The 72,089-nt window shown below is 45.2% G+C and overlaps 3 protein-coding genes across 3 annotated transcripts in view; 1 reads left to right on the top strand and 2 right to left on the bottom strand.

The window, feature by feature from the left end:
• The window catches only part of LOC130129558 (diamine acetyltransferase 1-like), a 3,383-nt gene extending 687 nt beyond the window's left edge, over nt 1–2,696 (top strand). The window contains exons 2-6 of the mRNA XM_056299129.1: nt 155–206; nt 326–406; nt 1,066–1,167; nt 1,302–1,342; nt 1,950–2,696. Coding sequence (XP_056155104.1) covers nt 155–206; nt 326–406; nt 1,066–1,167; nt 1,302–1,342; nt 1,950–2,126 — 453 coding nt within the window. The 3' untranslated portion in view covers nt 2,127–2,696. The remainder of the gene's footprint in view (nt 1–154; nt 207–325; nt 407–1,065; nt 1,168–1,301; nt 1,343–1,949) is intronic.
• A 25,740-nt stretch (nt 2,697–28,436) lies between these two features.
• On the bottom strand, nt 28,437–47,257 carry apoob (apolipoprotein O, b). Its single transcript, XM_056299734.1, has 9 exons — nt 47,219–47,257; nt 46,740–46,850; nt 46,368–46,490; nt 42,473–42,505; nt 40,691–40,745; nt 37,898–37,993; nt 34,909–35,000; nt 28,953–29,039; nt 28,437–28,619 (listed from the first exon to the last, which is right to left on the bottom strand). The coding sequence occupies exons 1-9, from the start codon at nt 47,234–47,236 to the stop codon at nt 28,575–28,577; spliced, it is 660 nt and encodes a 219-aa protein (XP_056155709.1). The 5' UTR covers nt 47,237–47,257; the 3' UTR covers nt 28,437–28,574.
• A 3,620-nt stretch (nt 47,258–50,877) lies between these two features.
• Nucleotides 50,878–64,452, bottom strand: klhl15 (kelch-like family member 15). The gene is made up of 9 exons (XM_056299756.1): nt 64,336–64,452; nt 63,579–63,666; nt 61,715–61,853; nt 59,310–59,498; nt 57,555–57,779; nt 56,120–56,281; nt 55,394–55,603; nt 52,175–52,365; nt 50,878–51,780 (listed from the first exon to the last, which is right to left on the bottom strand). The coding sequence occupies exons 1-9, from the start codon at nt 64,394–64,396 to the stop codon at nt 50,997–50,999; spliced, it is 2,049 nt and encodes a 682-aa protein (XP_056155731.1). The 5' UTR covers nt 64,397–64,452; the 3' UTR covers nt 50,878–50,996.
• Between the last annotated feature and the right edge of the window lie 7,637 nt (nt 64,453–72,089).

The raw sequence follows: 72,089 nt of genomic DNA, 5'->3' as shown, positions 1-72,089 counted from the left end.
TAAAGACAAAAGCTTTATGGGACGGGGGAAGTCTGCCCGCCTCGCCGTGAAACGGACTTCCGCGTTAGACGCAACAGTTCCCCGATGCCTGACATGCTGACACACGTCACCATCCGAACCAGTAGACTAATCAAAAGCCATGTCTCCGTCATAGGAACTTGCAAAATACGAAGAAATGGAGGATCAAGTGAAACTGACTGAAAAGGGTAAAGCTTCAGCAGGGCTTATATATATATATATATATTCTTCTTCTCTTGTTTGTACATGTAGGTTTACAGCTGGTCAGCCGCTTAGCTGAACGTGTTTGCTTGAACTGTTGTTGCAGATCTCCTGGAGGACGGATTCGGTGACCACCCATTTTACCACTGCATCGTGGCGGAGCGGCAAGGGGAGCAGAGCAACGACGGTACGTGCGGCCTCCCGCTCGCCGTGCACGTTGGCACTGGAAACGCTGCGCCTCGCGAAGGTGCCGAACGTGTCTGGCTCCCCCCCCCCCACCACACACACACACACACACACACACCCCACTTCCTTCCTTCCTCTGGTAATGGTGATCGCACATCTGTCTCGAACCTGTAAAGTTACACACTGGTTCTGCTTTACAGCCGCCATTCTGCGAGGTGAGCTCAATCTTACAGTCGTTGTCCCCCCCCAAAAAAGAGAGAGAAAGTCTGGAAAAACAAGCCGGCTGGCGCCAAGGATGTTATGTTTGACAGTTTGAGCAAAGAACACCCACCCCCACCCACCCCAAGACACACACCCCACCCCAACACACACACACAAAATTGGTCTTCTTTCAATTCCACATTTACTGTCACATAACATATGGCCTATCCCTGGCAACTTAACACAGGCATTTGTAGTCTTCCCCCCCCCCACCCCACACCGACATTAACAAGGTGTTTTAACACAGTAACGGAGACGAATTTACACAAGAAAAGGACAGCAGCGCAAATAAAACCAGGCCCGAGACCTGGTGTGGGTTTGAAGCGGGGTTCAGCTTTAAACGGTTCACTAAAGGCTGATCAGATCAGTTACCATTTGACTGCATCTGCCTCTCTTCAGTTCCAACGTTGATCGGGTTTGCCATGTACTACTTCACCTACGACCCCTGGATCGGCAAGCTGCTCTACTTGGAAGACTTCTTCGTCATGGAGGAGTACAGAGGTGAGAAACGCAACCCCCTCTCAACCCCTTTGCCACTGCTCGGCTCCTGAGCCTGAACTCGGCTGGCCTAATTTGTTAATTAGTCATTTCCTCATTTGCAATTGCTGTCTTCTTTCTCTCTCTCCTCCACACAGGGAAGGGCATCGGTTCTGAGATCTTGAAGCTCCTCAGTCATGTGAGTGTAGACGTACTCGGCAGGGGTTTTATCAGTTCATTGTTGTACATTGATAATCCATAATGCCACACTTTATTGCAAAACTAGATAATTGCATAGTTGGATATTCATAGGTTGGGGAAAAAATCATCCAGATATTGATGGAAACTTGTTTTTTTTTTTTTCTAATTTTAAAACAATGCCTTGATAGAAATCCCTGTTGTCTCACTTGTAGAGTTGGGTAGATATTTATTTATCTCGACATTTGTAGGTATTTCCATTGATCCACAGATAGTGGGTACTTTTTTCCCCCCCTCGCTTTTTGAACATTCCCCTGTTCTTGTGTCTTTTTATTGTGAGCATCCCATCAAAGAAAAATTGTGTGCGCAAACTTAGCCGGCAGTCAATAAAATTGGAATTAGAGAAGGTCTCTGTGATAGCCATCGTGGTGAGGAATGGGATCAGATTGTCGGAGTCTGTAGACAAAGGAAGCTACTTTGCTGGCTTGAGGATAAATGCTGTGCGATTGCCATCACATCTGTCTAGGTCATGTCTGTTCCATGGTCCCCCACGTGAGGGTAACGTGTTGCTTTTCTCTCTGCCCTCCCACCCCACACATTATTTCTAGTTGGCGATGAAGACCCGCTGCAGTAGCATGCACTTCATCGTGGCGGAGAACAACAAGGAGTCCATCGACTTCTACAAGCGGCGCGGCGCCGACGACCTCTCTCAGGAGGAGGGCTGGAGGCTCTTCCGGTTCAACAAGGACAGCCTCCTCAAGATGTCCTCTCCCGGGGAGGAGTGAGCTGGCCCCGAGCACCGGCGGAAGGAAAGAGGAAGACTGGGGCGATGAAGGATGAGGGGCGGTAATCAGGCCAGAGTCATAGATGGAGAGTTTGGCTGCCAGTTTTTTTTTTCCTCCACAAACTAGGCACCTGGTGAACGCTCTTAGCCGTAACTATGGTGGTTGGCCGAGGTGTGGACACCACCCACCTGTTAATCTGATGATAAAGTGCTCTTTGCATGGCACGGCCAACCTGCCTAGGAGCCGTTTAAACTCTGTGTGTATTGCTCTGGTAGACTCCTCGACTTGACCCTCATCTCGAAGGAGGTTTGATATTTATCTTGAGTCACCAAGGTTTGAAAAGGGGCATTAATCGTAACTGTAGACTGTGTGTAGTCATGGATGGAAACATTGTGTTCAAAACAAAGCGCTGTTTTCACTGATTTTTGCTTTGAAGTACCTCACATATATGGGCTTAGTGTCTTTGTGTAATGCTTTCTGAATCACATTGAATTCTTATATCTAATGCAGGAAAACTAGTGTGTTATAAAGTAATGTGATATTAACACTGATAATAAAGAGTAAAACGAGGACGCCCGTTTCTCTGCCTCTCAAACTACCAGACCTTTACGACCTGGGGATTGCAGTGGGAGTCTGATGGAGGTTTTACAAACCTACAGTTGTAAGCAGCCTTCGCCTCCACAAAAATCTGCTCCGTTTTTATTCTTTGAAGATGGATGTGGGGTGGTGGTGGTGGGAGGGCAGTTTCATCAGTTTCATGTCAGACGCCCTTTTCCAAGGAATGTCAAAGAAAGCCACTGAATTCTCTCTTTTTTTTTTCTTCTTTAGTGCATCTCATGTTACCATAATGAAGATCTTTTATCTTTTTTAAGTCAGACACCGCTAAATTTACTGTGATAACCAGCCGCCGAGATTGGGTGAACACTGATAAGAATCTCTTTCTCAGAAGCTGCACCAACGCCGACCCGATGCTGAAAACAGTTGCTCCTTTTATGTAGTTAAACGCTTCATCCTTCCGCCATAGACTGCAATGGCCCTCACAGTTTGAAGAGCAAAACGCGCATGAATCAGATTCCCAAGCTGAAACCGCCAGCCCCGCAGACTTGTCACAAAGCTCACTCATTGGTCTCTTCAAAGGGCTGTTTTCACCCTGGCTGTCATGTGTACTGGGATGTACATGACAGAGGAAGGCTTGTGGAGCACAGGGTGCCCAGTTGTGGGAGAGCCTCACCCATCAGTCATGAAGTGAAAAGGGCAGGGCGGGCCACCGTCACTTAGGGTGCGGAGGAACATGAGAGGCGCAAGTTGGAACTTGACTAGCAAGGCAGTCAAGTGGGGGTCAGTGCTGCCGCTGCCTGTTAGCCAGATCCACCGCCAAGAGAGCACAGGAAGGATGTTATAAATTGTGAGAATGGATTACGGTACTTTTGGCGGCTGAGCTTGTCTTAATCGGTCTTGTCAAGATATTAGATTGTAAACGACTAAATAACCTTTTACGGGTGGGAGGAGCGAGGAGTGTGAAATGTGTTGGTCTCCCTTTGGTTTTGACCTTCTAGGAGACCACCTATGAAAATGACCAAATCACCGTGAAGACCGACTCTGAACCAATTAATAAAAAGAGAGTGTGCCATTCAGAGTTTACATAACAGCTGTAATTGTTGAAGAACTTGTGACAAAAAAAATAAACACAACAGGAACTTTCTTGTTCGGCCCCAAATGTAAAAATACATGTGCTCATGAATGAGCGCGCACACTGACACGCTTATGAAGCAATGTAAAAAAGAAAAAAAGAACCCCAGATATGAGTGTCTAGGTCAAAGGTGAAATACCATATCTCTTATGAAACTGGAAGGGAAAACAGCCCGTTGGCTGGATATGCCTTCTTTTCATAGGGTGAAGGGGGTTTTGTAGAGGATTTCAGGAGACGTACAACCTTTTGCTGAAGCGAGTCGGAGGACTGTCGCTGCCGATAGAGACAGGAAACCTGTCATTTTCATATCAAGTCCATTTTATTTGCATAGCTCGATATAAACTCATTTACAAATTGATCTCGTGGTTTTACAGCAATAAAACATCCTGTTCTTACACCCTTGCATCTGATGAGGAACAACTCCCTAAAGAAAACCCCATTTAACAGGGAGAAAATAGGAAGAAACCCCAGGGAATGGATGTTGTGTGTACAGGAGAGAACACAGTTTACAGAATATAACACTCAAAGAGAATGACAGAATTATAATGGATTTATAAGATATATAAAAAAATCAAAAGGTTGAATCAGTTCATCTGGATACAATGTTTACTGATAAAAATCAAAGAAAGAATCAGTTCATCTGGATACACTGTTTACTGATAAAAATCAAAGAAGGTAGAATCAGTTCATTTGGATACAATGTTTATTGATAAAAATCGAAGAAGGTTGAATCAGTTCATCTGGATACAATGTTTACTGATAAAAATCAAAGAAAGTAGAATCAGTTCATCTGGATACACTGTTTACTTATAAAAATCAAAGAAGGTAGAATCAGTTCATTTGGATACAATGTTTATTGATAAAAATCGAAGAAGGTTGAATCAGTTCATCTGGATACAATGTTTACTGATAAAAATCAAAGAAGGTAGAATCAGTTCATCTGGATATAATGTTTACTGATAAAAATCAAAGAAGGTAGAATCAGTTCATTTGGATACAATGTTTATTGATAAAAATCGAAGAAGGTTGAATCAGTTCATCTGGATACAATGTTTACTGATAAAAATCAAAGAAGGTAGAATCAGTTCATCTGGATACAATGTTTACTGATAAAAATCAAAAAAGGTAGAATCAGTTCATCTGGATACAATGTTTACTGATAAAAATCAAAGAAGGTTGAATCAGTTCATCTGGATACAATGTTTACTGATAAAAATCAAAAAAGGTAGAATCAGTTCATCTGGATACAATGTTTACTGATAAAAATCAAAGAAGGTTGAATCAGTTCATCTGGATACAATGTTTACTGATAAAAATCAAAGAAGGTTGAATCAGTTCATCTGGATACAATGTTTACTGATAAAAATCAAAGAAGGTTGAATCAGTTCATTTGGATACAATGTTCATTGACAGATACGTTTCATCACTCATCTGAGTGACCTCTTAGGTATCCCCACCCTTCTAAACAATACAGTTGCATAAACGACCAAAACCAACGACCAGTCTCATATGCAAATATGGGTACAAGCATTAACTAGAGGTACAATGGCCATGTGTACTATTCACAGAGGATTTGGGAATGTTTGCAGTCACAGCATTGTAAGAAGGCGACAGATGTACTCTTAGTACCCTCCAGTTCAGGGACGGTCATTCCCTCTTCACATAGATGGCCTCGTTGACTCCCTGTTCGAACCAGCGTTCCTCCCTATCAACGATGTGCACATCCTCATCCTTGAAAGAGTGGCCACTGGTCTGTAGATGGGTGTACACTGTAGATGGTGTGTACTGTGGAGTCCTGGCCTGGCGTGTTAGCTCTCCTGTGTTGTGCCATCCTCTTGGCCAGAGTCTGTTTAGTTTCCCTGATGTACAAGTACCGACAATCCTCCTGGCACTTACAAACCCCAATTCCAATGAAGTTGGGATGTTGTGTAAAACGTGAATAAAAACAGAATACAATGATTCGCAAATCCTTTTCGACCTATATTCAATTGAATACACTACAAAGACAAGATATTCAATGTTCAAACTGATAAACCTTATTGTTTTTTGCAAATGTTCACTCATTTTGAATTTGATGCCCGCAACACGTTCCAAAGAAGCTGGGACAGGGGCAACAAAAGCCTGGGAAAGTTGAGGAATGCTCAAAAAACACCTGTCTGGAACGTTCCACAGGCGAACAGGTTAGTTTGAAACAGGGGAGTGTCATGATTGGGTATAAAAGGAGCATCCCGAAAGGCTCAGTCGTTCACAAGCAAGGATGGGGTGAGGTTCACCACTGTGTGAACAACTGCGTGAGCCAATAGTCCAACAGTTTAAGAACAACGTTTCTCAACGTACAACTGCAAGGAATTTAGGGATTTCATCATCTACAGTCCATAATATCATCAAGAGATTCTGAGAATCTGGAGAAACCAACATTGAATGCCCGTGACCTTCGACCCCTCAGGCAGCACTGCATTAAAAACCGACATCATTCTGTAAAGGATATGACCACATGGGCTCAGGAACACTTGGGAAAACCATCGTCAGTTAACACAGTTCGCCGCTACATCTACAAGTGCAAGTTAAAACTCTACCATGCAAAGCCAAAGCCATATATCAACACCACCCAGAAACACCGCCGGCTTCTCTGGGCCCGAGCTCATCTGAGATGGACTGACGCCAAGTGGACAAGTGTGCTGTGGTCCGACGAGACCACATTTCAAATTGTTTTTGGAAATCACGGACGTCGTGTCCTCCAGGCTAAAGAGGAAAAGGACCATCCAGATTGTTATCAGTGCAAAGTTCAAAAGCCAGCATCTGTGATGGTATGGGGGGGTGTTAGTGCCCATGGCATCATGGGTAACTTGCACATCTGTGAAGGCACCATTAATGCTGGAAGGTACATACAGGTTCTGGAGCAACATGTGCTGCCATCCAAGAGACGTCTTTTTCAGGGACGTCCCTGCTTATTTCAGCAAGACAATGCCAAGCCACATTCTGCACGTGTTACAACAGCGGGGCTTCGTAGTAAAAGAGTGCGGGCGCGAGACTGGCCTGCCTGCAGTCCAGACCTGTCTCCCATTGAAAATGTGTGGCGCATTATGAAGCGCAAAATACGACAACGGAGACCCCGGACTGTTGAGCAACTGAAGTCGTACATCAAGCAAGAATGGGGAAGAATTCCACCTACAAAGCTTCAACAATTAGTGCCCTCAGTTCCCAAACGCTTATTGAGTGTTGTTAAAAGGAAAGGTGGTGTAACACAGCGGTGAACACGCCCCTGTCCCAGCTTCTTTGGAACGTGTTGCAGGCATCAAATTCAAAATGAGTGCGTATTTGTAAAAAAACAAAGTTTATCAGTTTGAACATTAACCATCTTGTCTTTGTAGTGTATTCAACTGAACATAGGTGGAAAAGGATTTGCAAATCATTGTATTCTGTTTTTATTTACATTTTACACAACGTCCCAACTTCATTGGAATTGGGGTTTGTAAAAGTGTACACTATATTGATCCGTTTGTGGCGGGGGACCCAGTCCTTGGGGTGGACCAATTTCTGGCATAACACGTTTTGGGGTTTGAAAGCAACTGAGACGCGGTGTTTGGAAAATGTACGTCTCAACTGTTCCGACACTCCCGCCGCATAAGGAATCAATCCACTGGTTTACGCTTAGGCAGCTGTTGTCCTTCTCCTCTCTTCGATCGGCTGGGGCACTGTTTGGGTGTCTTCCTGGCTTTGACAAAGGCCCAGTTAGGATAACCACACTTAACCAAGGCCTGTTTAAAGTGGGATTTCTCCATTTCCCCAGCTGCTGCGTCGGTGGGGACGTTGTCGGCTTGCTGGTACAGCGTCCTGATGACTTCTAGTTTGTGCTCCAGTGGATGATGAGAGTCAAACCTTAAGTACTGATCAGTATGTGTTGGTTTACGGTAAACATCCATCCATTCATTATCCAAACCGCTTAGCCTGCTCTCAGGGTCGTGGGGATGCTGGAGCCTATCCCAGCAGTCACTGGGCGGTAGGCGGGGGAGACACCCTGGACAGGCCGCCAGGCCATCACAGGGCCGACACACACACACACACACACACACACACATCACACATACGTACACACACACACACACACACACACACATACGTACACACACATGGTGTGGCATCATGTTTCCTTCTAAAACAAAATGAAACGAGACTTTCAAAGATGAAAAGAGAGAAAGGAAAGAGAGGGGAGAGAAAAGAGGTGACAGCACCTTGCACCAATTCTCAGGTGAGTTTATCAGCGGTGCAAATTAACATGTTGACTAACTCCACATACTGCCAAATAATTACTATAGCTAGCTAGCATGCTTAATTATACCCTGTAATTAAAAAAAGATCTCTTGAGTAATCTGAGTATTCACATTTAAATTAAACAACACAATCTGATAAGTTGTTTTGGTTCAAATATGACATGGCTTATTTTTAATCCAAACAGCTACTTCATGATTTAGATGGGACTACTGTTTATCCACCACATGTCCGCCATCACCAACTGCAAGTGCAACTGAGACTTACCGTAAAGCATCAACAACAAAAGTGTCATAATTTCAAGACCGACAAAACAAAACATGAATGAAGCAGTGGTGCAATCATTCATTGCGAAGGTGATTTGCTGTTCACATGAGTTCCGATCTTCCCGGTCAGACTCAGGTCATATTGACACTCGGAAATGTTGGATTATAGTCGGATTATAGTACCACCAATCACTTAAGGGACAACGGCCAATATTTCAGGGCTTCCAGTGTAGCTGCTGGCTTCCGTTACCAATGAAGACTTCTCTACCATGCACCCATCATTGTTTATATTCCAATTAGCAACTTCAGACGTGAGAATGGAGTTGGAGTTGAGAGACGATGTCTACGACCGTACTATTTCACAAGTAGTTGACATGAGTCAAATGTTACTCCAAAAAATACACAAACCAATACTTTTTGTAGGTGTTTTAGGTCCAGACAATGCGTTCCACCTCTTTCGCTCCCCACATGGACTGTTACCAACATGCAACAACCAAAGCATGTACACATACACACACACACACACACACACACACATATATATATATCCAATGATTCAAGTAAATTCTTTTGCTCTTTATTTGTTGAGCACTTTCCTATCATTGAGTGTTTCTTTTTACGAAGTTATTTAGTATATCTATAGCTACATCTATATGTGTATATATCTATATCTATATATATAGCTATATGTGTATATCTATATCTATATCTATATATATAGCTACACTCACTGGCCACTTTATTAGGCACACCTTGCTAGTACCGGGTTGGACCCCCTTTTGCCTTCAGAACTGCCTTAATCCTTCATGGCATAGATTCAACAAGGTACTGGAAACATTCGTCAGAGAGTTTGGTCCATATTGACATGATAGCATCACGCAGTTGCTGCAGATTTGTCGGCTGCACATCCATGATGCGAATCTCCCGGTCCACCACATCCCAAAGGTGCTCTATTGGATTGAGATCTGGTGACTGTGGAGGCCATTTGAGTACAGTGAACTCATTGTCATGTTCAAGAAACCAGTCTGAGATGATTCGAGCTTTATGACATGGCGCGTTATCCTGCTGGAAGTAGCCATCAGAAGATGGGAACACTGTGGTCATAAAGGGATGGACATGGTCAGCAACAATACTCAGGTAGGCTGTGGCGTTGACACAATGCTCAATTGGTACTAAGGGGCCCAAAGTGTGCCAAGAAAATATCCCCCACACCATTACACCACCACCACCAGCCTGAACTGTTGATACAAGGCAGGATGGATCCATGCTTTCATGTTGTTGACGCCAAATTCTGACCCTACCATCCGAATGTCGCAGCAGAAATCGAGACTCATCAGACCAGACAACGTTTTTCCAATCTTCTATTGTCCAATTTTGGTGAGCCTGTGCGAATTGTAGCCTCAGTTTCCTGTTCTTAGCTGACAGGAGTGGCACCCGGTGTGGTCTTCTGCTGCTGTAGCCCATCTGCCTCAAGGTTCGACGTGTTGTGCGTTCAGAGATGCTCTTCTGCATACCTCGGTTGTAATGAGTGGTTATTTGAGTTACTGTTGCCTTTCTATCAGCTCGAACCAGTCTGGCCATTCTCCTCTGACCTCTGGCATCAACAAGGCATTTTCGCCCACAGAACTGCCGCTCACTGGATATTTTCTCTTTTTCGGACCATTCTCTGTAAACCCTAGAGATGGTTGTGCATGAAAATCCCAGTAGATCAGCAGTTTCTGAAATACTCAGACCAGCCCGTCTGGCACCAACAACCATGCCACGTTCAAAGTCACTTAAATCACCTTTCTTCCCCATTCTGATGCTCGGTTTGAACTGCAGCAGATCGTCTTGACCATGTCTACATGCCTAAATGCATTGAGTTGCTGCCATGTGATTGGCTGATTAGAAATTTGCATTACCGAGCAGTTGGACAGGTGTGCCTAATAAAGTGGCCGGTGAGTGTATATCTATCTGTCTATATATCTATATCTATCTATCTATCTATCTATCTATCTATCTATCTATCTATCTATCTATCTATCTATCTATATATATATACATCCAGTAAGAGTTTGTGGTTTACAGTCTTAATGCCATACAAGCCAACTACCTCAGACATGAGTGACAGTAACACTAATAGAGTCATACCAGCTCAGATGTCACCGGGTTAACAAGATCCGTGTCAGGTGTTGGCAACCAGGTCAACCCGATGAGAAATGGGCAACTGGAAAAAGACATTCATGGACAAGGGCCAAGAACCTGAAATTGATGGATTGCTACTATAACAGCAGACCTCAGGAGAAGGGCTCTATGAAACATTTGTGGGAATTGTGGACCAGTAGGAGACCTACTTCCATACTGACTCAGAAGCAGATAGTGGCTCAATGCTCGAACTTCAGTAGAAAGAAGCTACTGGCAAAACTTGAGATGGAGAGGCTCCAACAGCATGATTATGGAATTCATCACCCCGACTCGCCACCCAGTTGGCAGGAGATAAATGAGGACAGACTCCGGCCAGCTGAAAGTATCCTACCAGCCATGACAGCTGAAGCTAATGGGGTTCAAATAAGAATCATGGCTAAACTAAAGACAGTCAACCCCTGGGCTCAACTTTCATGACTCAGTGACAAAGTACAATCACAAAGCCTGCTTGCAAGATGTGAACACAGCCTTATGCAATATCTCAACTGCAACTTGACCTAACCCTAACCCAGAGACCAGCGAGCTTGTATATGCCACTGCAACCATAATCCTGGAGATGCTTTGCCCAAAGAGAAAGGGGGAATGGCAGTGCCTAATCTCGAGGATTATTATTATGCAGCCCAGCTCAGGGCAGTGTTATGCTGGTGTGATTCAAATTATGAAGCCAGATGGAGATACATAGAAACGGGAGGGCTAGCAGGGAGGGAGGGCTTTCAGATTCAGACATTGTTAGGGGACAGGGAACTTTTTAGGACACAGGGGAAATTATTGGACACGATCACTAAATTCACTCTAGACATTTGGAACGCTGTGATTAAGAGATACAAACTGGAAAAAGAAACCAAGGTTCTTAGCTCATGACAGTAGATTTCAACCAGGGAAAGATGATTGGAGTTTCAAAAGACGGGAGTATAGGGGCATCACGGCAATATGTACTATAATGGATAAAGGGGAGATACAAAGTTTTCAATGTCTTAAGGACAAGTTTGATTTGGGTGCTGGAGACTATTATAGGTATATTCAGGTGAAAGATTATTATGCCGAGGAAATAAAAATAGACAAATCTGTAGAACAGAACCCGCTGATTCGATTGGTGGCTAATGCATATAAAGGGAAGAAAGTGAGGGCCATTTCAGCTTTATACCAAGCACTGCTTGAGAACAGAGGTAACTCAACTAAATATATAAAGGTTAAGTGGGATAGAGAATTGGAGCTGGAGATGACCGAGGCGGAGTGGGAAAATGTATGTAGGATTCAGCACTCAGCCACTGCTTCAAGGTTGTGGAGGGAGTTTGGTTGTAAAAATGTCATCAGGTACTTCATAACACCAAAAGTGAAGGGGAGGTATGCACCAGAACATAATGATTGCTGGAGACAGTGTGGCCAGGTTGGGGCTGACCATTCTCACATATTTTGGAAGTGCCCCAAGTTGAAAGAGTACTGGGAAGAAATATGTGGGGCTCTGAAGACGATTTTGGGTTATGAAGTGCCTATGACTGGATTAGTATTATACTTGGGGAATCTGATGGAGGAAAACGTACAAGGTAGTGATATGTACCTAGTCAAAATCTTGCTTGTCACTAGTAGGAAAGCTATAACAAGAGCATGGTATAAGAGTGATCCACCTACTAAAGAACAGTGGTTGAGTGCGGTAGAGGAAATATATAATATGGAAAGATTCACGTTTATACTGAGGGTGCAAGGGGAGAAGCTTGATTCGAAATGGGTGGAATTGATTGACTACCCCCACTGCTGTTCTGCATAGGCCTGAACCCCCTCAGTCGGATTATCACAAAGAGTGGATATGGATACAGGTTCAGTAGTAGAGGTACCATCAGCCACCTCCTATACATAGATGACATCAAGCTGTATGCCAGGAATGAGTGAGACATTAACTCCCTGATCCACCTCATTAGGATCTACAGAGACAACATCACGATGTCATTCCGACTGGACAAGTGCGTTCGAATGGTGGCAAAAAGACTGAAGGGGTTGAATTACCAGATGGCAGGATAACAGACATACAGGACAGTTACAAGTACCTGGGTATTCCACAGGCAAATGGAAACCATGAGGATGCAGCAGGAGGTCAGCTACAGCCTAATACCTCCAGAGAGTGAGGCAGGTCCTGAGGAGCCAGCTCAATGAGAAGAATAAGATCAAAGCCATCAACACATATGCTCTACCAGTCATCAGGTACCCAGCTGGAATAATAAGCTGGCCAAAGGAGGAGGTAAAGGCCACAGATATCAGGGCACAGAAACTCTTCATAATGCATGGAGGGTTACACCCAAAGTCCAGCAGCCTGAGACTGTACGTTAAGCAAAAAGACGGGGGCTGAGGGTTAGTGAATGTCAGAGCCACTATCCAGGATGAAACGAGGAACATCCATAAGTACATCAGAAAGACCCCCCCCCCCCCCAGGGCGGACTGCTGAGTGAGTACCTCAGGCAGCAGAAGATAGAGTGGGGAGGAAGAAGAAGAGGCGGTATCATGGAAGACTAAGCCCCACCATGGGATGTACCATCGACAGATAGAAGATGTGGCTGATAGAGAAATCCTACCAGCAGCTCGAAAAGGCTGCACTGAAGGACAACACAGAGGCTCTGATTATAGCAGCACAAAAACTGGCACTCAGCACCAGATCGGTTGAGGCAGGGGTCTACCACACCAGACAAAACCCAAGATGGAGGATGTGCAACTACATGCCTGAGACAGCCCAGCACTAAGTAGCATGGTACAAATTGCTAGCTGGGAAAGTGTACACTGGAAGGCATAACCAAGTGGCTGGGATATTGTAAAGGAATATCTGTACTGAATACAGACTGGAAGTCCCCAAGTCCAAATGGGAGACACTGCCAAAAGTGGTTGAGAATGACAGAGCTAAAATCTTGTGGGACTTCAAGTTCCAGATTGACAAGCAGGTGCTGGCTAACCAACTAGACATTGTGGTGGTTGACAAAGAACAGAAGACAAAAGTAGTGATCAATGTAGCAATCCCAAGGGACGGCAACATAAGGAAGGAAGAGCACGAGAAGCTAGAGAAATACCAAGGGCAGAAGGAAGAACTAAATCAGATGTGGAAGGTGAAATCCACAGTAGTCCCAGTGGTAAGAGGAGCACTAGGGGCTGTGACCCCCAAACTGGGAGAGTGGCTCCAGCAGATTCTGGGAACAAGATCGGAGGTCTCTGTCCAGAAGAGTGCAGTTCTAGGGACAGCTAAGATGCTGCGCAGAACCCTCAAACTCCCAGGCTTCTGGTAGAGCACCCGAGCTCAAAGAAGACACACCACCCAAAGAAGGGTGAGAGGGAGATTTAAAAAAATATTTACATACAATACCACACCTTGTCTCTCGGGAACTCTGTCATATGCTTTCTCTAAATCCACAAAGACACAGTGTAACTATTTCTGACCTCTATATTTCTCCATTGACATTCTCAAAGCAAACATCGCATCTGTAGTGCTCTTTAGTGGCATGAAACCATACTGCTGCTCACTAATCATCACCTCTCCTCTTAAACCTAGCTTCCACTTCTCTTTCCCATATTTTCATGCTGTGGCTGAGCATCCTTATACCTCTGTAATTACTACAGCTGTGCACATCACCCTTATTCTTGAAAATCGATACCAGCATACTTCGCCACAATATATATGTTAACCCTAACACACACACACACACACACACACACATATATATAGTATTTTTTATTTTTGGAAACCATCAGTCGTGCTGATAAAAGTGTGCAACAAACGATGAGCGGAATATTAAGATAGCTGTAGGAAAAAAAAACTTTAATAAATAGCAGTACAAGCCTGTTTCGTGCGTCACACATTCATCAGCAGCCAAGTTGGCTATATCTTGGCTATTTTTAAGTTGGCTATTTTTTTGCTACATCTATCTATCTATCTATCTATCTATCTATCTATCTATCTATCTATCTATCTATCTATCTATCTATCTATCTAACTTTGTTAAAAGGAACACTCAATGGTAGGGAAAGTGCTCAACAAATAAGGAGAAAAATTATATATATATATATATATATATATATATATATATATATAGGTGATTCTTCAATTTGGGGCACTTTTGGCTTTTGAAATTTTGAAAGAAATTAAAAAATAAATTTCTTTAAAAAAATGTGTCTTCTTTTTCAAAAGCTCTATTAAGTGGTGTGGAACACCTATCTTAGCATAGCTTTGATCGTCCTACAAAATAAGTTTGATATTATGATGCTTTTTTCAAAGTTGTAACATTAAAATGTGATGGTAATGACCATTTTCACTTTTTGGAGAAAAAGTTGGCTAAGTCTTAGACTTGCTAAGCTAACTTGTTAGCTAGCATGCAATGTACCATGAATATATGTGAATAAAGTGAAATGTCTTATTTCTGAACTAAAATACTCAGTTAGTAACTTGTTTGGTAACGACTTGTAATAACCATCCTGTCAGATCAGGACATAAACATCTTCACATTACTTCCATTTGTGGACATGAAAAAGTCACGCTTCTGCCATGACTGCTCATGTGCCTCTGGCACTTCCCGTTTCCATGGCAACCACATTGTTGTCGTTGGAGAAAACGTTGTTGCTCTAAAATGTTGGGTGTGATGGTAATGACAGATGGATGAGGGACAGTGATATTAACTGCAAAAAATGTGCAAATTGCACACATATATAAACCAAATTAATACATCTTTTGAAATGTGTCTTTTGAAATTATTATGAGAAAATGCAAAGTAAAGCTTTAATGAATTTAACCATTTTTACTACTTTATTATAGAGGGGAAGTTGAAAAGTCTGGGTTGGGGACAAGCTCAAAAACAGTGAAATTCTGGCACATCTGAATTTTCAACATACTGAAAAAGTATTAAAATGTCATCATTGAGACACAAATCTTTTTCATAGCTAACACAACCTAACTCTAACAAATACAATAATTGTTTTTTTCAAAAAATTTTTTTTTAATTCTTGAAAATCTACCCAGGGGACAGAAAAACTCCCTTACAGTGCCTTGCAAAAGTATTCAGCCCCCTTGACAGTCGCCACTAACTTTATAAAAGATACACATCTGTTCCTGCACAATATTATTTTTGTGAAGCCATAAGCTCTAATATAAGCTCTAACAGCGTGTTCCCAAAGCCAAAAACAAGCTACGTTTTGCTGACTTTTTATTAATAAATCAAAAACTAAAAACTAAGTTTTACACAAATGACAAATTATTCCCAAAACAAATGCAGGTAAACACAACTGGATGTAATTAGTGTGCACCTGTAAGATGTTAAAGAAACGGTCTGGTTTATGGGTATGAAAAGCACTCTGTGTAAAGTTCATCAGCCGGGCGTGAACCCTATCAGAACATGAAGACAACGCAGCAGAACACTGAAGTAAGAGACAGAGTGATTAAAATGCAGAAGGCGGGAAAGGGATACAAAACAATATCCAGTTAGTCAATTTCATTTGTATAGCCCAATATCACAAATCACAAATTTTGCCTCAAGGGGCTTTACAAGCAACACAACTTCCTGTCCTCAGACCCTCACATCAGATAAGGAACAACTCCGTGAAAGAAAAAAGAAAAATAAATAATAATAATAATTTGTAATGCTCCCGCCATAAGGGAAAAGAGGTTCACAATGTGGACCTCTATGTTGTGCCCACCTGGAAAGAGAAAAACTTGGACCCACTGCTTTGTTTGCCAGTAAGTTTGGGTTTTTTTGTGTGTGACCCATACACACATCAAATGAGATAACACTATACTGGGAACAGAAACAGAGCTATTTCTGTATGCCGAGGTATATTATTTTGTCCCGTTACTATTAGCAAAGCTTGCGCTCCAAGGATGTCGTACTGTCAGCAGCTTGGAGCAGGATGGCGCTGATCACTATCTGCTCTGTGTTGCGTGTCCTTTCATAACCTTTGCAGATCTTTATTTTTCATTCAACAGAAGGGGTTAGTGTGCTCCGTTTCCATAGATATTGACAAAATATCCATCGCAGGTTATTTCGGTAGCTGAGAGACAGACACTTAATCTCGACCCTCTTTGCCCTGATGGTTTCGGAGCGGAGATGAGGCCTACAGAACCGTATTTAGGTTGACTAAAAATAATTCACTGGCCCTGCGAGTTCAACAGGGACCCTTGTTCTCGGGCTACAGAACTCATCATTTAATTACACATATAATTGTGTTTTACGATTTCTCTGGATTGCCAGACACGTTGCAGCCTTCACTGACCCCGGATCATGGACTGAGAAAACACAAAGAGACCTTTAAGTAGGTCTTAACTGGTGGAACTGTGTAAAGTAAATATATATATATATATATATATATATATATTTAAATATATATTTAAATATATATATATATATATATTTAAATATCCGCTCCACTCCTCATTTGTTGAGCACTTTTATCAACACGATTGACGGTTCATGGGAAAAAAACAAAAGCTATCTATCTATCTATAGATCTCTCTCTCTCTCTCTCTCTCTATATATATATAAGCTGTTGTTTGGATGTCCCACGGAACACTGTTGGATCCACCCATCTACCCATTATCTAAACCGCTTATCCTGCCCCCCGGGTCGCAGGGATGCTGGAGCCTATCCCAGCAGTCATTGGGCGGCAGGTGGGGAGACACCCTGGGCAGGCCGCCAGGCCATCACAGGGCCACCACACACACATTCACACCTAGAGACAATTTAGTATGGCTGAGATTCACCTGACCTACATGTCTTTGGACTGTGGGAGGAAACCGGAGCCCTCGGAGCAAACCCACGCAGACACGGGGAGAACATGCAAACTCCACACAGAGGACGACCCCGGACGATCCCCAAGGTTGGACTACCCCGGTGCTTGAACCCAGAACCTTCTTGCTGCGAGGTGACCGCGCTAACCACTGCGCCACCGTGCCGCCCTGAACATAAACATAGGCTACAAATTCACCTCTAGACGTCCAAATACAATTTGAAAAGAACAAATTCACCTTCATACAAACTTGCCTTTTCTAGAGAATTTAGATCGTCTATCCTGCAATGTACGAAGACACAACGCTGAGAGCTAATATATCGCCCACAGTATCATTTCTAATGCTTTGCGGGGCCTCTGACCCACATTCTCAAAAGGGGTTTTGCCATGTGTTGTTGGCATTGTGTGAATGATGCAAAGCAGCAGGGATCGCCTTGGATCTTTTACTAATCCATTTAGCCTTAACGCCAAAGGCTGAGCTGCTACAAGGGCAAATACAGTGTAATTACACAGACTTTCAAATGAACTCAGTCAGTATAAAATAATGATACTTTTAATTTGCTCAGTCCATTTGGTTGTATGTTTTTTGTTGTTGTGTGGATGTGGATCTCCCCCCCCCCCCGTTTTTCTCCCCAACTGTACCTGGCCAATTACCCCACTCTTCTGAGCTGTCCCGGTCACTGCTCCCTTTTTTGCTCACTAACCCCCGTCGCACTGTTGAATCCATTGTCAGAAAGTGGAAGCTGTATCACACCACCCAGACGTTTTGTAGGACAGGCCGTCCCTCAAAGCCAAGTGTCCGAGCAAGACGGGGGCTGGTGAGGAAAGCCACAGATGATCCTGCAGTCTATTTGAAGGAGCTTCAGAGGTCAGTGGCTGAGCCTGAGACTGGAGTAAATGTGTATGAGTCAACCATATCACGGGCTCTCCATAAATCTGGCCTGTATGGGAGGGTGGCAAGAAAGAAGCCGTTGCTCAAAACTACGCATCTAAAAGCACGCCTGGAGTTTGCTACCAAGCACGAGGGAGACCCAGTTAGGATGTGGGCAAAGATTTTGTGGTTAGATGAGACGAAAGTTGAGCTTATTGGCCAAAACTCAAAAGCCTTATGTGTGGTGCAAACCTAGCACTGCTTGTGCCCTAAAAAACACCCTCCCTACAGTGAAGCATGGCGGCTGCGGCGGCGGCATAATGCTATGGGGCTGCTTTTCATCTGCAGGCACTGGGAACCTTGTTGTAAATGAGGGAAGAATGGATGGAGCTAAACACAGGGAAATATTGGAAGAAAACCTGTTGCAGTCTGCCATAACACTGAAGCTTGGGAGAAGGTTCACCTTCCAGCAGGACAATGATCCTAAGCACAAGGCTAAAGCAACAACGGCATGGCTCAGCAACAAAGAGGTGAACGTTTCGGAGCGGCCAAGTCAAAGTCCGGACCTCAACCCTCTTGAAAATCTGTGGCACAGACTGAAAATCACAGTCCAGAGGTGCCATCCCACCAACTTGCAAGACCTGTACAAATTCTGTCAAGAAGAATGGGCAAAAGTGACTCCAGAAGAACGTGCAAAGCTTGTACAGACCTACCCCAAGAGAATCACGGCTGTTCTTGCAGCAAAAGGGTACTCTACAAAGTATTGATATGTGGGGGCTGAATACTTATGCAAGCACTATATTTTAGTTTTTAATTTATTTTAAAAAAAGTCGGTGAAACGCAACTTATTTTGGCTTTGGAAACACGCTGTTAGAGCTTATGGGTTCACAAAAATAATATTGTTCAGGAACAGATGTGTGAGTATCTTTTATAATCCAGAAATTAGTGACGACTGTCAAGGGGGTTGAACACTTTTGCAAGGCACTGCATATATGGTTAGGTTTAATACTCCTGTCTGTACCCCTGACCAAGGCAAAGAAGAACTGGCGTTGGTCCCCGAGTGCTGCAGCTGCCCACTGCGACTACACCATAGGATGGGTTAAATGCAGAAAGCAAATTCATTGTAAGAATACAATGTCGAATAAAGTGGCATTCATATATATATATATATATATATATAAATCAAGTTAGTCAAGTAAGTTTTCTATGAGACAGTACAAGCCTGTTTCATGCTATAAGCAATCATCAGATTGACAGCTGATGATTGCTTACGGCATGAAACAGACTTGTACTGTCTCATAGAAAATCTACTTGACTAACTGGATTACTTCGCCCCTTATTTGTTGAGCACTATCCCTACCGTTGAGTGTTCCTTTTAACAAAGCTACAAACAAAGTTTAACAAACAAGTTTAACAATGTATATGTATATATATATATAAATGTTACTAGAGATCACAGTACCACAAATGTAAATGGCCTAAATCTGAAGGGAAAAAACCTGATATCGTCCACACTGCTCTGAAAAGAAATCAGATATGTGTCACGTATGGCAAATCGATCAAATTTGGGTCACATTTTGCTTGTAATGCGAATGTACTGTTGGCTTTCAAAGGAACCGCAATAGATCTGCTATCCGTGCCGGCCATTTTTTTGTTTTTGTTTTGCAGAACAAATGTTTTCTGGTTTTCTGTCTCTCTGATCTGCTAATGTGGGTAGCTAACGGCAAAGAGCGGACTCCCCATTACCAGAGATGTACAAATTCAGACTCTGCAGCGACACAGAAAAACACCAAGTGAACAACAAATGTGAACAATAAATGAGAGCGTATCACTGCCGTGTTAATTCGAACCGGGCGGTCACGTTCCAGACTCAGCTGCTCTCTCCTGCAGTTTGTCTTTAGACGCATGAATCAGGTAGTTGGCCAGAAGTTACTTGACTTGCTCTACTTTGCCAGTACATCTAACCCCTCCAACCCAGCTCCGTTCTGCCCTGCAAATACTTCCCACGCACTCATGGGTTTCTAAGTAGGCTACTGTCTTTTGATGAAGTTGTTATTTCTCATGATGAAATACAGGAACATCATTGTGTCTAGTTTTTTTTTTAAATGCGTAGACCATTTCCTTGCTGGAGTCTGCAGTAAAAAAAAGGGAATTTCACTCAAAGAAATTGACCATAGACTGTGTGGCAAGAGGACAGGTTTCTCCTTTGTGAAAGTGGCAACTGATAATTAAGTCATCACGCTAATGACGACTGTGCAGTACCTCTCCCCCACAGCCTCTGGACTCGGACCGAGAAAGCACGACAACCGTGTGCGCCTTGCTGACAGATTTGCACCGTCCAATGCTCAACATAGTATATTAGCCGTATTCTTACACTCGGCGTTAAAACTCTGCGTGTTTGTGTGTGGGCATGGGGGTGTGCACAACCATCGCAAACGCACAAACACAAGTCACGATCCTCCACTCAGCTCCTTCTGACAAGTAACATGGTTTCAATTAGCGCAGCGTTTCGGGTTATTTTACAGGCCTAATTATTGTCACGCCTCAAAACTGTAATTGTTGGATTTTTAAGTGCAATTATTTGATCCTGTTTTGATCTGCTGACTACTATGTTTTGGCTCTGCGGCATGGTAGCAGCATTTAACTCCCACCAAAAAGTTGTGTGCAGATGACGCAGGCTTCAACGAGTCAAAATGTCGTTTCCTCTGAACTCGGGTTGTTGACCCCTGTCAAACCCTTTACGGAACTGTAAGACTGTTTAGGACGTAATCACTTCACAAGACTTCCCGGCTCGTTTTCCTCAGGAGTTGCGTGCATGTGTGTGCGTGTGTAAGCGTGTGTGTTGGGAGGGGATTTCTCACTGACGCATTTCAACAGATAAATCTCACAGAGCCGTACTCTAACCCCCACCCCGTTTAGATGAATTTTCTGGAATGTCATCACACTTCAGCATTTCTGGCTCCCCGAATGTTTCTAGGCACTACTTGAAGAGAACAGATTCTCAGATTCCTAGACTGGACTTACGTTCAGCCTGCAGCTCAAATTCACCCCCCACCCCAGCCCACCCCAGCCCCATCTGATTTGAATCCAATTGCTTATATGTAGGGCAAAATAACCCCACATGGAATTGGATGTTTTTCAAAAGAAGATTTCAAACTGCATTCGCACGTCGTTTGCTGTCTGATTCAAATCCCAGTCATGTAAATGGACGGCTCAGCCTCCCTCCCCACAAGTCAATCACAACACCATGCGTCCCTGAGGAAAATGCAGGGTTTTGTTCTGCACAGTGTTTTAACTATGTAACACTGGGGCCAGTAGTTCTCACCATTAAAGAAAAACTAAAGCGCCCTAGACCATGTTAGTGAGTTTGCTGAAATCTACAGGTTAAAAACCATGTGATAATTAAAAACATGGCAGGCTGGTTTTGATACTGTGATGTTGGCATAGCAGGATAAACACAGCAGTAGCTAATAACATTAATAATGGATCTGTTGGAGGTAGGTGTGCCAAAGAAACAGCTTTGACAGTACTGTCGATAATTGTTAGCGCTGTCTATCAATGCTGAAAGATGTGCTACATCCAACAGATCCATTGTTAGTGTTATCAGTTGCAGCTGTGTTTATCCTGCTATGCTAACACCACAGAGTACCAAGATCAGCCTGCCATGTTCTTAACCTTTACATGGTTTTTAACCTGTATATGTCGGCAAACTCACTAAAACGGTCCAGGGTTAAAGACCCAGGACATCCATCCATCCATTATCCAAACCGCTTATCCTTAGCCAGGGTCACAGGGATGCTGAAGCCTCTCCCAGCAGTATTTTTGGTTAACTTATCAGACCTTTTGAGGCTGACGTTGAGTGGACCTATGTATAGTACAAGTTGAGGTCAGCTTGTACCATGTAGCCGAAAGAACCAATAGGGTAGGTTGTCCCTCCCAGCAAGTAAATCAAAACTAACATAGACGAGTCAGTGAGATGTCGATCAAACATGGTGTTTACACACCCAGATAGACCTGAGAAGACTCTAATCGGCCGACTCAACCGAAGAAATGTGTGTCCCGGGTCGTCAAGTCCCTGCTAAAGGAGTCTTAAACCATGCAGATAGGGTTACGTATGGGGGACGACTGCGAGTCAATTTTTATTTTCCTGTTCAAGATGCTTTTCATAATTGAGATTCAATAGTGTGTAAATAGATTACATCGAAAATATTGGATTTCTGAAATGAATAATATTTCTCATAACACAAGTTCCTTGAGACTGTTCTCCACATTAGTTTCACAACGCACTGAGAAATAAAGACCAGCAGGTTGAAAACAGTTGGTTTAGCCCCATGCATTTCTCACATAATGAATATTAACACTAATTTTGAGCCAAGAAGAGCATCTGAGTTCCCAGTCACCCTTATACTAACCCCTGGCAGTCCATAGTGCATTTATATGCAAAAATTGCTCGGAACAAAATCACAAGTCATCAGAAGCCTACAATACAACTGGTTTATTTTGTTAACATGTTACGTCAAATAAATTACGATGGAGTGCATTGTTAGACATGGTCAATTAACACATTAATTAACACCCAATCAAGTCAGTCGAGCTAGAGCACAGTGAACGACGTCTCCGATTTCTGAAATGAAAATGCCCCCCTCGCTCAGAATTCTGATCAGTGGAGCGTCTGGTGAAATAAACAAGTCTGATCAAAACGGAAACACAAACGTTCTGCTCGAGAACCTGACGAAAGCAGCGAGGACAGCCGTTGTTTCCTTTCGAGAACCTGCGGTTTGATTTGTTTTCAAGACTTAACGCGCTGGTCTATCAGTGTGTGTGAAGAGTGACATGTGAGCAAATTTTTCGATTCCATCAATCAACCCACTGACCGACTTCACTGAAGCGGGCCGACAACTTTACCCCAGAGAGGGGGCACTAATTCATTATATCAGCTGCTGCAGAGTTTGGCTGGAATGAAAGCCGCCATACAAGCGGCTGCTGACAGCCCACTTTGTGTTCTCAGCTCCACAACACAGCAGCCACACATCGAGCGGAGGAAATTCGTAAAAGTGCTGTTCACTATTCAGTTGGACTTGGTCAACAGTGAAATAAACTGGTTCATGAGTGGTTATCGGTGCAACTAATCTGCAGCTTTAATGGACATGGTTCCCCATGTACTCCGCCAGAGCCTCTGTAACAACAAAATGTTATTTATTAATTTGAGGAAAAAACAAACAAACATCAGAACATAGGTAATAGGAGGCTGTGTTTGCAACCAGTGTGCCGTCTAAACCCTTACGTTATGCAGGTTATCATTTCAACCAGTCGCTGCACCAGCCGATTTCACACGAGTTAATAAACACGTCTCCAGCTACAGACAGCGGAACAATATCAGATTCTCCCTTTTCTCCGACACATTCTGGAAAGCCCTGCCCCTCATGCTGCACCATGTTTCCTTCAGGGCAGAGACCCAGACCTTACCGCCTCTCAACTGTCCAATCAGTGGGCTGCATCTTTGTGCAGGAGGCGGGACTTCATCAGAATACAGGCAGGTAACACATGCAGGGAGATGTTTTAGTGGAATCGGCAAGTGCAGTGATTGACTGGATAGAAAATTTGCATGTTCACAGCCTCCTGTTTTAAATAGCTCTCCGACCACCAATCTGAGGGAGTGATCAGAGGAGATGGATGGGTCATGGTGGAGGCACAAGTCCTATGTTAGATAAAATGCATACACTGAACATCCTGCTCCCCCCAAGGTCATATATATACATGGACTTGCATAAACCACCAACTAGTCGAGAGGCTCTGATTCACAAAATTAAATATCATTCGTCTGGATACTGTATACACCTATTTTACAATTTAACCTCTTTGTCTGCTAACAGCTTTGGAAGATAAGAAAGTTCCTGTGAGATGAATGAGCATCACAGGAGAGGGTGTTTGTGTTCGGGTCTATTTGGGTTTGTTGGTTTTCAGCAAAAAGTTGCAAGGTGAGATGTGTGTGTATGTGTGTGCGTGTCAGTGTTGTAGTACTCGAGTCCAGGACTCGGACTCGAGTCCGACTCGAGTCCTGATTTTCATGACTCGTGACTCGACTTGGACTTGAGCACTGATGACTCGGACTTGGACTCGGACTCGCGAATTTACTGCATTCGGACTCGGAAGTTGGAGACCCGGACTCTGACTTTTTAATTGATAAAGGCTGTTTTTGTTAGATTTTTTTTAATAATAGGCCCTATTAAAATATATTGATAGCTATATTAGTACTGTAACATTATTCAATTTCGTGTAAGGGCAGGCACGTGTGTTCCACCTACATGCGGATTCACGTGGCGTGCATACCGCCATGTTCAGTAGCGCGAAGATGCCTAAAGAGACGCCCCGAATTGTGCTCTTTGCTTACACAGATTTTACAACAAATTCCAGCAAGATCACTGCTAGATGTTCGATATGTAAACGAACTATTGAGGAGAAGACCGGGACAACCTCAAACTTCAACAGACATCTGTCAAGGATGCACCCAGAAAAGTAAGTGATATGCAGTCAGTTGATGATATGGTTGGTGATCAGTTACGGTAACAATAGCCTCTGAAGTAACTCAACCACTGGTCCAAGATGTTGGGTCGGGTCGTGTAGCGGGTATATCACGTCACTAGAACCAAGTGAGATTGTGTAGGTAAGTTAAGTAACGTTACTGTTAGAGTGCTAATGCAACATTGCACAGAAAAGTCACAGTACGGTTCGCTTTCGGTACGAGCGTGCCATCCATCTCACTAATGATGAGTTGGTAAGTAACACGCAGCGTCTTCGTGTTATAGGGAGATTAAAACTGATTTTTCCTATTTATCATTTAGCTAATTACCAAGTAGCATACACTTAACGGAAAAAACACACCACTCTGAACTACCGTGTTAGCATTTATCTTAACTAGCAATAACAAATCCGCACATTGCAGATCTCCGCCATGAATATTCTCCACGTGCGGAGAAGGAAGAAGTCTAGCCTATATGCATCCACACATAATGTTGATAAGATGTGCACAACTTTACAATGCAAATAAAAATAATTGTAGGCTATTACTCGCCAAATGGACTAATTGAAGAAAGCTAATGTGGATGCCGCCATTGGTTTTCTTGAGAGCTGGAGACGGTACGAGATTTGACGGATGTGGCACCCCCCCCCCCCCGATGTACCGAAAACTACCGAACCGTATCGTGATTCGTGACACCGCATAGGCTACTGTAAATATGGGGGTATTTTTCTTTGCATATATGCAGCATTGGGTGTGCCAAATTCTAAAAATAGACACGCGCGACGTAGCTTTTGAACAGTACTATGAACTGGCTCTGTCTTCTAACAAAGTCACACCCTCCCTGACCCATACAGAATAAACATACAGACTCACGGAGGATAGAGAGTTAAAGCTCAGCTAGGTAGCATGTAACATACTTAAATCAATAATTAAATGACTGGGTTTTGCTAATTAATCCCTGTCCTGTTTGTCTCATAAATTATGTATCTTTTCTCATACTTTTCATTTATCCAGCTAGCTTACATTAGTTAATCTACTAATATGGTAATGTTAGTTATATAGATAACTAAATATGTAACTTAACTGGATATGGTTCAAACAACTATGTGTATAATGTGTAACATTTGTATTGTTATTGCATATTGTTATAGCAATAACGTTACACATTTTTTGCTGTGAGAAAGATTACTTGAAACAGTTTGGCATCAGCAAGCTAAAGTGTGTATCCTATCTTCCCCTAGGTTTCAAGAATACCATGCCTCCACTGCTTCAGATGTGATGCCAGCTGCTTCAGGTCAGAAGACTATCACATCATTTTTAAATGATGGACAGCAAAGGATGTACGACCTCAAACATCCACGTCAGAAGGCTGATGCCCTTGTAAAAGATCTAATCATTAAGTGCTGCTTGCCACTCTCCATCGTTGACAACGAGGACTTCAAGCACTTCCTGCATGTCCTGGACCCTCAGTACCGGCCCATAGCAAGATCCACAATTTCCTCTGTGACCATTCCAGGAATGGTGGAAGTCAAGAAAGAACAGATAAAGAACCAGCTGGCAGAAGCATCGAGTGTTGCTGTTACCACAGACATTTGGAGTGATCGAAAGATGCGGTCATTCCTTGGAGTGACAGCACACACAGTGGCAATGGATAAAAAAAAAACAGGAACTCAGCCTTCAGTCATATCTTCTTTCCTGCAAAAGAGTGCATGGGAAACACTCAGGAGAGAAGATTGCAATGATGTTTGAATGCTGTGCTGAAGAATACCTGATTAAGGACAAGATCAACTTTGTCATAACTGACAATGCATCCAACATGAGAAAAGCTTTCCAGGCCAGCTTTCCCCTAGAGGATCCTTGTGATGCTGAAGCTCATGATCCCAGCACATTTGAGGAGGATGATGAAATATGGCAAGACCTGATGCCAGAAGATCAACAGACAGTCAATGACACTTTGGCTGAGAACTGTAAGATGCAGAGACTATCATGCTTCACACATTCACTGCAGTTGGTCATAAAAGATGGTCTGAAAGACACCAGTGGGCTGTCAAGCACCCTAGCAAAGCTATCCCGTGCAGCCAACCTCCTCCACAGTGGCACCTCGTTTAAAGACTGCTTTGAAGCGTGTTTTGGTGATGCAACAATTCCAACAGCGAATGCCACACGATGGAATTCCACTCTGAAGCAGGTGAAGGCTTATGTGCATTTAGACATGCAAAAGCTGTCCAGTGTGTTGGAATCAGAGGGGCACAAAAGCCTTATCTTATCCCCGCGAGAGTATGCTCAGCTTAAAGAACTGATCGAAGTTCTTGATCCGTTCTTAGTGGCAACCAACCTAACTCAGGGTGAGACTACTGTCACCGTCAGTGTGATTGTGCCCTGTGTCCTCACTCTGCGCTGTCACCTGCAGGAAATAAGAGAAAAAGCCAGATACTGTGGGCCTCTGGGGGGAGCTCTGGAGAGCTCCTTGAAAACAAGGTTTGCAGAGGTTTTCAGTGCAGTCAAGATACCAGGATGTGAGCCAGCTGAAGGAAGAGGCCCTACCAAATTTCCTTTCACCAATGCCTACTTCATAGCATCTGTGTTGGACCCAGCATTTGGCTTCCAGTGGCTAGAACATGATGTGCAGCTGGACAGTGACATCAGAGATGTGCTGAAGACTGAGATCATGTAGGCGTAGTCAATAACATATTTGTAATGAGTCCCCCATGCCCCCCTCTCATTTCAGAGTATATAAAGGCAGAGGGTGACAAGTAAGCGGTATCAACAGCAGATGCAGCGGAAGCAACAGGACCAGGGGAAGGTGAACTTTCAGAGTCTCCTCCTGAGAAGCAGTTGAGAATGTTCTCCCACTATAGGAGGACTCCTTCCTCCACCGAGAAGAAGCCGTCTGGCCAGGCTCAGTTGACTGCATACCTCAACTTGATTGCTGAGCAGGACTCTGACTCAGTCCCGTGCCTCAGGTTTTGGCAGCAAAACAAATCCAAATTCCCTACCCTCTATCAGATTGCCACACAGGTATTCTCTATCCCTGCCTCCAGTGCGCCCATTGAAAGGGTATTTAGTCATGGAGGCATTTTGATGAGGCCTCACCGTGCAAGGTTGAGTAGTTCCATGCTGTCAGATCTTATGTTTTTGAAATGCAACGTGTATGCTTAAAACTAGTGCCACCAGCCATTTGTTCCTAACTATTCCTGAGAGACAATGTCTTTTGACTTGTTTTTATGAATGTATTGTATGCTGTGGAACTTACTTCTGTATACTGTTTCCACCATTTGCTAATATCATGCTATTTACAGCTATCAATGTGTTTTGAAGCACATCCAATGTTCAAAATGTCAAAGAAATTCAGACTGTTCTAAAAATGTGTGTGTATGCGCATGCTTGCGCGTGCATGTGTGCGAGTGTGTGGGTGTGCATTTGTTTGGCTATCGTGTCACAAAGTAAATAAACTCCCTTTGAAATGGTGACAGCTGTGTCATTTTTGTTTAATGTAGACCTTTTTTATTTGTATGTCAGATCTTTGACTGTGCCCGAGTGGATCACTGGAGCCATCTTGGAACTCGACTCAGACTCAACCTTGATGACTCGGACTCGGACTAGGGTAATAGGGACTCGACTCGGACTCAGGTAATGGGGACTCGACTCGGACTCAACTCGACTTTTCTTTGGTGACTCGGACTTGGACTCGGACTCGAACACTGGGGACTCGAGACTCGACTCGGACTCGAGGTTTAGTGACTCGACTACAACACTGGTGCGTGTGTGCTTAAACATGAGTTTTGAAGTTACCATCAGATTAAACAGAGATGCTACTTGTGTGTGTGTGTGTGTGTGTTTGTATCTCTCTTTAGGTCCCTGTCAGGTTGGAAAAACGCGGCGTGTGCATTGTCTTGCAGTCTCAGCTGGTCGTGCCGTTGCTCTCCGTCTTCCCCTTCTTCTCCATCTTCATGAGAAAAGAGAAGTGAGATCATACAGGCTTAGAGAGGACAAGGACACACTGACTGCAACAAAGGCCACATTCATAGTCGTCTCCACTGTAAAGATCGCCTGGACTTCTGAGATGACAGTTCATTCCTTTCTATTGTGTGCTGACTGCTCAGACTAATGTAAGAGTTTCACACTCCATCTCCTCTTTCATCAAACACTGTCCATATATTAGACGTATTATCAGCAACTGAAGAACCAAAAAAACATCACATTCTGAGCTGCAATTGAGTCGTGACACAACACCTGACACTTCGAGTGTTCAGTGAAGCCCTGTAAATTGTGGACGAACCTTTTTACCAAATGGTGGCTCCTTCCAGAGGGTCTCCACAGCCTCGTGGCCCTGCTGAGCCCGGGTGACCACCGAGTCCTTGCTCACCTAGTAGGAGGAGCAAACACAACACACGCTAGCTGATCAGCATCAGTCCTGATGGTGTGTGTGTGTATGTGTATGTGTGTGTGTGGGGTGGTACGCCCTTTTCTACGAGAAGGTCAAAAGTCAGGGACCGATACAGAACATATACCCCCCAAAAAATAAGTAAATCATTTAGCGTCTTGCTCATGAGCACGTCGACAGGACATGTGTTTACTTTGACATGCCTTCCCCACAGCGGTAACCCCCAACTCAACCCCCAACCTGGGTTGATTTACCCCTCGTTTATTTTGTTTTTAGGTCGTTTTGACTCGATTTTCATTGAAATGCATTTTCTAACAGCAATGTTTCATGCACAGAGTTTGAATGAATGTCAAGTCAATTTTGTTTGAAAAGTCCATTATCACAAATTATACATTTACAGCAACACAACATCCTGTCCTTAGACCCTCACACTGGATAAGAAATAACTCCCTAAAAAAAAAAAATCTTTAAAAGGGAGAAAAAATAGCGAGCAGCTAACAGATGGCTGCTTTTTTAGTAAATTTAGCTACAGTGTCAAAGAGAAATCTGGGGTTGTTTATTAATATTGATTTACGCTGCTTCTGCAGCAGATAAAGCACACTCGTGCCACGACAGATAAAAAACTTCCAGTTTTGATCTTCCCCATTTACGTTCCAGTCTCCTGCAGGCCCGCTTAAGAGCACGTGTCCCATCATTAAACCAGGGTGTAGGCCTCTTTAGTCGCCTCGCTCTGGTAGTGGGAGGTGCAACTGAATCGAGGAGACTAGAGGGGGCCACAGTTAAGTCACTAGTGAGATTTTCAACAGAGTCAGTCTCTACAGTGAAAGGAGCCAAGACTTCAGGCAGCTGCTGGCCAAATGCAGCTACAGTGGAGGGACCAATGTGGCGAGTGGCAATTACATCTGTGCTGACATTAACAGGACAGGCCACTAAAGCTGCAAATTTTATGAGATTATCTGACACAGCAGATGTGGTTGGCAAGACAGTCCGATCAGAAACAGCTATCCCTCTAAATCAGGGGTGCCCAACTCCAGGCCTCGAGGGCCGCAGTGTCTGCTGGTATTTGTTGCAACCATGCACTGTACCACCTGATTTAACTAATTAGCTCACCTCTTGGACCAAGGAGGGAAAGGAATTAGTTAAATCAGGTGGTACAGTGCATGGTTGCCATAAATACCCGCAGACACGGCAGCCCTCAAGGCCTGGAGTTAGGCACTCCTGCTCTAAATAAAAACAAATCAAGGGTGTTACCAGTGCAATGAGTCGACTCGTGAACAAACTGAGCGAACAAAAAGTACCAACTAGTGCCAGAAAGGCTTTACTTAGAGGATCAGTAGCCTTACTCCGATGAATATTGAAATTACCAAGAACCAGAACCTCATCAGAGTGAGTAACAAGACCTGAGACAAATCCGCCAAATTCTTCAAGAAATCGTGAGTAAGGGCCCAGAGGTCGATAGAGCATCACAATCTGGACTGAGCCGAGTCTGTTCATGGCTGAGGGAGATGGACTTAGAATAAGAGCCTCAAAAGACTGGAAGCTCTTATTCCAAGTCCATCTTAGTTGAAGTTTAGAAGTTAAACTGAACATAGACATATATTAAGGGGGCACCCCCACCTTGTTTATTTGCCCGAGCTACATGGGCATAAGTATAGTCAGGTGGGGAAGCTTCAATTAAGGGAAGGAAAACATTTGATTTTAGCCATGTTTCACAAAACCCAATCATATCGAAACTATGTTCAAGAATCAGATCATTAGTTAGTCAGGCTTCGGTAGACAGTGATCTGATATTTATGAAATCCAAAAAAATTTTTTTGTTTACTTCTTTATTAATCCCCTGGGGTGGAGAAATTCTCTCTCTGCATTTAACCCATCCTAGTTGTGTAGCTAGGATCAAGCGAGCAACAACTGGACCGACTCCAGCTCGTCTTGCCATGTCTCGGTCAGGGGCATGCGTGTCTTTTTGATGGTGGGGGAAACCAGAGTACCCGGAGAAAACCCACCGCAGACACGGGGAGAACATGCAAACTCCACACAGAGGATGACCCCCCCCCCCCCCCAAGGTTGGACTACCCTGGGGGTTTGAATCCCGGACCCTTATGAAACCAAATTTAAGCAAATTTAATGAAATACTGACATTGGAGCCTGACCCATATTGTCGCGTTTAAGGGTAGCTCTATTAAGTGAAACACTTAATATACCCCCCCCCACACACACGCAAACTCCAAAAAAAAAAAAGGAAAAAAGTCACATAACGATTAAGTGGCCCACTAGCCTCGTGCATGGAAACCACGATCTATTTGACCGTGGGATCAAACGTTCTACCTGCTTCCTGTGGTCGACCTCTAGCCTGTGTGCAGCCATGTCTGCATCCGGCCTTCTTTGTGATCACTGTGGAACGTGTCACTTTGTGTGTCTGTGTTTTCTGTGTGCTTGTCCCAGGTCTCTGGGCAGGCACTGAAAGTGACTCAGACATCCGTAGATACACAGAACTAAAATAAGCCCATATTCCATTCCACCCAAAGACTCCATCACACCCAGTTTCCGTCTGAAGGAGGTCAGGTTGGAGGGCAGGATAATGACCCTGTATAATTCACAGCTAGGGCCTCATACAGGAAGCCACAACCCTTTCCTTCTGGCGAAAACAGTGATGGATGGATGGATAAACATGCACGCAAGTCTTTTATATTCCACGGAGACCGATATGTGTACTTACTATATGGAAAAGTTTCTCTGGAATAGTTTATGTACATAAAAAAGAAAAGAGAAAGAAGATCTGTAGCCTACCTCCTGGTTAGTGCACGGCAACAAGCTTTTTCTTCTTTTCAACACTGCATTAGCGTGGCTGTGTTTAATAAATGTTACGCGCACAGTTAGAACTACGGGTGTGCAAGGCTAACTGGTTAGCCAGCTAACTACTTAGTTTAAATTAGTCAGAGTCTCAATGGTTAAATGGTTAATTTGCACATTTTCATCCCCGCCTTAAGCATTTGGTCGCGCGCACGTGTGTGCGTGTGTGCGTGTGTGTGTGTGTGTGTGTGTGTGTGTGTGTATATCTGTGTGGTTAATCTCGCAAACTACTGGATCTACCAGCCTAGCAGTTTCTGAGCACAGTTATGACTGTATGATGGAGAACCTCTCGTGCTCGCGGTGATTCAAAACTGCTTGTTCCCGCTATCGCTACCCCTGCTCTTCAGTTCACTCTCTGGCTCGCTCAACCGATGCCACTTCCCATCACCGCCCGCTCTTGAGTCAACCGCGTGCATGCACAACTAACGTCTACAGTTGACTGGGCACTGACAAGTATCAAAAGTGTATGAGGAGTCGATCGTATTTCACAAGTCAGCAAATCACGCACTGCCGATCTCAGCCCAGGACAACCGGAGGGATGCTGATGAGCAAAAAATAATAACCTCTGTGTGTTCATGCGTGCTCAGTAAGCCAGGTTAGGAAATCCAAGAAATTGAATCAGTTCATCTGGACACAGAGTTTAGCGGGAGAAATGATTCATCACTCATCTAAAGTGACTTTGTCAGTTTCGGCTGACTGCAGGTATCCCCCAACTAACGTTGATGACACCCAGCTTTATCGCAGCACCATCCTCTCAGCTACCTGAGAATCCCTTGTCAACCGCCTCCACCAAATAAAAATCTGGCTGTCATCAAATCTACTCAAGCTAAATGGCAATAAGACTGAGCTCATGGTTGTGGCCAATAGAAAGGGGCCAATTTTGTACCAAATGTACAAACCCCAATTCCAATGAAGTTGGGACGTTGTGTAAAACGTAGATAAAAACAGAACAATGATTTGCAAATCCTTTTCGACCTATATTCAATTGAATACACAACAAAGACAAGGTATTTAATGTTCAAACTGATAAACTTTGTTTTTTTACAAATACGCACTCATTTTGAATTTGATGTCTGTAACACGTTCCAAAAAAGCTGGGACGGGCATGTTCATTGCTGTGATACATCACCTTTCCTTTTAACAACACTCAATAAGTGTTTGGGAACTGAGGACACCAGTTGTTGAAGCTTTGTAGGTGGAATTCTTCCCCATTCTTGCTTGATGTACGACTTCAGTTGCTCAACAGTACGGGGTCTCCGTTGTCGTATTTTGCACTTCATAATGCGCCACACATTTTCAATGGGAGACAGGTCTGGACTGCAGGCAGGCCAGTCTCGTACCTGCACTCTTTTACTATGAACCCACGCGGTTGTAACACGTGCAGAATGTGGCTTGGCATCGTCTTGCTGACATAAGCAGGGACGTCCCTGAAAAAGACGTCGCTTGGATGGCAGCATATGTTGCTCCAAAACCTGTGTGTACCTTTCGCATTAATGGTGCCTTCACAGATGTGCAAATTACCCATGATGCCATGGGCACTAACACACCCCCATACCATCACAGATGCTGGCTTTTGAACTCTGTGCTGATAATAATCTGGATGGTCCTTTTCCTCTTTAGCCTGGAGGACACGACGCCCATGATTTCCAAAAACAATTTGAAATGTGGTCTCGTCGGACCACAGCACACTTTTCCACGTTGCGTCAGTCCATCTCAGATGAGCTCGGGCCCCGAGAAGCTGGCGGCGTTTCTGGGTGTTGTTGATATATGGCTTTGGCTTTGCATGGTAGAGTTTTAACTTGCACTTGTAGATGTAGTGATGAACTGTGTTAACTGATGATGGTTTTCCCAAGTGCTCCTGAGCCCACGTGGTCATATCCTTTACAGAATGATGTCGGTTTTTAATGCAGTGCTGCCTGAGGGGTCGAAGGTCACGGGCATTCAATGTTGGTTTTCGGCCTTGCCGCTTACGTGCAGAGATTTCTCCAGATTCTCTGGATCTTTTGATGATATTATGGACTGTAGATGAGGAAATCCCTAAATTCCTTACAATTGTACATCGAGAAACATTGTTCTTAAACTATTGGACTATTTGCTCACGCAGTTGTTCACAAATTGGTGAACCTCCCCCATCCTTGCTTGTGAACAACTGAGCCTTTCGGGATGCTCCTTTTATACCCAATCAGGACACTCACCTGTTTCCAATTAACCTGTTCCCCTGTGGAATGTTCCAAACAGGTGTTTTTGAGCATTCCTAAACTTTCCCAGTCTTTTGTTGCCCCTGTCCCAGCTTCTTTGGAATGTGTTGTCAAATTCAAAATGAGTGAATATTTGCAAAAAACAATAAAGTTCATCAGTTTGAACATTAAATATCTTGTCTTTGTAGTGTATTCAATTGAATATAGGTCGAAAAGGATTTGCAAATCATTGTATTCTGTTTTTATTTACGTTTTACACAACATCCCAACTTCATTGGAATTGGGGTTTGTATGCCTAATTTAAATATGTGCAAATAACACTGGAGCACCGAGACACTATTTGCTTGGCAGCACAGTCACGGGTGCGTTTCACCCTTTGTGGGTGCCTTGAGAATCACATGGTCTCTTTTTGTCTTATTTGTGCAGGTTTAGCAATTCGCCAGTAGTGACTTGGCCAGTAAGTGTTTAGTCAGAGTGATTGTTACCCGAGGTGCTTTAACTGCGCGCTGTCCCTCACGCCCCTCGGCGCTCGGCCGACCAATCGTGTAACTTCAATGACGTTGTCGGTCAGCTAATCCAGCGACCCATGTGACTGATCGCTAAAGTCAGTCCTGCTAACATGACCCATCAGTCAGTCAGTAAGGGACATTCGTGTTTGTAGGGCTGGCCCGCCGGCCGGTCCAGCCAAAAACCGTTGGTCGGGATTTAAAATAGCTGTTCCTCCCGTCTTTAGTTAGAAGCCTTGTCAGAAATGACTTTGCATAACAGCCATTATGTACGCCATGACACAAATGCACACACACCTTCAATAAGGAGGCCGCTTGTTGAGGATAAAACATGGAGGCACTCAGAGCCATTAGTCCAACAGGATACACCAGACGCTTCACCTTGGACCCTGAGAGAGAGAGAGAGAGAGAGAGAGAGAGAGAGAGAGAGAGAGAGAGATGATTAATGTTTACCTTTTTTCAATGTTTAAACCCTTGCTTTGTCAATATGTACATTGTTACGTCATGCCAATAAAGTCATTTGAATTTGAGAGAGAGAAAGAGAGAGATCAGAGTACATGTATAAATGCATGGACGTAGTTCTTACCCTAACCAGGGTCTATATTCCATCCATCCATCCATCCATCTATTATCCAAACCGCTTATCCTGCTCAGGATCGCGGGGCTGCTGGAGCCTATCCCCACAGTCATCGGGCGGCAGGCGGGGAGACACCCTGGACAGGCCGTCAGGCCATCATAGGGCCCCCCCACACACACACACACACACATTCACACCTAGGGACAATTTAGTACGGCTGATTCACCTGACCTACATGTCTTTGGACTGTGGGAGGAAACCGGAGCACCCGGAGGAAACCCACGCAGACACGGGGTGAACATGCAAACTCCACACAGAGGACAACCCAGGACGACCCCCCAAGGTTGGACTACCCCAGGGCTCGAATCCAGGACCTTCTTGCTGTGAGGCGACCATGCTAACCACTGCACCACCATGCTGCCCTACATACACACATACATACACTACCGTTCAAAAGTTTGGGATCACCCAAACAATTTTGTGTTTTCCATGAAAAGTCACACTTATTCACCACCATATGTTGTGAAATGAATAGAAAATAGAGTCAAGACATTGACAAGGTTAGAAATAATGATTTGTATTTGAAATAAGATTTTTTTTACATCAAACTTTGCTTTCGTCAAAGAATCCTCCATTTGCAGCAATTACAGCATTGCAGACCTTTGGCATTCTAGCTGTTAATTTGTTGAGGTAATCTGGAGAAATTGCACCCCACGCTTCCAGAAGCAGCTCCCACAAGTTGGATTGGTTGGATGGGCACTTCTTTGAGCAGATTGAGTTTCTGGAGCATCACATTTGTGGGGTCAATTAAACGCTCAAAATGGCCAGAAAAAGAGAACTTTCATCTGAAACTCGACAGTCTATTCTTGTTCTTAGAAATGAAGGCTATTCCATGCGAGAAATTGCTAAGAAATTGAAGATTTCCTACACCGGTGTGTACTACTCCCTTCAGAGGACAGCACAAACAGGCTCTAACAGGTACTATTTAATGAAGATGCCAGTTGGGGACCTGTGAGGCGTCTGTTTCTCAAACTAGAGACTCTAATGTACTTATCTTCTTGCTCAGTTGTGCAACGCGGCCTCCCACTTCTTTTTCTACTCTGGTTAGAGCCTGTTTGTGCTGTCCTCTGAAGGGAGTAGTACACTCTATTTTCTATTCATTTCACAACATATGGTGGTGAATAAGTGTGACTTTTCATGGAAAACACAAAATTGTTTGGGTGATCCCAAACTTTTGAACGGTAGTGTATATGTCAGTAAATAAAATTTATAGTCATTTCAATGACCAAGTACAGCAAATAACTTTTAAGTTGAAATTCGTGTTTTAATACACAGGGTACAGATACACATACGGTTATAAATTTAGCAATTACACTTTCCATTGTCAATGTAAGATGTCCAACAACGAGAAGAGACACCAAAACTGATGGATGAAGTGGAGCACTGCTCCACAAATGTTCAATTCGAGGAGCCATCAGAGGAAAATTCGCTTTCTTTCTGTGAGAAACAGGAACCCTCATTACCACGGCTGCAGCAGCAACAACAACAACAACAACTTAGTTTTGTATAGCGCCTTTCAAGGGAACCCAAGGACCTTGCAAGGAGAATCTTGTGCATTCCTGCAACAAGCGCTGCGAGCGAAGGCTCATTCGGCGAAGCAGGGCGCATTAGAGGCGAGGCGGAATTGCCCGTCTGTACTCACCCTCCACAAAATACACACACATGCACACTGTATACAGGTAACTGCTTGTCTTTTTCCCGCCTTTTAACTCGTTCTCGTGTAAAGTACATTGCATTGATTTATGTGCCTAATAAAGAAAGGCTGACTGATCGATATGGTGTTAAATACATGGCATGCTGGGAAATAAAAGCTCTCTCACACACACTCAATACCCAGCAACACAGAGCAGCGTTCAATCTAGTCAGGGACAAAGAGGCTGGCTCTGTACTGGGAGCGCCCCTGCTGACAGGCCACCTTGGAGCATGGAGTGGAATTGTGCTGACAACTGTGTTTTTCCAGAATATCTATTAATGGGAAGTGGACTGAGTCCACACCCTGTGTGCTCTTCAAATAGGTTTACACCTGGGAGCTGCACGGTAATAACACCGTAATTCTTCCTGTTTGGTCACAGAGCAGCTCCACCAGAGTGATGTGGGTCAAGTGCCCCGCTGAAGGGAAGTGTTAATTTTATCGACAAATTTTTTTTTTTAAATGTTCTATCGGCAACATTTTTTCACAAAGAGAAGATACCATATCTAAAAATGAAAATGAAATTTCCTTTTTGATTCTATCTAGGATTTGGAAAAAAGGGCGCATCAGGCAGGCGTGATGGAACTTTTTTTTGTCTTAAAGCAGCAAGGTAACTACACCGAGGAAAACTGCAGCAAGACCCGTTGGTCAATGAGCTGACGAAAACTTGATAATCCGGTTTTTGTTTAGAAAGATGGATTTTCACTTGATCATTGAGGTGGGTTTTTCTTACAAATAGAAAGGTTTTTACTTTTTACTGTCAACGAAAACTGACTCAGCTCAAGGGCACAACAGCAGCAGATGGTGTTTCTCATTTAACCCCACCCCCCCGGGAGGGGGGGGGGATTCGAACCACTTCCTGCTGCCTCTTTATCTACCTGTCTGTAACCTTTAACCCAATACCTCTCGTCAGTCTGTGGCCGCAGTGTTTATGAACACAAGAGATGCACTTGTGTTACCTTTGGCCAGAAAGAGTCCCAGGAAGCCGGAGAATCCCACGATCCCAATGCTGGGGTAAAGTTTGGGGGGCGGATTGCTCAGGAACTGGTACATATCTGAAAAGGGGAGAGGCAGTGGTGAGATGAAGGCACCACCAAGTTCAGCGGTCTGATTTACTCAAACCTAGTTCTAGAGACACCTCTTATCAGGGTCTTGCACTTGTATTCACCTATAGTTCTATATTTAAGTCAGTCAAACAAACAGTGAGTAGATATTGGTACTTATTTAAGTTAGTCAAACAAGTAGTGAGTAGATATTGATATTTACTTAAGTCGGTCAAACAAGCGGTGAGTAGATATTGATACATATTTAAGTCAGTCAAACAAGTAGTGAGTAAGATATTGATACTTATTGGAAAGTGACCCTCAAACTGCAAGGGCATTTCAAACTCTGCCTATATATATATATATATATATATATATATATATATATATATATATATATAGTATGTAAATATATATAGATGTAGGAATTTTTTTTAAAATACATATATAGCAGTACAAGCTTGTTCGTGTGTTGCGCACTCATCAGCTGCCAATATATATATATATATATATATATATATATATATATATATATATATATATATATATATATATATATATATGTGTGTGTGTGTATATGTATATATTATCCCCTCTACTGATCCAGGGGGGGGCTGCAGACTACCACATGCTTCCTCCGATACATATGGTGTCGCCAGCTGCTTCTTTTCACCTGACAGTGAGGCAGTGAGCAGTTTCGCCAGGGGTACGTAGCACGTGGGAGGCTCACACTATTCCCCCCAGTTCCCCCTCCCTTGGACAGGCGTCCCCGACCGACCAGAGGAGGTGCTAGTGTAGCGACCAGGACACATACTCACATCCGGCTTCCCACCCGCAGACACGGCCAATTGCGTCTGTAGGAACGGTCAACCAAAGCTGGAGATAACACGGGGATTTGAACCCGTTATCCCCATGTTGGTAGGCAACGGAATAGACCACTACACCAGCTGGATGCCCCCTCCGCTTAGATATTTTTATAAGAGGTCTTCCAACTTGCGTAACTCCCTAATGAAGTCCGATTTGCCTAACAGGCCCACTCACTTTCTCTCAGATCCCTAGTGGGAATTTTCCTAGTCATAATTGTGTACACTGTTATTCTATGCTTAAGTTTATGATTAAGTCTGGAGTCTGGTGTTGACATCAAGGTTAGGGGCAGAATCACATGTAACACTAAACAAGTGGTTTACCTGTTAAAATGCTGATGTAATTTATATTATGCTGAGAACAAAAAACAGAGTTAAAAACTAGGATCTGTGAACAAAAGTGCTCTATTTGTAATCACGATGATAAATCATAAGTGGCTAGGCACTTCAATAATCATAACCACAGCTCCAGTGAACAACATTACATGGGCCCTGAGACAGTGAAGACGCCACGGAGAAGTGGTAAGACAGACAGAAAGGGAGGCGTATTGGACACACTGCCTTGGTACTCTCATTGCCCATGGGAAGAATGATTCATTTGCTTGTTTCTTATGAAGTGAATATAATTTGTGTTATTATTTTTTTTTAATGTTTTAGTAACCTACAGCTTGAGATTCTGTGCCTGGAATGGTTGTAGCGCCCCCTACTGGAATGCACATGTTGTGCCGGCTGGGGTCACCTATCAACTCCACCTGTGTCGACTGACTCGAAATTGCCAGAATGCACACTGAAGATGGGCGTTTTACCCAAAACGTCCGTGTGGCAACATTAGAAAGCCAAACTGAAGTGCTGTCCTAGTCTTTTTTTTTTATGACCTCTCAGAACATGCCACCCGGCTCCTGGTTCAGGCTCTCGTTCTCTCGCAATTACACTACTGCAACACACTTCTCGCGAGTCTCTCAGCCTATGTAATCCAACCACTGCAAGGACTCCAAAATAATGCCAGATGCCTGGGTTTCAAAGTGCCTCCATGTGCATGTCGCCTCCCTCTTTGTGTCCCTATACTGCACACATAAACTCAAAGCCCTGCTGTTTGGGTTTCGGGCAGTTCAAGGAGCTGCACCAACTTACCTGTAGTCCCATATTAACACCCCCCATTGGACCTCTTCGTTCTACCTCTGGTGGGCGACTATCTGTCCCCTTTATCAAAGTGGCAAGAGTCTAGGAGGTCCAGACTTTTCCCTCACTTGGTCCCAAACTGGTAGAACAATAACCCAGTCTCCCTCAAAGTAGCTAACTTGCCTACTTCCTTCAAAGAAGGCCTAAAAACCTCACTCTTGAGGGCCTACCTTGACCCTTAAAGTGGCCTCAGGTGATACTCGCCATGAATTTGAATTGGTGCCAGCTGTTACTATTATTACTGCACCCAGACTTATATACCATTACTATTGAACCCCTTTCCGACTTGCGCTTGACAGCTTAACTTGCCTGTTTTCTGACTTGTGGCAATGTAAATCCATGTTTTAATTTGATTACCCCATTTCCATCTCTTGAGGCTCCAAGGCACCCCTACACTAAATGCACTTGACTTGACATGCAGGTTTGGCTACGACTAGTATTTAGCAGTCTGTGATGCCAACTGGGAACATTCAAGTCTATCTGCTAATCGCTGCCTCTCTTGTAAGCCATGTAAGGACAAAGGCGTCTGCTAAATTAGTGAATGTAAATTTTCGTTAGCATTAATAAAGTATTTGTGCATTTATAATCCACCCTGAAAACAAGCCAGGAAAGAGAACTTCTCATTCATAACACTGATGAACTTGCCCTCTTATTTGAGCCTTCTTACCTCTGACCGACCTAACGGAGACGTTCACCGTTGGTTGTACCGTCTTGTAAACTTCCTGGGTTCCAAAGGTTGTTGGTGCACCAGACAGAGAGACACAATATAAACCAAATTACATCATTCAACTGATAACAGCCCTTATTTAGATTAGGAGGCCCTATGTAATGACTGGGTGTTACCTGGTCTGACCCAAACCCTATCTATCCCATCACTGTCTGTCCCATTTAATGTACCATGAAGGTCCACAGAGCCAACTTCTCGTTTTGAATCAAAAGGATAAATTATTTCATGATTAGGATTATTGTACCATGGTCTTTTTTTTTTTAAATTCCCCCCCCCCCTAACTGTATCCAGCCAATTACCCCCACTCTTCCGAGCCGTCTCGGTCGCTGCTCCACCCCCCTCTGCCGATCCGGGGAGGGCTGCAGACTACCGCATGCCTCCTCCGATACATGTGGAGTCACCAGCCGCTTCTTTTCACCCGACAGTGAGGAGTTTCACCAGGGGGACATAGCGCGTGGGAGGATCACGCTATTCCCCCCAGTCCCCCCCCCTAACAGGCACCCCGACTGATCAGAGGAGGCGCTAGTGCAGTGACCAGGACACATACCCACATCCGGCTTCCCACCCACAGACACGGCCAATTGTGTCTGTAGGGACACCTGACCAAGCTGGAGGCAACACAGGGATTCGAACTGGCGATCCCCATGTTTATCAGCAATAATTCAACTATGGCGGCATGGTGGTGCAGTGGTTACTGCGGTCGCCTCAGAGCAAGAAGGTCCTGGGTTTGAGCCCCGGGGTTGTCCAACCTTGGGGGTCGTCCTCTGTGTGGAGTTTGCATGTTCTCCCCGTGTCTGTGTGGGTTTCCTCCGGGTGCTCCGGTTTCCTCCCACAGTCCAAAGACATGTAGGTCAGGTGAATCGGCCGTACTAAATTGTCCCTAGGTGTGAATGTGTGTGCGTGTGGGTCGGCCCTGTGATGGCCTTGCGGCCTTTCCAGGGTGTCTCCCCGCCTGCCGCCCAATGACTGCTGGGATAGGCTCCAGCATCCCCGTGACCCCAATTAGGATAAGTGGCTTGGATAATGGATGGATAGTTCAACTATTGTCATGGGTAACATGAACAATACAATATTTTCTTTTCACAACAAGACGGGCTGAATGCAACTAAATTCAACCGTTACATGACTACCAGTGTTGAAGGACTATTACTTAAGCTTGCTAGCATCTGGACATGAGAAGCAAAATAAAAAAACAAAACAAAAGACTCCGAACTCATTGTGACATCCACTATGGTGGTCCTCAAACTCAGTGTCAATTAACAGTCATCACATGAATGTGATCTTCTTTTTTTTTTTTACTTTGAGATACTTAAGTTAACCACTCTGCATTTAACCCATCCTAGCTTGTGTAGCTAGGAGCAGGGGGCAGCCACCCTGCAGCACCCGCGGACCAACTCCAGTTCGTCCTGCAATGCCTTGCTCAGGGGCACAGGCAGGAGAATTAACCCTAACATGCATGCCTTTTTGATGGCAGGAGGAAACCCGAGCACCCGGAGGAAACTCACCGCAGACACGGGGGGGAACATGCAAACTCTGCACAGAGGACGACCTCAGATGAACCCCAAGGTTGGACAACCCCGGGGGTTCGAACCCAGGACCTTCTTGCCGTGAGGAGACAGCATTAACCACTGCGCCACTGTGCTGCCCAATCATATCAACATCCCAGCCATGTCAGAGGGAAATAGGGGAGTTTGTCCACGGCAGGTCCAGACAGTCACTTACCTCTGCCTTCTCCAGCACTGACTGACTGGTTTGCTGCAAGAGAGACAACAAAGCACACGACAGTCATCACTTACAGCGGGTCCATTCAAATGCCAAGCAAATTCCAAGCAAAGTTTTAATAAAAGCTTGTTTTCAAAAAGTTGAAAAGTTCAAATGAAATGAATTTGCATTTCCACTGACTGGTTTAACAAGCTGCCTGATCTCCGGACCTAACCACTAAATAAACGAGACAGGGCCATAAGAATTAGTTGATATTGCTGAACTTTGAAAATTCATATTTCATTGCATAATTTCTTTACCAACAAGTCCTATTTCTATTTTCGTTCATTAGGCGCGGTGTCTGCCATTGTGTAACGTTTCAGCTGTAGCGATCTGGTTGCAGGTGTCAAAGGTCGACACCCAGAAACATCCCGAACATTCAGAAAACAAATACACACAAGACGGGATCATTACGGACACTGACACACACTACCAATGAGCCATATGTAACTATTCAGTGCATTTCTGGATGAGTTTCTGCTATTTTATTTATCTATTTTGACAGTGGCTCTGGAGGTAGAGCAGGTCGTCTGGTAACTGGAGTGTTGCCGGTTTGATCCTCGGCTCCTCCTTGCAGAAATGTCGAGGTGTCCTTGAGCAAGACACCTAACCCCTAACTGCTCCCCGTGAGCTGGTTGTCGCCTTGCATGGTCTACACCACTGTCAGTGTACGAGTGTATGAGTGTGTGTGTGTGTGTGTGTGTGTGTGTGTGTGTGAGTGTGTGCGTGTATGGGTGAAAGAGTGTATGAGTGTGTGGGTGTATGAGTGTGTGGGTGAATGTGAGGCATTCATTGATTGTGAAGCACTTTTGAGTGGTTGTCGCAGCTAGAGAAGCACTATATAAATGCAACCCATTTACCATTTCAGGGGGGTGGGCATCATACTATGTATGCCTTTATAAGGGTTCAAGTGTGGGGCATCTGGGTAGCGTAGCGGTCTATTCCATTGCCTACCAACTCTGGGATCGCTGGTTCAAATCCCTGTGTTACCTCCGGCTTGGTCGGGCGTCCCTACAAACACAATTTGCCGTGTCTGTGGGTGGGAAGCCAGATGTGGGTATGTGTCCTGGTCGCTGGACTAGCGTTTGCTCTAGCCGGTCAGGGCGCCTGTTCGGGGGGGGGGGGGATAGTGTGATCCTCCCACGCGCTATGTCCCCCTGGTGAAACTCCTCACTGTCGGGTGAAAAGAAGCGGCTGGTGACTCCACATGTATTGGAGGAGACATGTGGTAGTCTGCAGCCCTCCCCGGATCGGCAGAGGGGATGAAGCAGCGACCGGGAAGGCTTAGAAGAATGGGGTGATTGGCTGGATACAATTGGGGAGAAAGAAAAAAAAAAGGGGGGGGTTCAAGTGAAGTATAAAAGTTCCAAAAAAACCCCCAAAACATCATGAGGATTTCCCAGCTCACAGATTCTGAGGTCAAAGGCTTCCAAGCTGTAAAAGGATTCCGGGTAGCTCGGAAAACTAGGGTAATTGGTCAAGTACAATCGGGGAGAAAAAGAGGAAAAGATCTAAAAAAAAAAAAAAAGGATTCCGAAATTCTTAAAGAGTCCCACCCATCTTGAGTCAGCCCAGGTATTTATCACGGCTGTTTCTCAAATGCCAGGGGAGGAAAGCCGGTGGGAACTTTTTTTTTTTTTGATGGAGGAGGATCATAAATGACCACAAACATCAGGGATGGCATATTTAAGGGGTTTTAGAACCACGAGAGCGTGAAACCTTAGCGGTAAATGTGTGCCAGGTGAAGCCGTATAACCTATAGGTGGGCAGAGAGAGAAACACAGACAAGGAACTAGCGACTCTAAGATAAATGAACAACAGGTACGGTGAGACTTGACCTCAATTATATTCCATTTTTATGATGGCCACATAAATCTTACACATGGATGCAAACATTTATCAGATCATGTATATATGTACATATATATAAAATCTAGTGAGTCAAATAAATTCTTTATGAGACAGTACAAGCCTGTTTCATGCCATGAGCAATCATCAGCTGTCAATCAATCAATCAATAAATTATATATATATATATATATATATATATATATATATATAAACATATTTTGTGCCTTATTTGTTGAGCGCTTTCCCTATGGTTGAGTGTTTCTTTTAACAAAGTTCATATATATATATATATATATATATATATATATATATGTTTTGTTTTGTTTTGTTTTTTAGTTTGGATATATGTGTTAGTTTAGATATGTGTTGTTGAAGTTCTTGTAGTTTTTGGATATGTGTTTTTGTCTTTGTGTTACACTGCTGTGGGCTGGGGGAAACGGCATTTCAAATGTCGAATAAAGTGTTCCTGATTCTTGATCATGATACTGAGGTAACTGGAGTGAGGTTTTGCCTTAATCAATAATTATAATTATTAAGTAATTCCGTCTTTTTACAACCTGGGTCTTATTTTTGAAGTTGCTGCTATCATGCCATCATCATTTATGTAATTTCACTCATCGCCTTCACTCTGGAGGCTGCCGGACATGGACCCACCACTAGACATCGATTTACGCTGTTGTCCTTTCAACAACAACAATAACAAACACCTACTACCCGGTTAGACTGTGCATGATTTCCCATGATCTATGACTTCTCAACTGTGCTGCCCGGGTATGAGCACCACTACTACAGTAAGTACAGGCTGGTCATTCCTGCAAGCTGGACCAGCTCACCACTGCAGCCAATCATTGCTGATAATACTGGACATTTCGGGTACTAACTTTTGACTTGCACACACTTTTTTTTTTTTACACCCAAACATGTGGTTTAGACAACTGGGCTTTACTGAAATATGCCTGATGCTTCTGTTCATTTGCCCCTTGAGATGGTGTTGTAAAAGCTGTATTCACCTGTGGTTCCATATCCGACTGTTGACAGTGAAACGTGTGAGTACAATGATGTCATTGATATGCACAATGGCAAAACCTACAAGACTAACACCCAGGTTGTAAGAAACTGCAACTATCCCTTGACGAAAGTGTTTAATGGAGCTGCCATGACACTTCTAGAAACTCTACAACCTGTTTCGACAAAGCAGGCTGGCATGTTGGGTTTCCCCTTTGACATTTCCAAAATGCGTTGAAGTGCGCCTCTGTAGCCAAATGGTTAGAACACATACCAGATGGCCACAACCGTCGCTGGTTCGATTCTAGCCGGCTACCTTTTTTGCATGTCATACCTCTCTCCACCATTTCCTGTCTGCCTCTTCACTGATGCTGGAAAAAAAAATCTTAAAAAAAAAAGGTGCTAAAACGTTATTAACACACTGGAGCCAGAATGGAGACCAAGTCTTCCCCAAGTATTCCCAGGCCGCATCGATAGAAAAGAAGTCACTTGAGTTTCGTTAAGGGTGACTTCAAATCCTGTTGTTCAGGTTCTTTGCTGACAAACATTTCGCCGATTGAAGATCTCAGGTTTTTCATATATGAACTCAGAAGGTACTGTACATAACGTTTAAGGTTCCTTGGTGCATAATATGGCTAGTAAATATCGGCAGGGGTTGCCGAATTTATCGACTGACATTTTTTCAATGACTCACAGTCCCCCGTTCAGATTTCTGCATTCAGCAACACAAGTGACAGACTCAGTTATTTGCCGTTTGCTGCCCTGTCTCCCAAAAGATCTGGCTCACGCTCACACAACAAACTGTGCGGGGTGATCACAGCAAACTGATGTCTACAGAGGGTGTTCGAACAAGGCAGACGTCAGTAAAACATGCCGTGTATCTGCTACCTTTTTTTTAAAAATTCGAATTCGTTTTCCTTGCTTGCTTTTATTTGTTATTGGCGTTGCTGAAGGAGAGTGGTCAGGATTAAAGCACACTTACACGACACCTCTGACCTACCTGACACTGGCTGGTATACGGCTCCAGCAGTTTCCTCAGGGAAGCCACAATCTGCTCCACAGGGCCCACTTCTGGCTCCACATACCTGAACTTCTTTTCTGGAGTACTGTACAGAGATGGGAGCTGCAACATACACACACACACACACACACACACACACACACACACACACACACACACACACACACACACACACACACACACACACACACACACACACACACAGAAAAGAACCGTGTGATGATGCATGCTAAACCGTGTGGTTGATCACATGTGGGTACACAGATATTGATTGAGTGAGAGTTTTTGTGCCAACCAACTTTAATGACAACGTGAAGAGAGGCTACCTGGAGGAGTCTGTTCCTAACGTACCTCGTCAATGTTCAAAGATGGTGCTGGGTTTTTCTTCTTGCCCTCGCTGGCGGCTAGCACCGTCCCACTCATCAGCCCGACGAGACCGGGAACTGCGACCGGCAGCGACACCTAGCGGCAGAGAGGTAGAACTCGCTAAAGACCGGCTGATGTTGATTCTTCGGAGAGCGTATTAAGGAAGATGTTGCATTGTTAACCACATAAAACCGCCTTGTATTAGGTCAAGTAAATAACGTTGAACGGAACTTCCGGGACGCCGGAAGCGGCGGTGCCATACATTCAACTGCCCTGTTGAGATTACAAGTTGCTAACGTTAGCTGGTAGCTTAGCTCCAAAGACATCCAACAGGGGATATAGAAAGTACACAATACAAACGGCTCCCACTAAGCTCCGTCTAAACGCTGATAAATCCGGGATGACATTTGGCGTTACCGCTTGAATTTTGAAAATATGGTGAACGTTACAACAAACTGAATTACCCGTTGTGTGTTTGACATCTTCTGTCCTGTGACGCCCAAGCGTTTGTACGGCGAGCCGGAAGGACAAACGCAACGAAAAGGCGCAACGCTAACAGACAGAAACACCCACAGGCACCAAAAGGAGAAGAAGAAAAAGTGAACACAAAAGGGTAGAAAGTTGAACAATATGAACATTTATTACTGGAAAGAAATTACAAATCGTTCCAATTTACTACTCAGATTATAGATAGGTTAATCTGATTTCATTTAACTTCCTTTTATTCAGATAGAGTCATTGTAACAGGGTATGTTTTATTCTCATACTGCATTCTATTCTTTTATCCTACTGATGACTGACGGATGACGGAAGGACTAAAGAATGCTGCGCTATGACAGAATGTGCCTCAAACAATGACAGTAGTGTTGGTTACAAATTTTAAACAGCAAACGGTAGGAGAACTGGAAACAAACAAAAAAAAAGTTTGGCGTATTCAGTGTTCATTATACAGACTGTAGTTTAGACATTAAAAAAAAGTGACGCGTCAGAGACAGATGCATGAAGGGGGGGGGCACGACCCCTCAACCCAACCTGCTTTTGGAGTACCACCTTCGAAACGTACCACTTCCCACCACTGAGTGTGTCCATCCTAAAAAAAATCAACACAACTATGTCTTAATGTCAAGTCTGAACAGCATCATAGTCCCTCTCAAATGAGCTCCCCTTGGATATAACCACGTTAACATGCTACAGCAATAAAACTGCACAGCCGTACTCAGGACTAAAGAGAGGTATTCCACAGAGTAAAATGTATATGTTGGTAAAGGGAAAACTACAGTGTTTTTACTGATGATAAAAAGCAGTTATGCAAGAAGTAGCCGTGTGCACATAAAGGTGATTTGGCAGGTCAAGGTAGGGAAATGAGTGGAGCCTGCACTCATTGAACTTTAAATCATAAATACAGTGTTTGACCCACATGGTGTCAAAGTGGCCCCGTGAGTCAACTCCACTTCTACCTGATGAGGATCCAACAAGGACCAAAACGGTGTTTACTGAATGTCGATGATCTAGATCACGACTTTGCATGGTCTACTCTTATTCCTGCCACATAGATTTTCTATAATCCAACTGTTAAGACTGAATTCGGATATTGTGATTTGCAAATCCAACTTTTTGGCATTAGCAGTACTGCAGGAGTAGATCAAACAGGTGGTAGAGAAGGTACAGAACAAGGAAAGTAGACAGAGCACAAACTAAACATCTCTCTCTCTCTCTCAACGCAACAGAAGAATTTACGATGCATAGCTTATCACAATAAATAACTTCATCACTGCTCAAAGCACTGCATGTCAATGAAAGTGACATCTCAACCAAGGAAAAAAATAAATAAATACATGGCTGAAAGACAGAACTGCGTTAGTTTGTAATTTAGCCCTTTTGGATCACAAAGAAGAACAGAAAATAGAGATGACAAGGTCAACAACTTTGGGCAGGTTATCAAGCAGGGATTACTGAACTGCAGGATCAAGGAGCTAGACACAGGCCTTGAACGTCATTGCCCCAATGTAGCCTATAAATACCAACCAATTAGTTTCTTTCCATCTGCTATGACTCACTTCTCCGATGGTCCTTTCATACAGATGACCAGTGGATATCAAAGTGTGCTGGTCCATGTCAATCTCATGTAGGAGGCAATTCAGACAGAGCCTCGCACACAGGAGTGTCCTGTTGGCTGCAACCTTATGACATCATCGAAAGCAGACGTGTTTACATTCACTGGTCAAGGTGGCCGACAACGTCCGACTCCAAACACGGAGCAAAACAGGTTTGGACTTTCGAGCTAAGCGAAGAACAGTTTGACCTACTTTTCATTTTTCACACCGACGGTGAACGCACCTATTGCTGATGTATAAGGGGGTAGAAGTTTAATACACGAAGAACTTTTCAGGCTACTTTCTACTAAAACGTCAGCAGTGATACAAGTTTTAATGCCACAGTTATTTGGAAGGTTAGCTGGTAAACCATGATCCTGCATAGGCAAAACCCCAGCCATCGTAAAAACAACAAAATAAGCCTAACCAAATGTGGACATGAATAAATGAAGCAATGCAAAGCCATTTCATCTCATACATATACAAGGGGTTAAGTAAGAAGTAGGCATAAAAAAAAGGAAATAATTTCAACCTCAAACCTTTGGCCCCATGGTATGTGACAATGTTAACGTCCTGTAAGTATCAGGCAGACTACTGTCACAGCAGAGCTACAGTGACTTCCTCACCATTTCCTTCATCACAAACCCTCACGCAACAAACTGGTGAACGTATTTCTCTCTCTCACATGCACACAAACACGCACACAAACGCACGCTCACGCACACACAAGTCCTCCAGACAAAGAGACAGAGAGAGAGAGAGAGAACGAGAGAGAGAGAGAGAGAGAACAGAGAGGCTTAGTGACGTCACACGATCGTGAGCACAGAATGGAAGATATACTGAAGATGACCGGAAAACTAAGACTGAAGGCCCAAACACACTGGAAGGAAGAACTTGTGCGCGTCGTATGGCGCTCCTGATCGGACATTTGTGTGGCAACAATGCAGAAAGGCATTTCTAAACACTGGCAGTGCTGCGGATGATGTCACAAGTTTGAAACCGTTCTGTTCAACAGTCTGCTCCTGATATCTGGAGACTAACGAGTGCAAGAGTTGGCCTATGTAAGCGCTCACACTGTTCATATATCTCAGCAATTCTAAAATCAGATAATCATGTTAACCAAGTTAACTGCTTGGCTCTTAAGTTATTTGGTATAGATCTTCATCAATCAACCTCATCCCTGTCTTGGCGTGCGGTTACACTTATCTCAACGTGTTGTTTTAGGTAAGAACGTAGACATCAGTTTTTATGGGATTGAGTATGTCTATAATCTAGTTTAATCTGTGTGTGTGTTACTCCCCATGCCCTCCCTCTCAGTTTGTCAGCTACCGTGGTCCGAGTGCACCCGGACTACACAGAGGTCAGCTCATGACGCCAGCATGAACGCCGAGGGTTTTAAGGGCTGTTGGAACTGTGATCAAAATCCACATTTCTGTACCGCCAGGAACTGTCGTTCAATTTGTCCTGGGGGGAGGGGGGGGGGGTTGGACTGAAAATGTAACCGTAGCCTCCGTTCAATGTGTCCTGCCTTACAACAAGAAAACCCTGATCAAAGACACGTATGGTGTCTGTCCCCCTCTTGACGGATAAGCACTTTCCTCGGACCTCAGGAAAAATAACAGACAAAAAAAAAGCAATACAAATGAAAATAAAAACTAAAAACCCCCAGCAATTTTGGTCCTCTATTAACGCTCTAAAAATCAAACAGTGCAAAGTAGACTTGTTCAAAAACACGTGCCACAGACACTTCCAGTGTGTTCCCGCCTTAAGACCAAGACTGACCCAGTAGCCTAAATACAGCAGGTGAGTAGAGTAGGAAACTGACCTTAGTCCAAAAATAAACCAGCAGAATGACAAAAAAAAAAAAAAAATGTTTTACCCCTCAAATATGTTTCCCTTATTTTTTGAGAAAAGCTAAATCTGAAAACGTTCGAGCTGACTTTAACAGGTGATCTCCGACCCCATTCTGATTGCCTTCATTGAAAAGGGCAGCAAAACTATTGCATTGGCCATCTTCGCCTCGCCCTAATTAAGCGCTGGTCTCTAGTGTAAAAGCCTGTGTGTCACCAGTGTGTTCGTCTCACACCTGTAGACACCTAATCTCCCTGCGTGCAATTGAAAAAAGGAGGGGTGGTCTTGGGGGCAGACCTCAGCTGCAACGTCTGACGTGCTCCAGCACGTACTCTGGGAAGTGCAGACTGCACACCTGCAGACCGTCCAGTTTGCAAGGCATCCTGGGATACTCATCCTCCTTCCACTTGTTCTCCTCGGGGTCAAAGGTGAGGATGGAGTCACTGTAGTGGCCGTTGTAACAAAGTCCCCCCAGCACCATGATCTGCCTGTCCAACACTGCCACCCCGTGGCCACTGCGGCCAATGGGCATGGACGCCAGGATGGTCCACTCGTCCGACTCTGGGTTGTACACCTCTGTGGACGGGCAGCCCTGGGACTCGAAGGAAGCCCTCAGGATAACACACACGCCCCCAAATACATACAGCTTCCCGTTGTGGGAGATCATCTTGTGGAAGCAGCGGGCGTAGTTCATCTTGGACTTGTTCTCCCAGCAATTGGCATGTGTGCCGGGGAGCAGCGGGCTGCGGCCACCCCGCGTCCTATGGGCTTCCGCCGCACCTGAGCCTCCCCCACACACCCCTCCTCCTCCTCCTCCTCCTCCCCCGCCTCCACCCTCCCGCCCCGGATCGAACACGCACACTTGCTTGGAGGTGGAGGAGGAGGTGATGCCACCGGTGATGTAAAGCTTGCCGTTGAGCACCGTCCCCTCGTGACCGTACTTGTTGACCGGGTACGGGTCCACAAACTCCCAGCGGTCCTCCGTGATGTCGTAACGCTCCGTGGAGTAGAACGTCTCATCGCGCGTGCGGCCCGCCACTGCGTAGATAAACTTGCCGATAACCCCAACGGCAAACTCTGACCTAAAAAAGGACAGACACTTTATTGGCTCCTGATACATGTATTCTACCTTTCATAATCTTCAAATTAAATACACAATAGATGAGATAATATGGAATTAAGAGAAAGTAAGTGTTACAGGAATAGTAAAACATGGCAATTTAGGATTAATCATACCATTCTACCCAGCCTCACGCAAGCTCGACTTCCATACATGAAAACGATAACCACAATACGAGCAGCGTCTCTTCATTAAGGATAACAGTAAACATTCACTTTACATCAACACCCAAGCTGGGCCTCCACACAGGTACACATCTCACCTGAATCAGCAACATGTGATGAGCACCCTAAGGTATTCCTGTGTACGAGTAAAATGTATGCAGCATACACCTCGCACCGCCTAATTCCTCTTACCTGGGCACAGACATGTCGGCCATCCGGAGCCAAGAATTCTGCCGGGGGTCATAGCGGTACACCTTGGAGGAGGCGTGGAACTCCCCGTCCGGACCTAGCTCCTCTCCGCCCAGCAGGAAGGCAAAATTGTTAACGATAGCCAGACAGTCAGGTCGTAGGGGCACCTGGGGGCCCTCCAGCTCCCACCATACCTGGGGGGAAGGGGGATTTAAATCAGAACGTTACATATGCATTAAACAAATGAATTTTCATTTCATCAGTTAGGCCTTGAGCGCCTGCACAAGCAGATTGACCGAAGAAGTTCGGCATGGCGCCCAGGATTCTACGGGCCTTCTACAGAGGCACAACCGAGAGCATCCTGACTGGATGCACCACCGCCTGGCATGGGAACTGTACTGCCCACAACCACAAAACACTGTTGTGCGGACGGCCCAGGACATCAGTGGAGGTGAGTTTAACCTCCATCCAGGACACATACGGTGGATGTTGTGTCAGCAAAGCCTGTAGGATTATCAAAGACCCCAGCCAACCCAACTATAGATTTTTCCAGCTGCTACCGGCAGGCAAGCGGTACCGCAGCCTCAAAGCCCGGACCAGTAGGCTCCGAAACCGCTTTTTCCACCAATTAACCAGGCTTCTGTACAAAGAACATTAAAGACACTAAGCCTGGTGCCGGACTGATGGTACTGACCTATGGTCTTCAGCGGATCATCAGTTTACACACACACACACACACACACACACAATTTATCATTCTTACTGCTTTTCTGTTGTTATTTTATTGCTATTGTTGTTGCAGTGTTGAGGAGTCGAAACACAAGAGTTTTACTCTCTTGTACTTGTATAATGAGACGTAACAAATAAAGAATCCTGACTCTCTGACTGCCACACGAGTCAAGTGCGACTGCAGGAGAACATGGTCATAGTTCATCCTTCATCGATATTCTATCATTTTTAATACTTTTCACATTGGAGTAACCGCAAGCCGCAAGCAGCATTTCTTCTGTTTCAAATGTTTTTATTTGGGCGCGCTGACATGTATAAATACACGAGAGCATACATATATCCATGCAATTATTTCACAATATCCTATTTTTCGTGGTTTTGGACATCTGTACATAAAATAAGTAATAACTAAACATATGAAATATAAAACACACACACACACTCACACACACACACATACACACATATATATATACAAAAATACAAAAAACCCAAACAATAAAACACCTTCTCCTATCAACTCTAGTCCCCCCCAGCCCTACCTTCCATCAGTTCACTACTTTGCTGGTGTAAAGGGCAGAATGCTAATTTTAAGTCACATGTGTAAGATGATGAGTAAGAGGTGACCAAACCTTGTCCATAAGACTGTACCTTGTTCTTTCTAAATGACGTGTGTTTGTAAGATCACTATACCACATCTTTATAGTGGGGATCTTTTTCCAGTGCATGAGAAGCAGCTTCTTTACAATGATGAGACTACAGGACAGGAAAAATTGCTGGGTGTTGCTTAATTTTATAACATCATCAGATATTCCTAGAATAATAATGAGTGGTTCTGGTTCTAACTGGATTTGAAGCATTTTAGATATTAATTTAAAAGTGGTTAGCGCGGCCACCTCACAGCAAGAAAGTGCTGGGTTCGAGCCCCAAGGTAGTCCAACCTTGGGGGTCGTCCTCTGTGTGTAGTTTGAATGTTCTCCCCATGTCTGCGTGGGTTTCCTCCGGGTGCTCTGGTTTCCTCCCACAGTCCAAAGACATGTAGGTCAGGTGAATCGGCCATACTACATTGTCCCTAGGTGTGGATGTGCGTGTGTGTGTGTGTGTGTGTGGGTGTGGGCCCTGTGATGGCCTGGCAGCCTGTCCAGGGTGTGTCCCCGCCTGCTGCCCAATGACAGCTACAGGCTCCAGCATCCCCGCGACCCTGAGAGCAGGGTAAGTGGTTTGGATAATGGATGGACGGAAGGTCTTAACTTCGGGACATAGCGCGGAGCTGTGGAGTAGTGTGTCATCTGCTGAAAGGCATCTATCATGTATAGGGGAAACCTCAGGGGAGATTCTCCTCTGAGTAATGAAGACGGTGTAGAATTTTAAATTGGATTAAACAGTGCCTTGCATTATTAGAAAATCAATGGATGTGCTCAAAGCTTTTTTTCCCCCCACAGAATGTCCGAGAGCTCAATGCCTCTTTTTCTGAGTGGAATCAACTGGACTGATCGATTGTAAGGCGTCATATAGATAAGATATTGATTCTTCTGAGCATGATGAGAGGAATCCATCAAGACTGAAGCCTCTAAAAGTCTCAAAATTTTTCATATGTTTTCTTACATAGTCTCTTACTTGCAAATATCTTAAGAAGTTGCTTCCTGGTAATTTGTACTTACTCTGCATTTGCGTAAAAGAAGCAAAGGTGCCTTGTACAACTCTCCTAATATATGGATGCCTAGATTGTTCCAGAGTTTAAAAGTACTATCTAGATTAAGTGATGCAAAAGTAGGGGTTTCCACCAATAGGCAATGCATAAAATATGGGTTTTAGATTAAAATGTGATTTGTTTGCAAATGCGCTGGGTATTGTGAATCACTACATTATAATTATATAAAGGTTTTTCAACGGTGTGAGATGACAGAAGGATGGCACCTATAGAGTAAGGCAAGTGTTACACTTTCCAGGACCTTCTTGCTGTGAGACGACTACGTATTCAACCAGTATTCAACTGTCAGTAACTGGAACTGTTCTGTGCGACGGCAGGTAAATTATCCTTACCTACACTCAATACAAGAAAACACTGTCAAACATCCAGAGTTTCCACTACGAAGACAGAAAGACAGGCAATCACAAGCAGGGACAGGCTGTCCAACACACAGAAAAGATGCAATGAGGCTAGCCAACACACACACACACACACACACACACACACACACACAGTCGTGTTTCACTATCCTTGTGAGGACCCCTCATTGACTACATTCATTTCCTAGCCCTTAACCCTCACCTTACCCATGCAAACTACATGCCTAACCCTAACCGTAACCCTAAAACCAACTCCTAACCCTAAAATAGACCCTTTTCCTTGTGCGGCCCTCTGAAAGGTCCGTACAAGGTACGTGTTGTCAGGTTTGGTCCACAAAAGGATAGCTAAACATGTGTACACACACACACACACACACACACACACACACACACACACACACACACACACACACACACACACACCTTAGGCCGATGCAGCAGCAGGATCTTGCTGTTGACCATGCTGTGTCCAATCATGCCCCTGAAGACGGCCGTCTGTGGCCGGACAGAGCGGATCCGGTTGGAGCGTGACTCCACTAGTGGCTGCTGGTTGACATCATGGAAGTAGCTGAGTGCCTGGTCGACTTCCTGTCTCAGCTGCCGGGAGTAACGATAGAACTCCGACGTCTTCACCTAAAGAGGAGGAAGAGCACAAAACATAAACTTAAATCTTGCCCCTGTAGGTGAACATGATTTGAACAGAGAGGAACAGTTTTTATGTTCAAAACTGCTACGTCCCATAAATCACCGGCTGCTTTCCATCTTACCAGCCATTGAGCTACTTATGCAACCATTTATGAACTTGAATTATTTTAAACATTTTTCCGATTTTCTTCCCAATTTGGAATGCACAATTTCCTGTTCTCCTCTAGTACCACCACTGTATAGTCCAACTACTACGCTTCTATACAGCGAGGTCATGGTCCGCAACAGAACAGCTATTCTGGAGGTGGTTGGTCAGTGGCTCGCTCAAGGGCACTTTAGCTGGGAGGAAAAACCCGGCATAACACCTCCATCCATCCATCCATCTATTATCCAAGCCACTTATCCCAACTGGGGTCACGGGATGCTGGAGCCTAGGATATTTCTCCATAGGAGCACACTGCTGCTCAAATACAGTCGTTTCTTCTTGGCGTGGTGACCTCTCACCTTCTCGAAGATGTTGGCTGGAGTCATGAGGCAGAAACGGATGGACTGGACGATGGTGTCAGTGTGTCTCCAACGGCGACGGTCGTGTCGCAGCCAGGACTGGACCGCCTCGTACAACTCGATCTCTGGGAAACGGCTCAGAGCATCACTCTCCAGGTATGCCTAGGGGGTGGGGTGGCGGTGAAATGGGAGTTAAAACAAAAAGAGGGAAAAAGAAAAAGGTTGCAATAAAGTCGGCATGGATTCTAGGGACAGGGAGGGGTTGTGTCTTTGAGGCCAATGTCCAGCTCAAATGCGTGTGAATATGAGGTGCTAACGTTAAAGAGAAATTTCACCACTCATAATGTGCACATCCAGGAAGTACAGATGGTCTATACTGACTATCAAAATTTGAACTGCTTTGGTGCTACTCATATTTATACTCCTGTTCAGAGAACCAGTCCCACAATTACTCTGTGTACCAGCAAGCATTGCACATGCAACAGTCTTGACAAGCCACTACAGCCATAACGCTTCTAATACACCCGCCTCTCTCTTTCTCTCTCGCTCTCTCTCTCTCCCCAAATATGTGATGTCATTTGATGCATTATGCTTACGAGGTCTAATAGAAAGTGTCTTAGAAAGTGCATGGAGGAAGTTTGGTCAAGCCAACCACTGTTGTCCATGTGATTGTACGGCGCTCTAGTTACTGAGCCTCATACTATGTTCGAATGCATCGATCCTTTAGTTGTGTTGGGTGTAATTTCTAAAATTCTACTATTATATTACACAGCTCCATTTTGGGGTTTTATGTTTTGTAGCCACAGTTAAACTGAATTCTAGCAGTATATAATTCACTGCTGCATCATCTTGGAACAAAACCACTGAAATTACCTTCACATTAATATATTAATGACTACTGAAGGCGACTACAACCTTGATGTTGGTGTTAAGATTAATTCTGAATGGTGGAGCTGACACAGACCTGATGCCGGTGGTAAATGTCTTACTTGGTTCTGCTGCACTGGATATGAGGTCATGAGACCCATGAACTTTTGTCAGTGTATGTTACAAAGCAAGTGGTCAATAATGTAAAAGCTGGAGGGCCAGGGTTATATCTCCATTTGTTAAACTATCCTTGAGAAAGAAGACCTCTACGAGCTCTGTGGACGCAGCACTGACTGGCTGACTGCTCCCAAATCAGAGGGCGAACAGAGAATTATCCCCTTTGGGGGGGGGGGGGGGGGGGGGCAAAAAAACAAAAAAAAAACAATTTCTCTATCAACCCTGCAAAAGAAAAATTGCATCTTCACCCACAGAACATAGTAAATTCAGAAATTAATCTGAATATGCATTTGTCAGGAGCCCAACCAGCCCATCCATATGCTAACCTGAGTTATGCCCTTGACCCAGAAAGGGGAGAACCTTTCAGAGAGAGCACAGACAACAAACAAACCTGCAATCTCTCCAAGCTGAGGTAGGACAGGAAGTCGGGCCGGCTCATGAGGGGGACAAAGTTATCAAGGAGGAAGTTGTCGAGCTGCTCCTGCACGCCCTCCACGCCCACGCTGAAGTCCTCCAGGAGACGCATGACCTCAGCACAATTTTCCAGGCAGATCTTCGTCAGGAGGAAAGAGCAGCAGAACTCCACTGCCTCTGTCAGCTGGACATACATCGCCGCCTTGCAGGAGCAGGCAGAGAAGGAGGGAGGACCATAGGATAGATGATGAGAAAATACACACAGAGAAAATACACACAGAGAAATGAAGACGTGAGAGAGCAGACAAGGACTGACCAGCTCCCACCAGCTGTGTGAATAGTCCATTCTAGACTGTATCCACTATTACTACTTTTGGCTGCTCCTGTTAGGGGTCACCACAGTGGATCATCTGTTTCCGTTTCTTCCTGTCCTCTGTCACGCCAGCCACCTGCATTTCCTCCCTCACCAAATCCATAAACCTCCTCTTTGACCTTCCTCTTTTCCTTTTGCCTGGCAGCTCCATCTTCAGCATCTTTCTACATGTCCAAACCATCTCAATCTTGCCTCTCTTGCTTTGTCTCCAAACCGTCCAACCTGAGCTGTCCCTCTAATATACTTGTTCCTAATCCTGTCCTTCTTCGTCACTCCCAATGAAAATCTTAGCATCTTCAACTCTGCCACCTCCCCCTCCTCTCTTTTCGTCAGTGCCACTGTCTCCAAACCATATAACATAGTCTCACAACCATCTTGCAAACCTTCCCTTTAACTCTTGCTGCTACCCTTCTGTCGCAAATCACTCCTGACACTCTTCTCCACCCACTCCACCCTGCTTGCACTCTTTTCTTCATCTCTCTTCTGCACTCCCCATTACTTTGAACAGTTGACCTCAAGTATTTAAACTCATACTACTTGTATCCTCATCATTCCACAGTCCTCCCTCTCATTCACGAATATGTATTCCACCTTGCTACTACTGACTTTCATTCCTTTTCTCTTCAGTCCATACCGCCACCTCTCCAGGCTCTCCTCAACCTGCACCCTACTCTCACTAAAGGTCACAATGTCATCCGTGAACATCGTAGTCCAAGGAGAATCCTGCCTGATCTCGTACGTCAACCTGTCCATCACCATTGCAAACAAGAAAGGGCTCAGAGCCGATCCTTGATGTAATCCCACCTCCACCTTGAACCCATCTGTCATTCCTACCACACACTTCACGACTGTCACACTTCCCTCATACATATCCTGCACCACTCCTACATACTTCTCTGCAACTCCCGACTTCCTCATACAATACCACACCTCCTCTCTCGGCACCCTGTCATATGCTTTCTCTAAATCCACAAAGACACAGTGTAACTCCTTCTGGCCTTCTCTATACTTCTCCATCAACATTCTCAAAGGAGGTTGTATATGTATTCTAGACTACATCTATTCATTCTAGACTGTATAGTTGGTGTAATTTTAGTTAGCATAGCTGGTCTAGTGCTAAACTGCATAGTTAATATAATTCTAGTCAGCATGTTAAGTTTAGCTCTAGACTGTGCAGCTATTAGTCCACTCCTAGGCTATAAAGTTAGTCAAGTTGTAGTTGGTGCGATTAATATAGTTGTAGGCAGTACATCCCTGTACCAGTGCAACATTTGTGTGTGTACATAGTGTGGTACTGCATGCGTCTACCTATGTATGTAGCACAATATGTGTTTGTAGCACTCTGTGTGTGTGTGTTACCTGCAGGATCTCCTGGACGGTGGGCATACTGAGCTCTAGCGAGCCATAATACATGAAGCGGAGAACGTGGCCGAATCCCGCGGCGGTCAGTCCCTTCATGTGGATCTTGTCCTGGTCCCTCTCCCTCATATCTGCCGTGAACATGACCCGGAAGTAGTCACTCTGAGTGGCCAGCAAGGCCTTGTGGGCCTGGGGAACCAAGAACAATTGGCTTGTCAAGGAACAGTTTTCCCATTGGAAATATGAAATATGAGGAGCAGCAATACCGCTGATATTAACTCAACACTGCCAATACCGGTATTTTGATATTACAAAATGTGAGCTCAAAGGCGCAGCAAAGCGCCTAATGTCGTGATCACTATTCTTTTTTTTTTATTCCCCCCCTCCCCCCTTTTCTCCCCAATTGTATCCGGCTAATTACCCCACTCTTCTGAGCTTTCCCAGACATTGCTCCACCCCCTCTGCCGATCTGGGGAGGGCTGCAGGCTACCACGTGCCTCCTCTGATACACGTGGAGTCACCAGCCGCTTCTTTTCACCTGACAGTGAGGAGTTTCACCAGGGGGAAGTAATACGTGGGAGGATCATGCATTGCGTCAAATGAAACGCTTTCTCTTTTCACCAGCAGCACTGCCAGCTTCAAATCTCAGCTTGAACATGTATGGCCTCACTCCAAAAATGACTTCCATCATGGTCATCGTCTTCCTCTATTTCATCCCTGTCCCGATTCATCGGTAAAATCTGCAAGCCTGGGGGCATCCGGGTAGTGTGGCGGTCTGTTCTGCTGCCTACCAACATGGGGATCGCCTGTTCAAATCCCCGTGTTACCGCCAGATTGGTGGGGCGTCCCAACAGACACAATTGGCCACGTCTGTGGGTATGTGTCCTGGTCGCTGCACTGGCGCCTCCTCTGGTCGGTCGGGGCGCCTGTTCGGGGGGGAGGGGGAACTGGGGGGGAATAGTGTGATCCTCCCACGCACTATGTCCTCCTGGCGAAACTCCTCACTGTCAGGTGGAAAGAAGCGGCTGGTGACTCCACATGTATCTGAGGAGGCATGTGGTAGTCTGCAGCCCTCCCCGGATTGGCAGAGGGGGTGGAGCAGTGACCAGGATGGCTCAGAAGAGTAGGGTAATTGGCCAGGTACAATTGGGGAGAAAAAAAACCAAACAAAAAACAAGAAATCTGTAGGCCTAGGCTGAGGTGGTGATGAGAAGTCCTCGACAACAGACAGCAGGCTGTCCTCATGGCTATATTCCATGTTGAACCAGTAGCTACTATCAATCTGAAATTTGGCGAAGGCAGTGACGGGGGGAACGCACATTCAGCGCTAATGGCTACTGTAAATGCCAATTAATGTCCGCAACAAGTCCCTTCCTAACTCGCGGAATCCAGTAGCACTCTGCTAGCAGTCTCATGGGAAGGGAGGTATTGTGAATAAAAAAGGTGAAAGGGTGACAATTGTAGTACAAATTTATACCTTACAGCAGCCAAACACAACTTTAGATTTTTAACTCTTGGTCATTGAGCAGTTGCAACAGAGCAACTAACGGTGAAATGTCTTATGTGGAGGCAATTGTTGAGGAAGTGGAGAGTTTGTTGTTCCGTCAGGATTTTCCAAGTTGCTCCAGGTGGCATATGTGTGCCGTCTTGGTTGCAAACCAGGTTCATATATCTCTAGAGTATTCACACTCACATCCCTACCCTGTGCATATGTTGTGTGCATTTGTTTATGTGCATGTCTATGTATGTGTAGTCATATCACACCAATGTCCTGGTACTCTCCTGGGTTTTAAATCCCGGGATCCAGTAAATCCATGCGTTGTAGTTCTCTCAGACTCTGTCCTGTCTTATCAGCTCTGTATCATCACTTCCTTGTTTACACTGACCTTGAAAGCAATGGCCGGTAGACAAGATAATCCCTGTGCATTGTTATTTTTCACATACTGCCAGGTTCTGCTCAAAATGTAGTGGTTTTTTTTGCCATTGATATTATATCAGCTCCACGGTGCAGTGGCACAGAGAGAAATATTTGACCGATCAAGTGTGAAGCCCTCATATTCAATATCCAGGGCACTCATATGCATTTTCATTCATTGCGTGTTTAAGGCTCATTGTCAAATAGAACATGTGCAATGCCGGGCCTGGGATTCTGCCAGACCCCTGTGCACTGACATAATTCCAGGGAAACACAATGCTAATGTCTAGGAAGACTACTGTGTTGTACCCTGAAACCACTTCCCAAGATTTTCAGGCATGGAGTCTTTCACAGCAAAAGCAATACAAGTAAAACCCCAGGATTTTAGTGAAAGAGAAATGTCTGTGTATATATATGTGTCCATGCATGCTTCTCTTTATCCATCAATGTATGTATGCATCTTTGTGTAAATGTGTGTGTCCGTGTGTACCTGGAAGTGATGCTCCTCTATCAGCAGTGTGACGTCCAGCAGCAGACGCTCCTCGTACAGTGCCCGGAACCCCGACGACACGCTCCCATCATGCACCTGGGACAGGTACACCTCCACATCCCCCCCCGACATAACACACCTGGCCAAACAGACGACAGGGAGTAATGGAGACGGGGTAATATGGGGGTGCAAGGTGAACACAAGAGCAAAAGCATTAGAAAATGTCAGTATGGAATTTAAGATTCAATTTTTACTTGCTCAGTTTGAACGTTAAACCAATGTGTGATACTGACAGTGGCTTTGCCCATCAAAACATCTTCCCGGTTTTATCTTTTCATGAGTAAAAGTCCGACAGTGGTCCATTAAGGGAGGCAACAGAACTTTACCGAGATGACCTCAGCACAATACAGTGAGTCTCTCAAAGGGAAAAGACTGTGCCTGTGTGCATGCTGCTGCAAATCAGCCTGGAAGGGCATCCAATAGGACATTCAATGTATAGAGCCCAGCAGTACAGCCGCTGCATCTCAAAACAAGCCATCCCCATTTCACAGTCAGAAACACATGCACCCAAGTGCACGTTACAGAAACAACACATTCTGATTCAAGCTGGTGAACACATGTGTACATTCATGGAAAATAAAGAACATTTATAAACATCCCACACACCCTCTCAACCCATCTTTCAAACACACCCCTACACCCTCGTGTAATTACCCACACGCCTACACACGAATGATCACAAATGCACATTAACATCTCCACATCACAGAAAGGAAAACACTATATTTACATTTGACATAATTACCCCCATGCAATCAAACGCACGCGCGCGCGCGCGCGCACACACACACACACACACACACACACACACACACACACACACACACACACACACACACACACACACACACACACACACACACACACACACACACACAGAGGAAGGAACAAGGCTTCACATTTCACAGACTTCATGCATTTCTCTTTATACACACAAACACTCACCCACAATCACAAAACATGTGGGAAGTACACACACACACACACACACACACACACACACACACACACACACACACACAATGCACACTCACCTCTGATTGGCCACGGGCATGTCAGAGGGGGTTGTCCGAGCCAATCAGAGGACAGTGCCCCTTGTGTCCAGTAGATTCTAACAAAGTCCCTTTTCTGAGGGTCAATCACCTAGATAACAGAACCAACACAACCCTGACATTAAAGCATTATCATCTGCCGGTGCAAAACAGCAAAGCAACATAATCATTCTGACAATGTATGCAGATATTCAATGTTAATTTGTAGATATATAGTTCTGGGGTTGAGTGGGCATTCAATTCACCCATCAACACCAGACACGAAGACTGTAGAAAGGACACAGGTGTTTTCAAAGAATAAGCAAGCGCTGACAGATGAAGCAATTTTTTTTTCAAATTAAAAAAAAGAAAAAGAAAGCATAATTCCCAAATCATACTGGAGTAACACAGAGAACTAGTTGGGGGTCACTTCAATTCCTAAATCTCCTTTATATTTAACATTCAGTGAACACACAATCATTTTTAATTAAATTCTCCCTAGAATTAACTGTTTCTAACAAAAACTGGCTTGGGCAAGAAGTTAAACTGCACCATTTACTTCCTCAGGTTGATATAAATTGACCGCCCCAACATGTCACATACACAGGTGTTGCTGACAATGGAGGGGGGGGGGAGCAGCTTGTAAGCAGTGAAAGGTGTGTGGCGTCATAAATGAGAGGGACGCGGGGCAGACGGCAGCAGGAACAGGTTCATTTCATGACATGTATGAAAGTTTAGTATTGTGTCAGCCAACATTGTATTGAAATCCCTACCTTTTGGAGCCCAGGCGCACAGTCACAGGTTTCACTGGTAGTGCGTACAGGGGCCGCTCACATTTCCTATGTTTAGGTTTCCCTTGTTCTGGTGGATCGGACAAGGTGAGGGGAGGGAAACGGGAGCAGAGAGAACGGGACAACAGGTGAGATTCTGCAGTGCAGGGTGCGTTGCCATCTAACAAACTCACTGGACTCGCTCCCCAACATTTCGCCCTGCCTACGAGTGGTCCTGCCAAGTGCTACTACGCATGCGTGGGTTAAGGTAAATCTAACTTCGTGCTGCGGTGGGACATTTCGACAAGGTGTGGGACGACTCGTCGGCACGCCGGGCCTTCCGAAATGAGAGTGGAGCAACGTAACTACTCGGCCAGAAACGTTGGGTTTAACTTTAACCGCTGCTGCTGCTTTTTTCTTTCTTTCTTTCTTTCGTTTTTTCCACAGCCAAGACACGAAACCGCGGTTAGTTAATAACCTGAGGAGCAGGGGGGAGGGGGGGGATTAACGCTGGCTGCGTTGCCCAACACAGCAAAGCGGTAACGTCACAGTTACACCTGACGCCGGAGACGCAGCGGCGGTACTGAGATTTCAAGTTGGACGGGACCGTAGCGGGCTCGGCTCGGCGCGGCTACCTGGTCAACTCGCAGTCGTGACTCGCATCCATCTTAGATAACACTAGTTAACGTCTGCGCTCCCCCCCGCCAGAGGAATAAAGCCACCGCGGGCAGTCGGCTGGACGGTAAATCGCTCGTCTCACCTCGGCGATGCGAATCCCCGCAACCCCTCTTCGACCAGGCGGCTCTGGGTCCTTCAGACATGAGTTGCGGGTTAGATTCCGGGTTTCAAGAAAACGGAAAGCGAGGGCACGTTGCCACGTTGCCCCGGCAGATGATCCCCATCGCCTGAAATCGGGCTCTCGCACTAAATGAGTACCAAACCACAGCAGTCCCACAGTCTATGCAGACGCCATTTTCTGCACTGGCGTCATTTCCCTTTCGGGCGGAACTGAAGGGCGTTGTGCAGTGCAGACAGCGGACCTACCTGCCTATCAGCGTGGAGACGCACGGGCGCGCGCGCGCACGCATGCACGCACGCACAGTCTGAGAGTCTGCTAATTAAAAGCCAGTCCACCAGTCGTTACGCTTTGTTCCTTGCAGGGACGACATTACAGGGTGATTAATCCAGCTTCCCCCGAGAAATGTGAAAACCAAACTAAAAACACACAAAACAAACAAAAAAACGCCACAGCATCCTTGTGCATTCAAATGCCAAATGATGTTGGAGATAATTACTTTTTTTTTTCTTTTTCTTTTTTTTTGTAACTCCCAATGGCTGCTGGGATAGGCTGCAGCATCCGCCGTGACCCTGAGAGCAGGATAAGCGGTTTGGATAATGGGTGGATGGATGGAATAGTCTGACCTCAGCCACGAACTGCCAAAATGTAGACAGTATGTTAAGTGTCCCACTAGGGACAACAACACACTGGATCATTGCTACACAATAGTAAAGGCCCCCTGTTGCTCTGTCAAGTCAGTTTTATTTGTATAGCTCGATGTCACAAATTACACATTTGTTTCAAGGGGCTTTACAGCAACACAACAGACTTGTCTCGGGACTCACTGACCCCTGTCTGGTTCATCTTCTCCCAACCTGCAGGCAGTAAAATCTGCAAAGCCTCCTTTTCAGGTCACCATGGTGACTGTGGTCGCCACCCTGACACTGCTTGGCATCTTCCCCACTCCATTTTTTAAAATATATCTTATAAATGCATATAATTTTGTTACCCTGTTTCAATGTTGTATCCTTCTCTCACTCCGATGTGTCACTTGTGTTTTTTTTTCTTGCCTCTTCTTCCGTGTATGTGAATGGTGTGATGAGTCACAATAATTAATAATAACTCCTGAATAAATTCCGTTATAATTCTGTTATCCTCTTTCAATGTTGTATTCTGTGAAGTGTGTTTTATTCTATACACCCACAACATCCATTGCACGTCTGTCCGTCTTGGGAGAGATCCCAGTGGCCCAGTGGTTAGCACTGTTGCCTCACAGCAAGAAGGCCCTGGGCTCGAACCACAGGCCGTCCCAGGTCCTTTCTGTGTGGAGTTTGCATGTTCTCCCCGTGTCTGTGTGGGTTTCCTCCGGGTGCTCCGGTTTCCTCCCACCATCAAGAAGACATGCATGTTAGGGTTAATACTCCTGCCTGTGCCCCTGAGCAAGGCAGTGGGAAGAAGAACTGGAGTTGGTCTCCGGGCGCTGCAGCTGCCCACTGCTCCTATATGATAGGATGGGTTAAAAGTGGAGAACAAATTTCATTGTTACTAATGGAGAAAAAAAAGTGGCTTTTCCTTCTTTTCTCTTTCTGAGGTTTCTTCCTATTTTTTCTTCCTGTTAAAGGGTGTTTTTTTTGGGGGGGGATTGCTCCTTATCTGATGCGAGGAACAGGATGTTGTTTTGCTGTAAAGCCCACTGAGGCAAATATGTAATTTGTGATATTTAGCTATATACAACTAAAACTGAATTGACTTGACTCGAGATGGTCCAATGAGTCAAAACTACAGCTTCAGGCCTGCTTTGACTGCAGTGATTAGAGCATTTGGAGGCTGCATCTACAGACCTGGACGACTTACTGACACTGTGACAGCTTACATCAGCTTTTGTGAGGACATGTGTGTGCCCACCAAAACCTTCTGCACCTTTAACAATAAGCCCTGGTTTACAGTAAGACTCAGGCAGCTTCATCAGGTCAAGGAGGAGGTCTACAGGAGTGGAGATAGGATCCTTTACAATCAAGCCAGAAACACACTGACAAAGGAGATCATCCATCCATTGTCTTAACCGCTTATCCTGCTCTCAGGGTCGCGGGGATGCTGGCGCCTATTCCAACAGTCAGTGGGCGGCAGGCGGGGAGACACCCTGGACAGACCGCCAGGCCATCACAGGGCTGAGACAAAGGAGATCAGAATAGCAAAAAGGGGCTACCCTGAGAAGCTGAAAAACAGGTTTTCAGCTAACGACCCTTCGTCTGTGTGGAGAGGCCTGCAAGACATCGCCAACTACAGAAAACACTTCCTCCACACTGTAGAGAACCTTCAACTAGCTGAGGACTTGAATGTGTTTTACTGCAGGTTTGATGAGCCCACTTTCACACCCCCTCACCCGCTCCACTTCAGACATTACACAACGAACTGCACCCCCTGCCATCACCCCGCCTCTCCCCACTGACTCCCCACTGGCACCGATGGCCTGTGAAGAGGATGTGTGTCAGCTCTTCCAGAGACAGAAGCTCAGGAAGGCAGCGGGCGCAGATGTGTTTCACCCTCCTGTCTGAAAGTCTGTGAAGACCAGCTGGCCCCCATCTTCACACGGATCTTCATTTGATCACTGAAGCTGCGTGAAGTCCCCTTCTGCTTCAGTGCTCCACTATCATCCCAGTCCCCAAGAAACCCTCCATCAGGGGACTGAACGACTACAGGCCCATCACCCTGATGTCTGCGGTCGTGAAGTCCTTCGAGACTGTTGTTGGTTCACCTGAAGGACATCACAGGCCCCCTGGAGTTTGCCTGCCAGGCAAAGAGAGCGATAGAAGATGCAGTCAACATGAGACTGTAGGGGCGTCTGGGTAGCGTAGCGGTCTATTCCGTTGCCTACCAACACGGAGATCGCCGGATCAAATCCCCGTGTTACCTCCGGCTTGGTCGGGCGTCCCTACAGACACAATTGGCCGTGTCTGCAGGTGGGAAGCCGGATGTGGGTCTGTGTCCTGGTCGCTGCACTAGCACCTGCTCTGGTCGGTCGGGGCGCCGGTTTGGCGGGGGGGGCACTGGGAGAAATAGCGGGATCCTACAACGTGCTATGTCCCCCTGGTGAAACTCCTCACTGTCAGGTGAAAAGAAGTGGCTGGCGACTACACATGTATCGGAGGAGGCATGCGGTAGTCTGCAGCCCCCCCCCTCCCCCCGGATCAGCAAAGGGGGTGGAGCAGAGCTTGGGACGGCTCGGAAGAGTGTTGTAATTGGCCAAGTAAAATTGGGATGAAAAAGGGAGGCAAAGAAAAACAAAACATGAGACCGCAGTACATTCTGCAACACCTTGACTCCCAAGGGAGGTATGCAAGGATCCTGTTCATGGACTTCAGCCCGGCGTTCAACACCATCATCCCAGAGGTCCATCCATCCATCCATTATCTGAACCGCTTATCCTGCTCTCAGGGTTGCGGGGATGCTGCAGCCTATTCCAGCAGTCATTGGGCGGCAGGCAGAGAGACACCCTGGACAGACCACCAGGCCATCACAGGGCCAACACATACACACACACACACACACACACACACACACACACACACACACACACACACACACACACACACACACACACACACACACACACACCTTCATACCTAGGGACAATTTAATATGGCCCATTTACCTGACTTGCATGTCTTTGGATTGTGGGAGAAAACCAGAGCCCCCGGTGGAAACCCACACAGACATGGGGAGAACATGCAAACTCCACACAGAGGACGACCCGAGATGACCCACCAAGATTGGACTACCCCGGGGCTCGAACCCAGGACCTCCTTGCTGCGAGGCGACTGCGCTAACCACTGCGCCACCGTGCCACCCATCCCAGAAGTCCTACTCACCAAACTCACCGTGCCCAACCCCACCTGTCAGTGGATAACCAAATTCCTGACAGGCAGCAGGCAGCAGGTGAGGCTGGGGGAAATCACATCCAGCACCCAGACAATCAGCACTGGCACCTCCCAGGGATGTGTGCTCTCCCCTCTGCTCTTCTCCCTCCACACAAATGACTGCACCTCAGGAGACCTATCTGTTAAACTCTTGAAGTTTGCGGACGACACAACGATCGGCCTCATCCAGGACAGTGACGGTCTGCATACAGACAGTAGGTTGAACAGCTGGCCTTCTGGTGCGGTCATAACAACCTGGAGCTGAACACGCTCAAAACTGTGGAAATGACAGTGGACTTTCAGGAGGAGCCCCCAAACACTACCCCCACCCCGCCCTCGCCATACTCAACAGCACTGTGTCTGCAGTGGAAACCTTTAGATATCTGGGATCCGCAATCTCCGATCTCCCAGGACCTAAAGTGGGTGTCCAACACAGTCACAATCATCGAACAGACCCAGCAGAGAATGAACTTTCTGCGCCAGCTCGGGAAGTTCAACCTGCCTCAGGAGCTGCTGATTGCATTCTACTCTGCAATAATCCAGTCGGTTCTCTGCACATCCATCACTGATTGGTTTGGATCGGCCACCTAGCAGGACAGGAGTAGACTACAACGGACTGCAGAGAAAAACACTGGTGCCAATCTGCCATCCATTCAGTACTTATACATCTTCAGTCAGGAAACAGGCAGGCAACATCACTGCGGACCTATCATACCCTGGTCACAACCTGTTCCAACTCTTCACTTCTGGTAGGCGCTAAAAAGCACTGTACTCCAAAACAACCGGACATGAGAACAGTTTCTGTCCGCAGGCCGTCACTCTGATGAACACTTAAAACTGTCATACAGTGTCAGCAACAATATACCTGAACACTGAACATCCACTGTACCCACAAATACTAAATTATATATATATATTACTATAGACTAAATTGTATATTTAAATGTACATATTGTTGTATATATATATATATAACAAATATAACTATATATTTGTTGAGCACATTCCCTACCATTGAGTGTTTCTTTTAACAAAGTTATATTTAAATATATACTACTACTACTACTACTACTACTACTTTCGGCTGCTCCCGTTAGGGGTCGCCACAGCGGATCATCTGCTGTCCTCTGCATCTTCCTCTGTCACACCAGCCACCTTCATGTCCTCCCTCACCACATCCCATAAACCTCCTCTTTGGCCTTCCTCTTCGCTTGGAAGAGTGGGTTAATTGGCCAGATACAGTAGGGGAGAAAAGTGGGAGGGGGGGGGCTCCACTGCCATCTCTCCTAAACACCTCCATAGGTATGTCATCTGGACCAACCGCCTTTCTACTCATCCTTTTCATAGCTGCCCTCACTTCCTCCTTGCTAATCCACCGCACTTCCTGATTCACTATACCCCCCCCTCATCATCCAACCTTCTCTCTCTCTCATTTTCTTCATTCATCAGCCCCTCAAAGTTCTCTTTCCACCTTCTCAGCACACTCTCCTCACTTGTCAGCACATTTCCCTCTCTATCCTTGATCGCCCTAACCTGCTGCACATCCTTCCCAGCTCGCTCCCTCTGTCTAGCCAATTGGTACAAGTCCTTTTCTCCTTCCTTAGTGTCTAACCTCTGATACAACTCACCATACACCTTTGCCTTTGCCACCTCTCTGTTCGCTTTACGCCGCATCTGCTTGTACTCCTGTCTACTTCCTTCACCATCAACTACCATACATGGGAACAGAAAGCTTTGAACAGGGGAGAGTGGCGTGCAACTGTCCAAAATGGTGCAAACACATGTGAGGCTGCCAGGATTGCTGCGGCAGAGAGCCGCAGGCAGGCCAGGAAAGACCGTGCCAGCAACCCTCCAGCTACTCCCACTATCCCATGCCCACACTGCCAAAGAACATTCAGGGCGCAGATTGGACTAACCAGCCATCTTCGCACCCACAGAATTCGGCCCCTACAGGATGACTAGATGGTTGGTCCTCGTCGCTGCGACAGACGAACAACACTTTCTCCACGGTAGAGGCTGGTTCCCATCGATGCAGAGAACGGTCAACTGAGCATGCGCAAGTACTCGTTGCCTCCGTTGTTTGGGTAGGTTAGGGTTAGGGGCGGGGTTAGGGTTAAAGTTAGCTAATCAGACGCAGAGTAGGGGCGGGTCTTCCTAGAATCCTAGCGCCTGGATGCTACGCGGGGCGTGCGGAGGCATGGTAGAGGCATTTCGCGCATGCGCGGTTGACCGTTCTCTACTCCGTTCTCTGCATCGATGGGAACTAGCCTCTACCCTTTCTTCATCTCTCTGAATATCCCACTTCTTCTTTGCCCACACCTCCCTCTTGTATACTTTGCTGCACTTCCTCATCCCACCACCAAGCCTCCTTGTTTTGTTTTTGTTTTTTTAAATTGTACTTGGCCAATTACCCTAATCTTCATATCCGGCTTCCCACCCGCAGACACGGCCCACTGTGTCTGTAGAGACGCCCGACCAAGCCTGAGGTAACACGGGGATTCGAACCGCCGACCCCCGTGTTGGTGGGCAACGGAATAGACCGCTACGCCACCCAGGCGCCCCCACCAAGTCCCCTTGTCTTGCTGTCACGGGTGTGTGATCTGGGTCGTCGGGGCTCGCCCGTTCCCAATCACCTGACTGGTGTTTCGGTTCACCTGCGCGACCCCGATTGCTTCCCGATTGCCCGGCTTCACGCGCCTGTTCCCCTTTCTCCGATTGGCTGTGCTGTCCCTGCGCACCTGCGCCCAATCTCCCTGATTGGCTCCCCTTTGTATATATTCCCGCTGGTTGGCTGACCTGCTCGTCGGATCGTCTCACAGAGTCTTGGTCCCCGGATGCGCCGCGTCCTGCTGCGAGCCGCTCTTCTCTGCTGGCCGTAAATCCTTTGTTTGATTAAAACGGCGTTTTAGCCCAGTCCGTCGCGCATTTGGGTCCCCCGTTCCTGCCCCGGCGTGACACTTCCTTCCTGTCCAGATGACACACTAAGTACGGATTTTGTTCTTAATTTAGATATTGTTTGGGTTTTTTTTTTAGAATGTTACGTTTTGGTTCTTTTGCTTGGGTTGGCATTTAAATGCGTTTGTGGTGGACACGTATTGGGGATAGAATTCACCCCAGGAACTAAGGGTTAAGTCAGGGTTGCCCTGGCAGGTTAACGCAGGGTTAAGTTATGGTTGTTCAGCCAGTTAACTTTTTGAGTTGTCCTGTTATTTGATTAGTTGGCAGTGTCGTGCCCTTTTGTTTCAATAATGGCATGACCAGCCAGTGTATCGTAGCGAATTCGGGGGACAATGCAGCCACAGGAACTGCCGCGGCCGGGAAGCGAACCCGTGTCGCCCGCACCGCAGGAGACTTCGCTAACCGCTAGACTAAAGGGTCCGACCCGCCGCCCAGCGTGTCGTCTTATCCATACACGTTACAGTATGTTCCTCATTGTGTTCTGTTAGGGGAGTTTGGTGTGTTGCTTGTTCTGTTTCTTGATTTGGCATAATGATTTAAGTTCTGTTTAGTTGATCTCTTTTACTGGCCCAGAGCTTTTTGTTTTTGGGTAAATTAAAAAAAAAAAGAACCACTTGCAATTCCTTTTGCCTACCAACCCTGTCCCTTACATGTGGTGGGATCAGTCAGTTGAGGATTCAGGTTTTTTGTTTTTTTTCCCTCTCTCCTGCAGTGCTTACATGCTTGTGATGTTCAGGAGTATGCTGCCCACTAGAGAGGGGCTCCATAAGTACCTTGAGAAGAAGGGTGTGGACTTGGCACAAGCAACATTCTACAAAGATGCTGTCCTTGAAACACTGACATCAATGTGGCAAGATGAAA

Source organism: Lampris incognitus, chromosome 19 (genome assembly GCF_029633865.1).
Source record: "Lampris incognitus isolate fLamInc1 chromosome 19, fLamInc1.hap2, whole genome shotgun sequence".
Lineage (NCBI taxonomy): Eukaryota > Metazoa > Chordata > Actinopteri > Lampriformes > Lampridae > Lampris > Lampris incognitus.
The sequence above is the reverse complement of the archived record's forward strand: the minus strand, read 5'-3'. Positions and strand labels throughout refer to the sequence as shown.

Excerpts from the sequence above, each read along its gene's own strand:
- klhl15 (XM_056299756.1), bottom strand. The coding sequence starts at position 64,396 with ATGTCTGAAGGACCCAGAGCCGCCTGGTCGAAGAGGGGTTGCGGGGAT. Across the intron at positions 63,667-64,335 it reads CGGGGATTCGCATCGCCGAG|AACAAGGGAAACCTAAACAT; the intron begins GTGAGACGAGCG and ends CCGATCCACCAG. Across the intron at positions 51,781-52,174 it reads GCCGACATGTCTGTGCCCAG|GTCAGAGTTTGCCGTTGGGG; the intron begins GTAAGAGGAATT and ends GTCCTTTTTTAG.
- apoob (XM_056299734.1), bottom strand. Across the intron at positions 46,491-46,739 it reads CATCTTTGAACATTGACGAG|CTCCCATCTCTGTACAGTAC; the intron begins GTACGTTAGGAA and ends TGTATGTTGCAG. Across the intron at positions 29,040-34,908 it reads AAGCGGCCTCCTTATTGAAG|GTGAGCAAGGACTCGGTGGT; the intron begins GTGTGTGTGCAT and ends TCCTCCTACTAG.